The following is a 72,089-nucleotide window of genomic DNA, read 5'->3' on the forward strand; positions in this document are numbered from 1 at the left end:
TACCTTCAAATGATCTGAGATGTCATCCAAACTCTGGATCTATACTCCTTTCCTTGCTCCTTTCTCCTACAACCTTCAAGATGCACTCAAAAGGGACCTTAATCTTCTCACACAAGCTCAAGAATGAAGTTGGGTGGCTAGGGTTTCGTCTCTGGACAGTGGAGGCTACAAATGAAGCCTTAGAAATGAGAATAGAGCGTTTAAATAGGGCACCAAGTCCCGAAATTAGGGTTTCCCAACCCATACCTGACTCGTCGAGTCAGCCCCGCGACTCGCCGAGTCAACTACTTAAGTTGCAACACGGAGCCCGCTTCGACTCGTCGAGTCCCTCCATGGACTCGACGAGTTGACCCTTTAACTTAGGGCTTTCCTTTCCTTTCTTGGTGCTGCTGGATTAGGGGTGTCACAACTTTATTAAGTCATCGGTGTACCTATAGATCAAAAGTAGGGGTATATGTGAAATTTGTAAATGGAGTGATTAGGTGTCATCTTCATTCCATATGTGTTAACTTTGTATATTTTCTCGTTACTTTCTGATTATGTTTCTGTTTTTTGTTGCTGCTCCTCCGCTAGTTACTTGCTTGGAGGTGGCTTGTTTTTAATATATTTGTCGTTTAAAAAAGACAATATTTTTCCTCGAACAAATGGAAATGTAACAATACAAAGATAAATGCATTTTGCCAAAGAAATTTAAAGTTATAATTAATGTCTCCATGATATTGTCATTAAGGTGAATACACATAATAAATATGATTTGCATCATGGGTTATGAATGCATGATGATGGGATCATTTAATGTCGCAACACATTAAAAATGTTGGTCATGTGTATGTTAGAATAAATTTATTGGCATGTGTGGATTAGAGCTTTAAGAGTATTAAAGATTAATTTAAAATGATCGAAGTGATTCATGAAAAATAGCAACTTATGGAAGTATTATTTGGTTGCCCGTGTATTAGAGAGTACACCTAGTAGGGCAGTTAATGCAAAACAATTAAAGCGATACTTGGCTTTTAAAACTATAATTAATATCACCATGGTATTGTCATTAAGTAGAATACTTATAATAATTATGACTTGCATCATGGGTTATGAATGCATGATGATGAGATCATTTAATGTCGCAACACATATTAAAAATGTTGGTCATGTGTATGTTAGAATAAATTTATTGGCATGTGTGGATTAGAGCTTTAAGAGTATTAAAGATTAATTTAAAATCATCAAAGTGATTCATAAAAGATAGTAACATATGAAAATATTATTTGGTTGCCCGTGTATAAGAGAGTACACCTAGTTAATCCAAAACAATTAAAGCCACACCTGACTTTTAAGATCATCAATAAATACACAACCACCATGTATTTATGAAGGGAATTGATTTTTCCACGACACATTTTCATTGATCCACTAAAAATTTAATGCATGGACAATTATACCCCTAACTCATTTTCATCTTTATAAAATGCAGATTTGTGTATTTAATGAGGATCTTCTTCATTTCTCAATCTGCTTACTTGGTATGCAAATCAACATATTATTTTGCATCTAAAATCAACTGTCAAAGTATTCTATTTGTATTGGTTTTTTAGATTTTGAAATACTTCGATCTGTAATTTTTGAAGATTTCATTTTTCATTGGAAACCTAATTATTAAACGAGGATTCAACATGTGAACAAGAGGCGTTGCAGAACCACCCAGACGAAGAACCCAGATTATGCACCTCATTTTGTGCCTTATAATTATTATTGTCCAGACTAAGAACACAGATGATGAACACACACACACACGTTTGCAAATCCATATTGAACACACACACACACAGCTGCACATCGATATTGAACACACACACACACTTGAAAATCGATATTGAACACACACACACACACTTGAGAATCGATATTGAACACACCCATACATAATGATGCACACACACACCCTTACAATCATATTCCTTTGGAGTTTGGGGAGTTCAAGAAGAAACTATAAAATCGCTAGTGGTACTGGTCAGTAAATCGAAACAAGAAACCAAAAAGTATCATGCTCCATGCCAAAACGAAACAAGAATTCATATCAGGTTCCAATCATTCTGGTGTCACACATGAGAATAACACAATTATGAAAGCCAAGAGTCCAATTTTTAATTCACCTTTGAATTTTTACATGGCCGATATTCCGTTTTTACACTAAATTCAACCGATTATTCTGCTTGCCTAGGTCTTTATTTCCGTTCCAGTGATACCGTGACTTCGTATCCAAGCATGAGTGTATTTCATTTTCGCCTAGTTCACTTACTGTTCAAATCGAAGATGAAGACGCATCGATCGGCTGAAGAGGTATCCGTGGAAATTATTGAGTTTATTGAATAGGAGATGCAACTGTAAATCATTGAGCCATCTGGAAACAATTTATTTTCTCTTTCTTCAACATCATAAATTACAACTAAAATTGGTTTTGAGGGGTAGAAGTGTCCATACATTAAACTTTCAGTGGATGAATCAAAAGATAACGTGGAAAATCAGCTCCCATTTATGAAAGTGAAGTAATGTGCGTCTGTCATTCATGACTTCTACCAAACATGCCAAGTTACACTTATATTCCCTCCTGGACCATAAGGAAATTGTCATTTAGTTCATGACTCCACAGATCTTAACAATCTCACACTTGGAGGCTTGAACAACTTAATATTTCCCTGCCATCCAACTATTGTAACATTCCTATCTCTCTCTCCCTCCCTCTCTTGCCTCTTTCATCAAACTTTCGAAAGGCTGGTGGAAGCTATACAAAGCTTCAACTTCTCAATGGTAATCATATTGGTGAACATAACAGTAGCTCACATGTCGTTTTGTTTTCTTGCACTCCACAAAAACACATTATATGCCTGGCCATAGGCCACATACCTATAGGAGTATGGATGCCAACGAGATGAAATGGGAGCGTAAATAATTGTCCCCACCCTGCCCCCGAAATTGTAAAGGGATATAATGTTTTATTACCTCAATTCTCCTCATGTCTTCATCATAATGTAAATTATCACCATCAATAACACAACCTAACAAAGAAAAGAAATAATGGTGATAAGCAAAATATGTTAAAATGAATAAAACAAATAATGGTTCAGGCAAAATCATACATACCTTTTTTACCCGCCCATAGCCAATTTCGAGTGCATATGATAGTTTCAATTGTTGATGGAAGAAGTTTGTTCCTATGTGGACCCACAATTCTATCACCTGTGGAAAAAGAAGACTCTAAAGCAACATTGGAGATGAGAATGGCCAATATGTATCTTTAATCAAACACAATGCACGATACTTAATCTCATTTAGCTTCCACCAACCTAACACATCAAACTCACGACTCCTGGAGACCCACGATTCTACCATTTATAGAAAAAGAAGATTCTTAAGCAAAAGTAGAGATAAAGGAGCTTATGATGAAACTTTAGGAGTTATTGGACAAAGGTTTCATTAGACCTAGTTCTTCACCCTGGGGAAGGTCTTCATCTTCCTATCCAAAATAGCCACCAGCCTCTCCACATAATTCAGACGCTCATCAACCTGAATGTTGTCCATGGGGACTACAACGGAATAATCAATCACACACTTTCGAAGATGAGAAACATGGAAGGTGTTGTGAATCTGACTAAGCTCCTCAAGCAGATCCAATCAATAGGCTAACATGGCCACTACTTAGAACAGTCCAATAAATCGGGGCCCTAACTTGCCCTTCTCTATGAAGCGCATAATACCTTCAATAAAACCATATCTCCGATCTTGAACTCTATCTCGGATCGTCTTCGATCAGCATAACTCTTTTGACGACTCTGGGTTGTCTGCAATCTCTACTTGGTCTGTCAGATAAGCCCCATAGGATACCTCAAGCTCTTGTGATCCATAAGATACCTCAAGCTCTTGTGATTCGTGCAGATGGTACAACGGACCCCATATAGATAATGTCGCCAAATCCTTAGGGTAAAAACCACTACCCCCAACTCCAAATCACGAGTCGGATATCTACTCTCATGAGGCTTCAACTGCCAAGATGCATAAGCAACGACTCTACCTCTCTGCATAAGAACTGCCCTTAAACCTGTGATCGATAAATCATAATACACCACAAAATCCTCAGCACCCTTAGGGAGGGTTAAAAATGGGCTCCACATAACTTCCTCCTCAGAGCCTTTCACACCCCCGAACCAGACGGCGGAAACGTCCGAGGGCTCGTGTGACTTAAATTGAATATCATCACAATGAATATACATGAAACATAACATAAACTTCACCATGCATTAATACATTACAACTGACATTGTTCACATCAAGTACAATGTCTAAATATTACATATTCATATCATAAATTGTTTGAAAGTTTTCAAAAGCTTAACACCCTAACATACTTGGTGAGTTCATAAGAAGGGTTGTTTTGAAAATGTTTGTATAGTTTATAAAACCCAGAAAGTCCGATATTTTCTGAAAAGACAATTGTTTATACCAAAGTGTGAAGATCCATAGTTTTGTACGTGAGTGATTTCAAAGTGTGTATAAATGAGAAGTTTTGCATGATAGTAATTGAAAGGTTCAATTGAATGGTGTTGATCTCCTCGAAAAACCCGATGTTTTCTGATAACATAATATAATATAATTGTTTCGAATTGTTATACCATCACAACGAATGATTATGCTTTTCCTTGATTACTCGAATAGTATTGGACTTATTTATGTGAGTCGTTATAACCATGCATGATAATGACTAGTTCGTCTGTCTTGGCATTCTAACGAACGCTAGAATTAATCTTAAGATTTTGTCACCCTAGACTAGCCGAGTCTAACTGTAGCGAACAACTGAGGTGTGGGGGAGTCACCCCCGTATAGATCTATACACAAACTCCCGCTCTCCCTCTAGGAGACTTTGATTATAACTACAGACTACAAATGACCCATAAAGGTGCCGCCCGTTATTACTCACTGAATCTAAATTGAATTTGATTACCATTGATTAACGACCTGTATTTCTTTACTGAATTGAAGGTAAGCCTAACAAACGAGGATAATACGATTACAAGGTCCTGCTAATTTCGTGTATTATTTAAGGTTGTTGGGTATACGAAGAACACGTTGGCCCATTTCGCATTTGATTTATTTGGACCTTACTACCAATGGTAATGGGCCACTGAGGCCCAATAGCACTTGAAAGCCATTGAGGGTTCCTTTAGCATGTAATTGGGTCACAGGAGGCCCAATAAACATTTATTACTATCGTTGGGCTCAAACGTCACGTGAATGGGTCACGAAGGCCCAATAAGCATGTTTTATAAACTTTAAAGCCCAAATATTTGAATATTTACTTGTTTTAGGTATTGTATAATTGTCAGAAAGTTTGATTGAACGATTATTAAATTTCGTATTGGCACGAGGCCGGTCGGTTGTTTATAACGATATTTGGAATTATATGTATTTTCATCATTTTATTTTCATAAGTTGTAATTTGGTACTTTTGACCCATTATCTTAATAATAAAATAATTGACTCAAAATATTGGTTTGACCCCTTTTCAGCCATTCTTTAATAAAAATGACACTTTTAGTCCCTTATTTAGAAAAAAAAAGACATTTTTGGCCCTTAAACCATTTTCTTGACATTTTTTACCCATAGACTTGTTTAAGTGATGTTTTAGTTCAAAATTTACTCTTTGGTAGTTTCAGCGCCTCCAGTAAAGAGTTTTTCAGTTAAAGTCCAAACTTTTTGCAACTTTTACAATTTTGGCCCAAAATCCAAAAAGTTTACATTTTTTTATCCTTGTTTGGAAAAAAAATCATTTTAACCCCTGAATTAGTTTTGTTTACCCTTTTACCCCATGTTTTGAGAAGTTTACCATTTCAACCCCTTGAAATTTTTATTTTTCGCAATTTTTGGCTCAATGGGCCGAAAAGCCCAAAATTGGCCCATTAAGCTACAAATTACATTTCTAGCCCTTTAAAGAGTATGATATTCATAAAAACATTTAGTTTTACTGTTTTGAATCTTTTTGTCCTTAAGAAAACCATGAATGACAAATTTCAACTCAACTTTTGTTTATTTCACAAATTAAGCCCAAAAATGAGTTTTATGTTGCAATATGTTTATTATCACCTTAGAGGGTAATTTTTCTTGACTTGTTTAGTGTAATATGTCTTAGATCATGTTTAACTTCATCCTAGAGCCATAGATCTTGAGATTTCCTTCATTTTTGTTACTTATTTACCACATAAACACATGAAATCACACATACACATACACATAGATCTACACATTTTACTTGTATTCTCCCCCATAAAACTTGGGAAAACCGAAAAAAAAGGGGTATGAACTCACCTTTTCTTGTTGATCACGGTTTTGAAGAAGAAATGGAAGAAAGTGATGTGATTTTCGGCCCTCGCAACACTTTGGTGATGATCTCGATCTTGAGGTGATTCTAAGAGTATGATTACCACAATTGTTTAAGAGAAGGGATCTCATCATGAGAAAAGAGTTATAAAATCATAGGATATGTGTAATTAACCAAGAAGTGATGATAATCTCTTGAAATCCTCTTGATGCACAAGTAAAATTTTGAGACTTTTGGAGTGGGAAAGAGGGGAATTTTTGAGAGAGTTTAGAAGAGTTTTGGTGTTGTGTGTGTGTGTGTGGTTTGGCTCTCGACCGATCATAAGAAGAGAGAGAGGGGGGGGGGAGAAGAGAGAGAGGTGAAGGGATGGTTACATGGAGGTATGTGATGTTGCTTGGAAGTCCGTGGTGTTATATGGAGGTGGCTAACCCTCCTTATTTCATAAATTTCTATTTTTTTTTTGTTTTCCTCTTGGGCCGAGAAAGAGAGAAAAGGGAAGAGGATTTGTGCCTTTTGTGCTTAAGTCTCCTAATATGAAGCACAAGTTAATGGTTTTCGGCCCAATGGGCCCTTAAGAGGTTTTACGGGCCAATTAGGTTAATTAGATTTGTTATGGCCCAATAAGGGTATTTTATTTCATTCTAGGCCCATTATGGCCCAAAATGTTAACATAAATGAAAGTGGGTCCAATTAGAACCGATTTAAGAGTTCTAAGCCCAAAATAGTCAAATTGGGAGCTTATTGGTCCATTAGGCCCAATAAGAAATTCCTAGTCCAAAATGGACTTAAACCGGGATTTTTAGGGTTTCCAACTTTTGTTGACTATTTGAATGTTTGTATAGGGTATTTGATGGAATTTTGTTGTCATTGAATAAACACCATACATGTTTTAGCTACAATTTCATTTTTTTGTTAAGTGTTTACAATGTGTCAGAATTCCTAGTTGTGACAGAGTCTCAAACGTGACTTGCTTCTCAGGACCCCAAAGGAAATCCGCACCCTTCTTCGTCAGACGGATCAGAGGAACAACAATCTTGGAGATATCCTAAATAAATCTTCAATAATAACCAATCAATCTTAGAAAACTTTGAATCTCATATGGGGACTTCGAGTCCTCCCACTGCATCACCGCCTCAATCTCGACCGAGTTGACCAAAATCCCGTTCTGGTTGACAAGGTGTCTCAGAAACTGGACCTTTTGTAACCAGAACTCACACTTGGAGAATTTGGCATAAAGCCTCTCTAGTCTAAGTACTCCAAGTAGGTCCCTTATGTGCTCCTCATGTTGCTCCACGATCTTAGAGTAACCCAGAAATACCATCAATAAAAACAATAACTGATCGATCAAGTATTAATCTGCATACCGGGTTCAACAATTCCTTGAACTCTACAGGCGCGTTGGTGAGCCCAAACGGTATCACCACGAACTTGTAATGACCATAACGAGTTCGGAATGTTGTCTTCTCCATGTCTTCCTCATTGACTCCCATATGATGGTAACCTAACCTCAAATCAAACTTGGAGAACCAAGATGCACCCTACAGTTGATCGAAGAGATCATCAATCCTGGGGAGTGGGTAACAGTTCTTTACTATCAACTTGTTCAATCTGATAATCTATACACATGCGATGAGACCCATCCTTCTTCTTCACAAACATGATTGATGCTACCTAAGGTGAACTGCTCAGTCTGATAAACTACTTGCCCAACAACTCCTGAATCTAATAGGACAACTCCTGTATCTCTGGTGGTGCGAGGTAATACAATGCCTTGGAAATCGGTGTCACACTGGGGATCAGATCGATCCTGAACTCCACCTGCCTCATGGGAGGCATGCGGGTAATTCCTCCAGAAATACATCTGGAAACTCTCTGACCACAGACACATCCGTAACCGAAACTCTATCCTCAAACTGAGTGTTTACCACATAAGCGAGGTAACCCATACATCCTTGTTGAAGATACCGTTGAGCCCTGACGACTGAACAAAAAGTCGAACCAACACTGGTACTCTCTCCATAAATAATCAGTTCTCCCCCACTTGGGGTTGAAACTACCACCTGTTGTCTTTCACAGTCGATCATAGCTCTGAATCTGCTCAACCAGTCCATCCCTACGAACACCCCCCCCCCCCGTAGGGATGAGAATTAAGTTGATCAGATAAGACACCCTAAGTATCTCCAAGGTATAATCCCAAAAAACTCTCATTGCAAAAATACCATGTTCGTTGGGGATGGAAACTCACAACGAACACTCCAACTCTCCAAGAATCATATCGAAACTCCTACTGGAGGATTGAGACACAAAAGACCGAATCGTACCTGAGTAAAAAAAGCATAAGAGAATTCAAGGAATTCACTAAGAAAGTACCTAGCAGAAATACAATCATAAGCATATAATAAACTAACGAGACAAAATAATAAATGAGATCATATCAGTAACGACGTCAGGCGTTGCCTTGGCCTCCTATGTTGTGAGATGAAATGCATGACACCTAGCCATCAGGGTCTCAGCCCTTCCATGTTGCCCATCTATGATCCTAAGAATGGTAGGAGCCGGTACCTGCACCGAATTCACAGTAAGAAATGGACAATTGGTCTTTACATGGCCAACCTGATCACAATGGTAGCAAATCTTGGTGCTCGACGGCGGGGTTTGATAGCGGAAATCCTTTGCAAAGTGCCCCTCCTTTCCCCAATTATGACATGTTGTCGCTGATGGACACACTCTCTTATGAGCCTTTCCTCACTTGCCACAAAGTGCGACCCTTATAACCTTTAGATTGTGAATCGACAGGCTTGAACCGCTTCACTTCCGGCTATGAGTGAGTTGGGGGTCTGACTCTTCTCTCTCGTTTGGGTTTCAATCTCAGTCTCCCTCATTCGAGTGAAATATTGTAACTCAGATAGAGAACTATACCGCTGGGTAGACGCAAACTCCCTGATCTCTGTCTTGAGCATGCTCGAGTAGCGGGACATCTGAACCTGCTCCAAAGCAGCATACTCGGGGAAGAAAAGGGCTCTCTATGTAACATATTGGTGATCTTCATTACCGACTATGCCGTTTGCTTCAAAGATATGTACTTATGGGCTAATATCTCTCTTTCCACCAACCTCCACCAGCCCTTTGCCCCCAAACGAAGAATGTTCAGGGCGAACTTGACCTTCTGGTCCTCCGGGCACGAACATGTGAAGATACAACACTCCACATTAGGTAACCACCTCATAGCAATAATCGGATCCTTAACCCCGTCAAACTCCCGGGGCTTCGTGTTACTGAAGTCCCGGTACTAAAATGACCATCTCCCTTGAACCCTTGCAATAGCAACAACAATAATAGCCTCGGTCACGGTGACTAATCGCTCATCAAAAGCTCAATCTTCACGATATTAATAAATCAAAAACCTATGGGATTGCCTCCCAAACAACCATGATCACCTGAGTGTTGATCATCTCTCGAATGTCATCATCCGTCAATCCTGGTCTCGTCGGGCCTCCCGCTCCTGATCCTGAGCCCCTAGTGATCGGCATACCGAAACAAACCAGAATATACATTAGAAAAGTCACAATGCATACTATTATAACATTATGGAAAGACCAAACCCTTGGGGTCCGTGACTTCCTTGCTATACATATGGGTCTTGTGCTTCTAGTAGTATGAGCCCACACTACCTTCCACACCTACCCATATTTGTCTCAAGGGGTCTTCACGGACTACCCGACCATAAGGCTCAACATCTAGGATACACATACATCCTATACATATTCCCTAAAGAGTGGTTAATCTTTCCTCACAGTGACCTGCTATAATCTATATTCACTCATGAAACTTGTACTAACTCTTCAGCCGCTCATGCATGGTAATCATACATAACATTTGATTCAATAGACAATTGGATACTTGATTCTACCCTAAGCCCACAACCAGATGAGGAACATGAAATAAGGCTAAATCCAACATTCTCAGGCTATACAATTTTAATTATTTACAATTATGATGAACACACTAAGCAACCATAGTAATAATGTTCGTTCCATTTAGCATAACAAGAAACTCACCTTGGCTATTAGATATCATATAACATGCAACTAGATCATGCAATTCCTGAAGATCCTTAGCCTACACACTAGCATGTAATTTTATCAATACACATGAAACAAGTGTGGGTATCTTGGGGAATCATTTTCCTTGGCTCCGGCTGATTGTGCACATCACATCCTTTTTGTCGGTTCTTTTATGATTAAAATTTTTGAAAACATTTTGTAGATCCTTAGTTTGAGTCTGGAATCGAAAAAGTGTTTATCTAATTCTCTCAAACCAGGACTCTGATACCAACTTGTAAAATCCTAAAAATAATGACGAAAAATTTCATTTTTAAAATCATTCCAAAATCCATAAGTTATACAATAGCATAGTTTCCAAAACCAAAATAGAAATTAGAGTATCCCAAAATCATAAGTCAATAAAATCCAGGATGATGTGAACAATCAAGCCTTCACCTTGCCACTGTTCTCTAAAGTACCTAAAACCATAAAACCAACAGTAAACCAAAGATTAGTGAGTTCCCCCAAAGTATACTACACAACCAAACAAATACACATATTACATGTTGGGTCCATAGTCTCCCGACTAGTTACCCTATCCCATAGTCTCCCGATTGGTTTGCCTCTCTAGCCCAATGTCTCCCGACTGGATTGCCACTCTGGCCCAGAGTCTTCCGACTAGATTTCCACTTTGACCAACACCATGTCGACATATGCACAAATAAACATATAACCAACAAGTACATGAAATCACATAAATCTATTAGTCTAACACATAACTAGTATATATACAAGTAATCATACAGATCTACCAGTCTAACATGTAACCATTATAACATCATACCATATATCAGGATACATAACCTAGTGAGTCGATATTGGTGCCTTCGACCCACAAGTACAGTGATGAAGACTCACCTCACATTCTGAAAGATAACTGAACTAATCACTTCTCCAAATACTATCTCTAAAGGTCACCTATACAATAAACATAGACCAAATCTCAATCTACTATTCAAACTACCCAAAATGACCTAAAGTCAAACTTGGTTAAAGTCAATAGTTAATGGTTAAAAGTCATTAGTCATGACCAGACCGAGTACGCCGTGTGTACTCCATCTATACATCCTGCGTAGAGGGTGACTTGCCTTTTATGGGAAACTTATGGGCTACGCATTGTGTACCCTTAGGTATGCCCCGTGTACTCAATTCAAATTCCAAATCTTCATTAAGCACTTATTCCCTTAAAACCTTTCATCCAAAACTTATATCTAACCCTAAACAACATCTAAAATCATAAAAGTTTCCAACTTTATGACTTTGCTGATGGGTTCTGAGCATTACATCAATCCTATGGTGCACATGCAAACCATAAAGCTTTGGATCTAGTTTATCTAGTTGTACATGCAATAATCATCCAAAAATCATAAACCCTAGATCTAGCATACTATAATCGAAATTAACATATGAATAAGGTTAGGAATATTACCTTGATTGTTATGTAGCAATAACAATCACAAACCTCCTTGATTTTGACTTCTGAAAGCCTAGTGCCCCAAGTGTTGCACCTCTAATGGAGTCACAAACACCACTAGCAATAAGGATGAACAAGAGATAGAGGAGAAGGCATAAAAACATCCAAGATCTTCTAAGAAAGTTTAGCCACGTTTTTGGGAGCCTTAAGGGTCCTTATATAGCCGAGGCTTCTAGGGTTATTAACTTGGAAACCCTAATCCCATTGCTTAGTCCTCAAGCAGCCCAAAGATCCTTCCAGAAGGCCCCTTGGACGATTTCTATATGGACTCTCATATAGAATTCATCCGTTGCTTCCTTGTGGATCCTAAGCCCAACTTTGTAACTGTCTTATAATTACAGTATCAGTCCCCTTGATTTAATTAATCTCTTTTGACCATAAAATTAATTATAAATTAATTCTTGATCAATATTAATTAAACAATATGATTTCTCATTTAACATATTATTCATATAATATATTAATAAATCATAATTGATCCTCTTTCTCCTTAATTGATCCTATCAGTTGCTATGGTGAAGGCAACCCAAAAGGACCATGCTCATAATTGGGTCAAGTACGTACCAAAATAGTTATGGGCTTAGACACCTAATCCAACATTTGCATGGCTAGAAAGTGCCCAAGATCAAAACCCTAACTTATCATAAGATCCTAAGCTCCCTAACTCATGCATGGGTGAAAAAGAAGGGACCAATATAGCATTTTTATGACTCTATGCACTTAAAAACGTCAGAAAAAAGCTACTCATAAGGTCTGGAGTAGTTCATACACATACATACCAAGAATATGGGACAAAAACCTAAAGATAACAAGATCTAACAAGAGATTCATCAAGTTCTAAACTTTATACCTTAGGGAATGCTTAAGATGTGCAGATCCTAGATCTATAATGCTTGAAGCTTTCCAAGCAACCCCACAAACTTCTTCTTCATTCAAAAGCACCCAAAAACACTTTTTAGCTCACAAGGCACAAATATGGAGTTAGGGTTTCAAGGGAGTCGTTTGGAGAGATGGAGGCTGAGAATGGAAGAAGTTTATGAAGGTTAAAGTGTTTAAATAGGGCTCAAAACTCCGGATTTAGGGTTTTTACTTTGGTCGAGTACATCCTGTGTACTCTCTAACTACGCCCTGCGTAATTCATTAATGACTCGAATCAACTTCCCTTCTATGTAGCACACAGATGCTATCTACGCTAGGCCTGTCAGAAAAACCCGAAACCCGTTCTACCCACCCGACCTGTTCCGAATTCGGGTAGAATGGGTCGGGTAGAACGGGTAACGGGTATGAACATTCGAGTAATAGGTTAACCCGATAATAATATAGATCGGGTTTTAGGTATGAATATTTATTTTCGGATATACCCGAATACCCGAATTCCTTTTTTAAATAATACCAAATATACAATGCAGTCACGTACGCACACTTCAAATAAAACAAAACCCTTCGTTTCCTTATTATGTACGACGGCTCAACAGTCGACGCAAACTTGCAAAGGGAATACGACGCTGAAGCTGAAGTCCTGTACCGTCATCACAATTCTCAGTTTATCTCTATCGCACAGAATGAAATTAAAAAAAGTACATAACATATTATAATGATTTGTATTGTTATTATATATGTACTTTTTAATTGTATGGGGTATTTTCCTACCCAATTTTTTATTAAACCAACCAACATGTAAAAATAAAAAATAAAAATAAAAAAAATTATCAGTAAGTGTCATTTAAGAAATTTTCGGGTATACCCGATAATTACCCGACCCGACCTCAAACCTGAATACCCGAATACCCGAAACCCGAAAACCCGAATTCAATATAGGTCAGGTATCGGGTATTATTTTCTTAAGGAAATATCCGTTCTACCCGACCCGTTATACCAAAAACCCGAAAATTTTACCCGTTTGACACCCCTAATCTACGCCACACGTAGACTTGAACCTCGCAAAATCTTAAGAATGAAAGAAGGGAAAGTTTTTACCTGAAATAACCGGGTGTTACAATTCTCCTCCACTTGAATCAGACTTTGTCCTCGAAGTCTAATGTTGTGAATTAGTCTGGTTAGTGCTCTCACATCTCTGTCTCGGGTTCCTACGTACACTAGGAACCCTTCCAATGTTGCCACTAAACCTTGACTAAATGTACCACCTTGTTGTGCTAGGTCTTCGTCTTCCTATCCAAAATAGCCACCGGTCTCTCCACTTAATTCAGACGCTCATCGACATGAATGTCGTCCATGGGGACTACAAACAGAATCATCAACCACACACTTTCGAATCTGAGAAACATGGAAGGTGTTGTGAATTTGACTAAGCTCCTCAGGAAGATCCAGTCGATAGGCTACCATACCTACCCTGGCCACTACTCAGAACAATCCAATAAATCGGGGCCCTAACTTGTCTCTCTTCCTGAAGTTTATAACACCCTTCAAGGGTAATACCTTCAGTAAAACCATATCCCCGACCTGGAACTCTATCTTGGATCGTCGTCGGTCGGCATAACTTTTATGTTGACTCTAGGTTGTCTGCAATCTTTGCCCGATCTACTGGATAAGCTCCATAGTTTGAAGGGCCACTTCGGTCCTCCCCATGACCTTGTGACCGACCTCGCCCCAACACAGTGATCTACGACACTTCCTTCCATAAAGAAGCTTGAAAGGCGAAACACCAATACTAGAATGATAGTTGTTGTTGTAAAAGAACTCAGCTAAGGGAAGGTAGGAGTCCTAGCTCCCAACGAAATCGATAACGCAAGCCTTCAACATAACCTCGATTTTCTGAATGCTTCGCTCACTCTGTCCATCAGTTTGGAGGTGATAAGCAATGCTAAAATGCAGTCTCACACCCAACTTCTCGTTGAATTTCTGCCAAAACCGAGAAGTACATCGTACATCATGGTCAAAGTCGATAGAAACTGGCACCCCGTGGTGAGCAATGATCTCACGCACATACACATCTGCCAACTTCTCAGCCGAAGAATTCTCTTGAATGGCGAGAACGTCGCACTCTTGGTCAACAGGTTGACAATAACCCAAATCGCATCAAAACCCTTGGCTGTCCTCAGTACTTTGTTGGGGATTAGGAACATGAAAGTATCAAAAATCTTATACGACGATGATGTCATTTTTGTTGGATATTGGGAACGTAAAGTATATGAAATCTTGCTCGCATTTGAAGATGTTTTCATGTGTCTTCTGGCCTAAAGGTCAACTTCCACAAGTCCCTACTCTTTGGTATTCACATCTCTGATTTGGAATTACCTAGTCGAGTTATAATGTTGGGTTGCTTGAAAGGCTCATTCTCCTTTACTTACACGAATCATCCAACATGCAGGTGCCAAAAATACATGTTCAATCTCTATTTTCAAAAAGTAACTCAGGCTGTCCCTAGAAAGTCATTTTGTTGCATGCTTCGTCCCCTTCCTAACATGAAATGACTATATCATAATTTTCTATTTCTTTTCCCTTTTTCCTTTTTTTCATTTATTTTTATTAATTATAACTTTGTGAAAAATGTTGGTCAACAATGTAGTATATCATGTTCCTGCCACATGTTACCTCTGATAACCAGCTACATTCGACCACCATCCTACTCTGACTACCAGACACCTCTAACCACCAACCACCTACGATCATCCCTTATAGCATATCATATCTCAATATATCTTCCATGTATTCTTTCTAAAAAAACTATGAGAAGAACATCCAACAACCACTAGGTTCTACTTTCGACAACCACTTGTAATCCACCCACCCCACCCCACACGAAACCAAATTTGAATCAAATCTGAAAATCATAAAACTCGAAACCTTAAAATCAAACCATAAATCTAAAATCCCAAACCTTAACATTAAACCACATCAAATCGGAAAACCCAACCCTACAATTTGAAAATCCACTTGCATAAGTTGAGCAACGATGATGTATAAATTAAGCACATCTGTGGGTGAGGGTGAGAGGGAGTAGGTTGGAGACCACGATGGGTGAAGAAAGAAGGTTCGCCAGAGGGAGTAGCCATCGATGGCGGGTTCAAATGTGGTGATGGTGGAGTTCAGTGGTAATGACGACGTTTAATTGTAATGGGGGAGATTGCGACTTCGAAAATAACCATGGTTGAGAGAGAGAGACCCTCGCCTGAAACATGCCGACAAAGTTAGTGGCTTACGGGGATGATGGTGGTGGCTTGGAGGCGACGATGACTAATCGGAGGCGATGACGACAATTACTTGCAAGAGGCGAAATCGGTCGTGTGAAAGGATGATGACGGTGGTTTGAAGGGGATGACAACTAGGGGTGAGCATTTGGACCGGTGGACCGGACCGGACCGAACCGGACCGTTTTTTTGGACCCCCAGGCCGGTTCTCGGTTCTAGGAATCCATCCCGGTCTGGTCCGGTTTTTTTCCCGGTCCGGTCCGGTTTTTACTGGGTTTAGAACCGGTTGGACCCGGTTTAAAAAAATTTGTAATTTGTGAATTTTTTTAAACAACCATAACACATTCGTTTTAAGTCGGATTGACACGCGGTTTTTTCCAATGTTTAATTTACAATTTGTAGATGAATTTAGACTATAATTTTGTTGATTTTGGTATTATATTCCATGAGTTACAGTCTTTCAAAGTTGAGCTATCAAAGCTGAAAAATTTCAGCTTTTCAGCAACATTTTTAAAACTTTGTAATCTATGAAAATTTTTAAACAACCATAACTCATTCATTTTAAGTCGGATTGACACGCGGTTTTTTTCAAAGTTTAATTTACAATTTGTAGATGAATTTAGACTATAATTTTGTTGATTTTGGTATTATATTCAATGAGTTGAAGTCTTTCAAAGTTGAGCTATCAAAACTAAAAAATTTCAGTTTTTCAGCAAGATTTTTAAAATTTTGTAATCTGTGAAACTTTTTAAACAATCATAACTTATTCGTTTTAAGTCGGAGTGACCTGCGCTTTTTTCCAACATTTAGTTTACAATTTGTAGATGAATTTAGACTATAATTTTGTTGATTTTGGTATTATATTCAGCGAGTTACAATCCTTCAAAGTTAAGTTATCAATATTGAAATATTTCAACTTTTTAACTATTATTTTAGACTATAATTATGAATTTTATGTATCTTTGAAAGATAAATCATATGAAAGGGATCATGGTGAACTTGATTTATATGTTAGTTGTTTTTATTTGGAAAATTAATTTTGCAAGTTATAATATTCTAACATGAAGGTAGATTAGTTATGCATGAAACGGAAACGTAATCATTTTTACAAGTTATATCGTATCAAACCCAATAACATATTCGTTTTAACGAGTTCTATCAAACCCAAAAACATATTCTAACGAGTTGTACTCTATGCATGAAACCGAAACGTAATCATTTTTACAAGTTATATCGTATCAAACCCAATAACATATTCGTTTTAATGAGTTCTATCAAACCCAAAAACATATTTTAACGACTTGTACTCTATGCAATTAAAGTTGTACCGGTCCAAACGGGTCCAAGAACCGGAAAACCCGGACCTGGACCCGGACCCGGACACGGACACGGACATGACTCATCCGGTCCGGTCCACGGTCCACAATATTATCCATAACCGGTCCGATCCAAGAGCCGGTCCGGTCCGGTCCGGTCCGGTTCGGTCCAAATGCTCACCCCTAATGACAACAACCTTAGTTATACCTGCGGTGGTTGGATTTTGACTTCGTAGGGGAGATGAGGCTGTAGATGAAGATGGAGAAATGGGAAGGAAGATTTAGGGTACTTCTAGGTAAATGGGGTGGGGGCGAGTAAGGGTGATATGTTTAATTGTTTAAAAATAATTAATTATTAAATATAAAATAAATGGTTGGCATTTTTTGACTTTTTATAAATACAAAATAAACTAGTAAGGGTAATATAGTCATTTTATGTTTGACAAAAGATGAATCAGGTAGATTTAAACTCACTCGTGATGAAATGTGCAAAATTAAACCAAACAAAAGATTGTCCAAATTAATTTTTGAAAATAAGAAGTCAACGTACCATTTGATATCCGCACGAGAGACTTATTCGTATAAATTACTCTTAAAGATGTTATTTTGACTTTATAGGTGAAATTTAGATGAAAACAAGATAAATTTTAATTTGAACATTGCAATGTCGAAAACCCTGAATAAATAAACATTTAAAAAATTTAAGTTTTTCTATACAAAACAAAAATTAAGCCTATTAATAAGTTCAAAATTTAATATGTTTTTATAAGTTGTAATAATTTAGAAAATCTTAATTTTGGAAAGCTTATAATATAACCATCGTTGGTTTTGGGATCTAACTCCTCTACTCTAAATGTGTTTGGGATAACTTTTTAAAATAAGTTATTAGCTTTTTAGTTTTTCAAAATGCTAATAAGCTAAAAAATATTTACATATTTAAAAAACGCTTTTTGGATAAGAAAAAAATAAAGTTTTAGAAAAATGGGAAATCTTAGCTTTTTGGTTTTTTAAATTATTTTATTCATAAAAAAACGGTTTTTGTTTTTTTCAAACACTTTTTATTTATTTATTATAAGATAACAAACACTTTAAAAACATGTCACTCCCGTTCCCAAACCCCAAACATGCCCTAACTCCCGTTCTCACAAGACCCAAACCCTGACGATCTCTCTACTCGTAACTCCTCCGCTCCCCTGAGACCAAAACACCACCTTCCTTTCTTCGCCTGTGATCTAAGAAACCCTTTGAATTCGACAGGATTTGTTTGTGGCCGCGCGTTCTTCAGTCATTCTGCTCTCAACAAACCCAAACACCCCTGACCCATAGCGATCTATGTAACTCCACTGCCGGAGACCTAAACACCCCCAACCTGCGCAGGTAATTCTCATTCATCTCTCTAGTCTCTAGGGTTGTTTTTTTTTGCGGTTAAGATATTGTAATTTCCTTGTCAAATTAAAATTGATGTTTGAATAAGAAATAATCAAAGGTTAATTGCTATGTCTTTAATCTTATTTTGTTCTCTTTCTACTCGTTAGGGTTTCTAGTATTACCCTGCCTTCTTCTTCATTTATTCGTTGGCGGGTATTTTTGTAAACTCTGATTTAAGAAGGAAACTGTAATTTTGTTGGTCTTTTCGTTGGGATTCTTGGTGTTCATCTGTTTGTTGGAGGGTTTTTCTTTTTCATCTTTTCATTCTTATACCTTTTTTTTTTTTATTCTTTATAATACTTTATTTCTCCAGTTTTGTTTTTTTTTTTTTCAATAAAAGTAAAGTTAATGTATGGACATGAAAACTAATTCTATCAGATCAGGATGTTTTAGTCAATAATCTTACCTCGTATTTCAGTATTCATTATTTCTGTTTTTGTTAGGTTAAAAAAAGAATTTGAACAAAAAGGCAACAACATCAGGCTGAGTGCATGGTTTGGTTAACCTAATGGAAGTAGTGAACAATGCTGAAAAAGCCATAGCACATATAAAGTTATAAACATCAATGGAAGGTAAGTATTTATCTTTGTTGGGGTCTTGTAACTTTTATAATGAATCTTTTTGTTTGTCAAGAGGGCGACATTCCAATAATTTAGAAGTTCATATTTCATCATCATAGACGTAAGGATAACATGGTTAACAAGTAAGCATATATGTGTAGTGTGTATATAAATGTGAACATATTATGGAAAAAAAAATTACCTCTGTAAATATGGAGCAAAAAATATTGTTTGCCTTTATGATATGAAAGTACTTCTTTGATGCGTTTTTTATATCCGTTTTATATATATATATATATATATATATATATATATATATATATATATATAAACTTACATCGCAAACCAATGCATAATAACTTAATCAAGCCAATCTCTTAAAAATAGTTGTAACACCGAGATATATGAGATGGTAAATTGAACCCTGAGGCGATGCCTCTCTTTGGGTGAAAAAATACTAATGACATTTGCATTCCTAAAAAACTTTGATACTTAAAAATCAACAGATAGAAACTTAGGTCATTATTGCTGTACTTTGCTTAAGGAGCCATACACAACTCAAGATCTTCAAATGTATAAAATTCAAGTTCGGGTTTGGTTTTGGATTCAGATTTGAGTTCAGGGTCGGGTTTGGGTTCGACTCCGGCTCGGGTGCATTTAAATCAACTTGTGGTGGATTCATAGACAATATCTAAAAACACATAACATTAGTACATAGATATGATTATATACAAACATAAAACATCTAAAACAAACATAATAAATCTAAAAACAACAAGCATAAAACAAGGTTTTAAGACTAACCATATCAAGTAAACCACCTTGAATATGTTCATTAATTTCATGATGATAAAGAATGTGGTTTTCCTCAAACTAAAATAGCAAACAAAATGTTATAATATTAAAAAAATCAAACTAAATTAACAAAAAATAAGAATGATTTGGTCGACTACCTGTGGATGATAAACTGAAGTCGTCGTGATGTCATCAACATTTATCTATAGCGAACTGCGATTCGACCCCATTCCCGTGCCATTATTTGACTTGCTACATGTCTTGTTCACAAGCTACAATACTTTGTAATATTTAAATAAAAATATACTAAAATATATAGTTATATTTAAATTTAAATATATCTTTATTGCATATCTCGACCACTGAATGAGGGTATGCAAAAGATGTTTAACATATTCAACTTCTTCTGTTCGTGTGACAACATTCACACAACATGCACAGGAAGGTTCTCATATATTTCGTTGATTTCATCAACTTGAACTTTCACACAACCTTTATTACCGTTTCAGATGTTGGCCATGCAATATCATAAGCTACTTTCAATTGAGTATCAACCACATTCACTAGCAAATCACATTTTATCCTAACCTGAAAATGATACAACATTTTTTATAAATATAATATAAAAACGTAACTTATAATATATATAAATATCTTTTTTATTTGGAAATTATAAATATATTACATCAATAGGTAGATATTCTGTCAACCGTCCACCAGACACACCACTAGATTCATGGACTGTTGGGATCATGTTAACCTGTGGTTTCGTGCTTTGACTATTTTCCACATTCTTAAACAATCCACCGTAAACTTGAGTAGTTCCAATGATATTGAATATTCTTTGTGATCGCCCCCGTGATCGTGTCCCATAAGTCTAACTAATGGGTATTTTTTATTTTGAAAATAACTCCCATCGGCCATCGTTCTTTTCTCTTTTTGTTCCTATGAAAAAAAAATACTTGGCAAAAGATATCTAGTAAAATTTAAAATCTTCATCAAGTGAAAAACATAATTGTTTACCAAAAAATGAAAATCTTCAATTGACCATTGTAGAAGATCATACATATTGGTTTCTTTGTTTTTATTGCGAAAGCCGTTAACTACAGCCTAGACCGTTCATTTTGTATACGATCCAGAAACTCGTATTTTGATACAAGTTGAGGCCATATAATGTCTTTTTTTTCAAGACCCTGCCATCCACTTCGTTTTGTATAGTAATAATAGTAATAATAATAAATAAACAATTAAAACATACAAAAAACTCTGGGGGTAGTTTTTTGTGCAACGAATCAATCCTGTTAGGTTTTATAAAACCATATTTAAGACAAGCATTTAATCCTTGGCTCATAAAATTTATAACAAGGTATGATTTAAAATTTGATGCAAGCTTCATAGCTTTCTTCTTCATATAATTTTCCTGATCATCATCAGACTTAATGTTCCACTATTTTATAATTTCAAAACAAAAGAGGTTAAACATAATAATTAATTAACAAGTTATTTATATTTGTAATAAATTAAAATATAAATACCTTGGTTTCCAACCATAAATCTTTAAAATATGTTTTCTTCAAGTTTATGCGTCTGTATATCTGTAGAAACCTGTGTCGAACAATCATGCCATACCAAGAATTAAACCTGATTGACATGCCACCGTTTGGGATATTATTTTTATGGAACTTCACTTGATACTTTTCTGGAGGAATCTTTGACTTAAATGCACCAATACTGTGTTCACCTCTTTTTCTTGTTTGTACATTTTCCATTTTTATAAGCCTAACAATATTGAAAAAATTAAAAATAAGTTTATCCATAGATAACAGAAGACAGACATTACATAAGGACAACAACCATAATCCAATACAATAGTATATTACATGAATACAAAACCAAAATCCAACATAATGCAATGAAAAGGATCGATCCAATAAATTGGTAGACCTTATATATGTGGGGCTAAATATTACATTTATTAAATATGGTCGGTCACGTTTATATATTCTAAAGATTCCAAACTATAATGTAAAGTAATAGCACTTTTTCACAACAAATCAATATTGTAAAGATTATAAACTATTTGACATGAGACAATCATGTTCATATCAATTCTAAAAGATTCGAAACACCTTTTCACAATAAAACTTTTTAACAACAAATCAATGTATATACACCTTAGTCGAGACAACAACAAATCAATGGATATATATACCTTATACGACAGAGACTCAAAAATGAAAGTATTACAGAAAAAAGGTTTACGAATTCAGATATGGAGGTTTGGAGAAGAGAGTTTGCGCGCAATGAAAATATTTGAAAAGCAAATGACGAAAATCATATGGAGGTTTAGGTATTTTTTGGGGGGATTAATGTGAGCGGATATCAAAAATGTTACAGAAGAAGGGTTTACGAATTCGGATACCCCCCACATTAATCGCTCCAAAAAATACCTAAATCGCTTCACAAGGGTTTCCCTCTTATGATTTTCGTCATTTGCCTTGCAAATCTTTTCATTGTGCGCGAGCTGTTGTCTTGAAACCTCCATATCCGAATTCGTAAACCCTTCTTCTATAATACCTTCATAGTTGAGGCCGACGGAAATTCCCGTTTTAGTGGTCCCGGACGGCTAAATCGATGCTAAATCTCACACTTATCGGACAACATTCACTAACTCCGTCGTCCACATAGTCTAATTCGCTCTACAAGTCTCTGTGTCACAATGTCATTTTTGAGTTTCTCTGTCGTATAAGGTATATATACATTGATTTGTTGTTGTCTCAACTAAGATGTATATTATATTGATTTGTTGTCAAAAAGTTTTATTGTGAAAAGGTGTTTCGAATATTTTAGAATATATATGAACGTAACTGTCTCATGCTGTATAGTTTAGAATATTTACAATATTGATTTATTGTTGTGAAAGCAGTATTGGTACATTTAATTCAAAGATTCCTCCGAAAGTATCAAGTGAAGTTTGATGAAAATAATATCCCAAACGGTGACATGCCAATTAGGTTGAATTCTTGGTATGACATGATGGCTCGACATAGGTTTCTATAGATATAGTGACACGTAAACTTGAAGAAACATATTTTAAAAATTTATGGTTGGAACCAAGACATTTATATTTTAATTTATTACAAATATGAATAACTTGTTAATTAATTATTATGTTTAACCTCTTGTTTTGGAATTGTAAAATAGTGGAACATTGAGTCTGATGATCAGGAAATTTTTTTGAAGAAGAAAGCTGTGAAGCTTGCATCAAATTTTAAATCATACTTTGTTATAAATTTTATGATCCAATGATTGAATGCGTGTCTTAAATATGATTTTATAAAACCGGATGTATAGAATAAGTTCGTTGCACAAAAAACTACCCTTGAGTTTTTGGTATATTTTAATTTTTTTTTATTGTTATTGTTGTTATTATTATTATTTTGTTGGTATGTATGAAGGCAAAAAGTGCAAAAGCTAAAGAAAGCAATGCCAAAAGGTTATTCATTGTGCGCTTAGCACGAAGTGGATGACGGGGTCTTGAAAAAAAAGACATACTATATGGCCTCAACTTGTATCAAAATACGAGTTTCTGGATCGTATACAAAATGAACGGTCTAGGATGTATTTAATGACTTTCGCAGTAAAAAACAAAGAAACCAATATGTATGATTTTCTACAAAGGTCGATTGAAGATTTTCATTTTATGGTAAACAATTATGTTTTTTCACTTGATGAAGATTTTGTTTTTTATTAATTATATCTTGCCAAGTATTTTTTTTCATAGGAACAAAAAGAGAAAAGAATGATAGTCGATGAGAGTTATTTTCAAAATAAGGAAGACCCATTAGTTAGACTTTTAGGATACGATCATGGGGCCGATCACAGAGAATATCCAATATCATTGGCCCTACTCAAGTTTACGGTGGATTGTTTAAGAATGTGGAAAATAGTCAAAACATGTGACCACATGTTGACAATATCATAACATTCCATTAATCTAGTGGTGCGTCTTGTAGACGGTTGACAAAATATCCACTTATTGAAGTAATATATTTATAGTTTCCATATAAAAAAGATATTTAATTATATTATAAGTCATGTTTTTATGTTATATTTTAAAAAAATGTTGTATGATTTTTAGGTTAGGATAGAATGTGATTTGCTAGTGAATGTGGCTGATATCCAATTGAAAATAGCTTATGTTGCATGGTCAACATCTGAAATGATAATACATTCAAAACCTATAAATAAAGGTTATGTGGAAGTTAAGGTTGATGAAATCATTGAAATATATGAGAACTTGCTTGTGCATGCCGTCACATGAACGGAATAAGTTGAATATGTTAAACATCCGACCGTGATATGCTATAAAGGTATATTTATATTTAAGTATAACTATATATTTTAGTATACTTTTATTTGAATATTTTAGCTTGTGAACAAGACACCTAGCAAGTCAAATAGTGGCATGAGAATGGGGTCGAGTCGTGGTTCGCCACAGATACATGCTGATGGCATCACGACGACTTCAGTTTATCGTCCACAGGTAGTCGACCAAATCATTCTTATTTTTTGTTAATTTAGTTTGATTTTTTTTAATATTATATAACAATGTGTTTGTTATTTTAGTTTGAGGAAAATCACATTCTTTATCATCATGAAATTAATGAACATATTCAAGTGGTTTACTTGATGAGATTAGCCTTAAAAACTTGTTTTATGCTTGTTGTTTTTAGATTTATTATGTTTGTTTTTAGATGTTTTATGTTTGTATATAATTTAGATGTTTTATGTTTATATATAATCATATCTATGTACTAATGTTTTGTGTTTAGTTTTCAAATATTATTTATGAATCCACCACTAGTTGATTTAAATGCTCCCCGAGTCGGAGCCGAATTTGAACCCGAACACGAGTCTGAAACCGAACCCGAACCTGAATTCTATACACTTGAAGATCATGAGTTGTGTATACGCTTGAGCAAAGTATCAACGTTTTTTGGGAATACAAAAGCCATTAGTATTTTTTCACCTAAATGGATTTATCGTCGCAAGGTTCAAGATACCTATCAAGGTTTTACAACTATTTTTAAGAGATTGACTTAATTATAGCCTTATGCATTTGAAAGGTTTTACAACTATTTTTATGATTGGCTTGATATATACCCAATTCCGATTGTGGTTTTTTTTATCCGCTTTGCATTATAAACTTAGATACTAAAAACAATTTGTCGCCTGTTGTTGAACATATCTAACAAATATTTTCGTATCATAAAGGTAAACAAAATTTTCTTGCTTCATATATATTTATAAAGGTAATTTTTTTTTTCTTTCCATGATATGTTCACATACATTATACACTACACTTATACATATACACACTACACATATATGTTTATTTGTTAAATAATTCTTATTTTTGCAGTAGATATTGGGTGTTTTTTATCCAATGTTCAGAAAACAAATGCGGTTATTAATGATTCTTAAATTTATGAAAAGAACGAGGAAAAAAAAGGACGATTACCTATTTGCTTCTATAATTGATAAAATATTCCCGGGACGATTTAATAAGTGGGAAACGGTAAACATATGTTTTCTATTAGTTTTATCAATATATTTCAAGTGGTTTGAAATAGATTGTGAATTAAATGCATTACTACAAACAAAAAGGTGGATGGAAATGTGGATTTATAGTAATAAAACATATGAACGAGTTTGTTGAAAACATTCAACATGATATATAAAAAGAAAAGTTTTGCTTCGACTATTAAACTTGAAGATAAGGTCTTAGAAATAGTACATTGTTTAATTGACATGGTGAACGGTGGTCGGAAAAGAACTTTGTAAGAATTATAATGATTACTATAACTAAAATATAATTAGAAATTGTTGGTTTTTTGTATAATGATGTTTTGTTTAGTAGTATGTTTTTGTTTATTGATGATTTCTTATAGTGATATGTTATAATGATGATTTGTTTAATGATATATTATTTTTTGTAGTGTAGATTTGTTATTTTTTTGGTGTTGTATTTTATTAGGCTGGTTTTGTATTTTTTATTGCTATTATTTAATAGGGCGGTTTTATATTTTTTGGTGCTGTTATTTAATATAGCAGTTTTGTGTTTTTTGGTGCAATTACTTAATAGGGCGGTTACTAAGTTTTTGGTGCGATTTGTGCTTTTTTACTTAGATATTTTATAAAGACGATTTTTCACGTTTGCTAATGCGGTATAACAAACCGCATCAACAAATATCGTTTTTGTTTGATGTTATATGTGTTGGCATGGTTAGAAAACCACATCAACAAATAATAATAACCGCATTATCAAATCTCTTCTGTACTAGCGAAAGAAGCTGCGCTGCATGTAGGGTCATAAACTCTTTAACTTTTCTAATTACAACAGTTGAAGGATTTTGTTCATGATAGATTTATCATGCAAAGATATTGTTCCTAACACATAGCAAATAATTATATAGAGCATGTTTTTCTTTCTAACTTTTTCAATAGCATGCTTTTTTAGAAAGTAAACTTCCGTTATCATGGTTTGATGCATAATTATGTAAAGCATGACAGTCAGATTTCTCAAGAAAGTTGATTGTATTTTGATCCGAAGTATATATTTGTTTGTGAAATGGCAACATACTTTTGTTGATTTATTTATTATAGCATCCTAGGTTTGCTTCTTGTTGTTAGGAACATTGTAATTTTAAAATCTACCAAGTTAACAATGTCCTTTATATGCAAAGCATTTTTCATTTCTATAATAGGGGTCAATTTTTGAAAGAATAATGTTCTAATAAGACAAATACAGTAGCACATTGATGTGGTTAGATTTTTTAAAGTAGAAGGCATTTAGTAAGAAAAAGTTTAATGTTGTAGTGGAGGTAATTGAAATAGGATGTTGTAAACTTGTAATACACAATTAACCGGAAGTTGACGTCGCCATATTTAGGATTAGTTATGTTAATTTTAATTAAAAAAATCAGCTTTATCAATAGTAATAAAGTGTGATGTAAGAAACGAGGTTTTTAAGCCACGCGTTGCGGCGGGAGATTGAACAATAACTGTTTTTATATAATATGTTTTTTGAAGTTTAAGTTCACTTACGTGTAACGACTTACCCAAAATAGCAACATACTTAGACATTTTTACTAATAATTTTATGGTAAAAAAGAAGATACATTAGCGAAATTGGTAGTGAGGATCGATAAAAATATAATCGTCATACATGGTAAAAATTTAAAGATACAATATTATAATAGAAAAAAATAAAAGTGAAATGTTAAAAGAAACTACACAAAAATACATTGCCTCAAATCAAGAAGCATTTTCAACCCTTTTGTGGGTAAAAAAACATGAAGGGCAAAACTTTGCCTAAAGTTATAACCTCTGCACCAAAAAATTAAAGCAGTTAGCAATTTTTAAGTTGTGTATGGGTAAAATAATAACCTTAAAACAACACCAATAGATGAAAAATATTGTAAGAATTAGTAATATACTTTAGGTGATTTATTTATTATTATTGTAACTTTTTGCAAAGGGTCAAATTCACTAAAATAGAACTTTTTAATAGTACATTATCTTTTCTTTAGGCAAAACAAACTTCAATACCCATAATAGATTTTTGTTTGAAGCACCTTACTTAATTATGGACTTTTCTAGAAAAAAAATAGTTAATCGGGGAAAACACAACACATTTTAAACAGAGTGCTCCTCATTCCTCCTAGCCATTTCCTAAAGAAAGTATTAGAAGCAAGAAAATGAAAAACAAAAATTAGTTAATTTTACTTGGTCATTGGAAAATCGGTAATTGTCACTTTTAATTTTCAAGATCACAAATTCTGTCAAAATATTCAAAAGCACTTACACTTCGACTTCTTCTGTTTACATGCTTCAGTGAACTTGATTCTGAACAACAAATAGATAATTGTCACTTTTAACTTTCAAGAGGTTGCTCCATATCTTGTTGTACAAATAAGTGTTTAGAAAAACATCTTAGACAGTGACATGATATCTTGAAAAGATAGTAATTATCCTACAAATTGTGAAACAAAGACAATTTGTTAAATTGTGAAAATCATCATATATTGGGTCAACATATAAGGAATCACATGTCTTAAACCCTAAATATATTAGAATAGAACCTGCAACAACATAAATCATATCTTTGTTTAATTGTGAAACAAAGAAGTAATCATCAAAATCAAAAAAAACAAAAACGACATAAAGATGGGTTTGTCTATACCTTCACCAGGGTTATGATACATCAGAGTTAATTCTTCAACGTTTCAGCAGTATTCACCAATAGACCACCACCTAGTTTCACACGTCTTTCAACAAAATTCAAGGTTAAATAGGCTTAATGTTCCAATTTCAAAGATAATGTTAAAAGGAGAAACAATATAACGGTGAGGCTGATCTCAACATACTACACCAACAATATTAACATCTTTCCTGAGATTCTTAACCTGTCAAAAATGTTGATGAAGTTTTTAGTAAAAACAATAACCAAAAGATAACTTGTGTAAGATATTTGTAGAATGCTAAGTGGATTAAAATTTAAAAGATCATTGGATCTATAACTACTCAAAAGTTATCATTCAAAAGTGCATTAAAATCTGAACACCATTCAGCCTCCATTTTAGCTTCTAACACTCCTATTTGAAGTTATACTTACAAATTAGTCCAGTTTCTAATTGCTATATAGGACTTGTTTTACTACGAGATTACACTTGTGGAAGTAAACGTCCTATATCAAATCAAATGGTTTCAAAATATCTTACCAAAATGGATTTCAATTGTCATCAAATCAAATGGTTTTAAATTGTGTTAAAATGACATCACGTCACCAAAAGTATTTCAAGATGTTAAATTCTTTAAATGATTTTATAAACTTATATTTTTTTCCCCCAAAAATCATATATATATATATATATATATATATATATATATATATATATATATATATATATATATATAAGATTTAAAGGGCTTAGGACTGATAACTCACTTTATTTCATTTTCCTTGTTTGGATGTGGGCTTAGAGTATCAGTTATTTGTCCGACTGTCGTTTAAATTTTAGTTATATATTTGTATATGTATATAAATATAAAGGTTATTTCATTCAATTTCAATACCCTTTGTAACATGTCGAGCAAGGGATTGCATTCATGAACAGTTAGTATCAATTCAGAAAGTACATATAAATTATAATAGGTGTACTTTATGATTCATAGAACATTAATTCACGAACCAAGTATACTAGAGTACACCATTTTACAAGAACAATGGTTTGATTCAAAACTAATCAAGGGTATACATTTTTCAAATACATGTTAAGAATACTAATTCAAGAGCATACTATCAATCATTTATTTCAGAATGATTGGGTTTTCACTTCTATTATACACGTAACGTCTATATGCTTTTTATGAGTCAATAGATTAATGTTGTTTAATTCATTTAAACAACATAGTTAAAGTCCTGACATTATAACCAGAATCTCCAGTCGGGGATTGAAACAAGTGTGTATAGATTTATATTGGGATTGACAACCCCGCACTGACTGCTAGCTACAGCCAGTCATACACGCCTACGAGTGACAGTAGGGATGAACATATGGATCGGGGAACCGGCCGACACCGGAACCGGAACCCGATGGAACCGGTCGGGCCGGGACTGAGACGTTATTTTTGTGGACTTTTGGAACTGGTAGGAACCGGAACCGGTAGAACCGGCAAAAAACCGGAACCATATGATGCTATTTTTCGAGGACTGGTTCCAACATTTGAATACACGACAAGAACCGGTAGGAACCGGGAACTGGTAGAACCGCCGGGCCGATTCGGTTCTTGATTTTGGCCGAAGCCGGTTCCCGGGTCCGGTTCGGTCCTTTTGCTCACGCTGGCCGAACCGTATGATGCTATTTTACTAAAATACAGTTTTACAGTATTACATCTCAGTTTACATTAACAGCCGGTGAAGCCAGACACACTCACTTTTTCAGGTTATACAAAAGAATACAAATACAGAACACTGGTTTACAAACAGAACGGTTTTATGTGATTAAACCTACTTATGCACTCACTCAACTTTATGTTGATACTCTCTTTTCAAATTACTTGTATTCTCAGGAAATCAGTAGACAGGTACTCCCCGAGCTTTTGAGAAAATGAAGCTGTTTTGAGTCATGTCTTTTATCTTTTGTTATAACTAATTTTGGTGTCAATATACAATGATTGAACATATGTAAAAACTTATACTTATTAATGCAATGGTTGTTTGTACTTTGATTACTATAATGCATGTGTTGTGATACTACAATTGAAGTTGTCCACCTCGGACGTTTCCGCCGTCTGGTTTGTGGGTTTGACACATATAAAATTGTAAATAAACAAATATTGTACCTCTTAAAGCCGTATGGTTCTTTTTTGGGTTCCTGGGAAGAGCATCGATTAGGGTTATTTTACAGAGGGGGTTTATAGAGACATAAGAAATGAAAATCTATGCTTCTGGATAGAGAGGGAGGGAGAGATCGATGGAGGCGAATACCTCTGAAAATCAAGGGTTTTAAACAGAAGACATATTTGTCTAACAGGGACAGTGGCGGTGATGGTCATGAACACAACATTGGGCGGCGATGAGGACTCATGGTTGCGCACGATGGTGAGAAACTGATAGGAATGGTGAGGTTTGAGAAAGAGTGAAAATTAAGCTACAATCTTTGGATGGACCTGTGATATTGTCTTGAGCACACAAGAACATGTTTTAGCAGTGAGCACAACATAAGGCACTGTTTCGTGGATTTGACCTTAGGAATAGTGTATTAACATTTGATAAATGTTAATGTTTACAATTAATGTTTTTTCATGCTTATTTAAACAAAAAGTATCATGGAAAATTGCCAAGACACTAAGAAGTGATACTTTTGAATGATCGGACATGAGATTGTAGTATTTTACTAATGCAGCTAGGCCCCGTCAAGACCCGGGCCCGTCCAGTTAGGATCCAATTGAAAGGGAATCACGTGGGAATTCAACAAGTATTTTATCTTATCTTCGTTTAAAATTAGTTAGTTGTTATCAGTTTAGCTCTTAATAATCCTGAAGGGTAGTTCCTTTTTTTCAGGGGTAGTTTTAGCCTATTAATTGTTGGGTTTTCTATGTTAATTGGAGTTTTTTAGTTTTTGGTGATGAAATAAAAGTGATTCCTTTTCCCTGAATCTTGTGCCTCGTGAATTATTCCAATTACAGGGGTAATCAAAGGGGAAGCCCTCATTGTCCAGAGGGTCCTCAGCACTAACTCGTGTTACAACCCGGATGATAATTGATGGCTTCGAAACAACATTTTCCGGACCCGTTGCACGGTCAAAGGGAAAGTGTGCACCATTATCATTGATGGGGGTAGCTGTGAGAACATGGTGGCAGAATCAATGGTCGACAAACTGGGGTTGAAAAGAGAAGACCATCCAGAACCCTACCAACACACGTGGTTAAAAAAGGGGAACGTGGTTAAGGTGCGAAACAAGTGTCTCATCCAATTCAGCATTGGCACTCGATACTCGGATGAGGTGTGGTGTGAGGTCATCCCCATGGATGCTTGTCACATCCTCCTAGGGCGACCTTGGCAGTTTGATCAGCGCGCAAAGCATGACAAATACTTGAATACCTACACATTCAAGAAAGAAGGCGTGAATGTTCAGCTAGTACCCCTTGACGCGCGTGCTATGGGAACAGAAGCCCTGGTTCATACCAAGTCAGCTTTCTTGGATTTCACAAGAAACACAAAGCCACCCTTCGTGTTCGCGATGGTCATAACAGAAGTCAACAACAACAGAACCACCGAACCGCCACCTGAAGTACGACCCCTCCTTAGTGAATTTGCAGATGTGTTGTCAGAAGAAATACCCGCAGGCCTTCCACTAGTTCGCGAGATCCAACATTGTATTGACTTCCTCCCCGGAGCAGTCATCCCGAATAAACCAGCCTACCGGATGAACCCAACCGAGTACGGGGAGCTACAACGCCAAGTTACCGAGCTTCTAGACAAGGGGCTGATTCGTGAGAGCATGAGCCCGTGCGCCGTCCCCACTCTCCTTGTTCCAAAAGCTAACGGGACGTATCGAATGTGCATTCATAGCCGCGCAGTCAACAAAATCACAATTAAGTACCGTTTTCCCATACCCCGTTTAGACGATTTGCCGGACCAGCTACGGTTCCTCCGTTTTCTCGAAAATTGATCTACGAAGCACGTACCACCAGATCAGAATGAGACCAGGAGATGAATGGAAAACCGCCTTTAAAACGAGAGATGGATTATACGAATGGATGGTAATGCCGTTTGGGCTCTCAAATGCGCCTAGTACATTCATGCGATTGATGAATCACATATTCAAGCCCCTTATTGGTCAATGTGTCGTCATGTATTTCGATGATATTCTTGTTTTTAGTCACACGGTTCATCAGCACCTCGAGCATCTTCGTTCAGTTTTCATGATATTACGAGACCAGAAACTTTACGTAAACGGTACCAAGTGTTGTTTCTTGTCTTCTGAGGTATTGTTTTTGGGTTATCTAATATCGGGTAACGGTATCCGCATGGACGAATCGAAAGTTGAGGCCATCACCTCATGGCCTGTACCGTCGACGATTCACGAGGTGCGTAGTTTCTTGGGTTTGGCATCGTTTTACTGCAGGTTTATCCGTAACTTTAGTGTCGTGGCAGCCCCTATTTCAGACTGCTTGAAGGGGAAAGTCTTCTACTGGTCACCGGCAGCAATAGTCGCATTTGAGGAATTAAAACGCTGCTCACCAGCGCCCTAATTTTGGCGCTACCAAACTTCAAAGACACATTCCAAGTTGAGTGTGGTGCGTCGGGTTTTGGTATTGGTGGTGTGCTTAGTCAAGGGGGTCGGCCCTATTGCCTTCTTTAGCGAAAAACTAAATGAAGCTAACTATTGTCCGAAGTTTGGAGTTCTGGAGACATTATCTTTTGCATACCGAATTTATTTTGTTTTCAGATCACCAGGCATTGCGTTTTATTCAGGGCCAACATAAGCTAAACCATCGACATGCTAAATGGGTTGAGTTCATACAAGAGTTTTCATTTGTCATTCGTCATAAGTCTGGGGCAACAAACATAGCGGCTGATGCTCTTAGCCGCCGTCGCGGATTACTTACGTCACTCCAAGTTCGTGTGGATGTGTTTGAACAATTTGCAACGCTATATTCGGACGATCCGGATTTCTCAGCTATTTGGACCGCCTGTCGGGCTGGGCCGTCTCAGGGGTATTCGCTACATGACGGGTTTCTTTTTAAAGGTATTCGGTTGTGTGTGCCCCAGTGTTCGTTGCGGGATGCGATTGTGTTGGAGGGACACCAAGGGGCGTTGGCGGGGCATTTTGGGCGATATAAAACGTTAAAACTCGTAAAAGAACGTTTTTTTGGCCAAAGATGAGTGTTGCTGTAGCACCCGGTTCCTGGTACGTAAATGATATTTGAGTATTTCCTTTCTTTTAGCCTTGGACTCGGCGATTCATAGGTCCGACTTGCCGAGTGGATGCGGGACCCGGGACACGTTTAAGTTGGCGACTCGGCGAGTCCATATCCTGGACTCGGCGAGTCACAGCTGTTGGATGAAACCCTAAGTTTCAGGGGTTTGCACCCTATTTAAAGGACTTATCTGCCCCAGGCCAGCCCCCATTCTCTCCCCAGAGCTCCCCAACCCTCGTTTGTGCTTTTCTTTGAAGATTGAAGTTTTGTTGTGTGATTTTGAAGGCTTTGAAAGAGGAAGGAAGTAGATCCAGAAGAAAGGAAGCCATCCAGGCCATTATTGTGTTCTTCCAGCAGTTCCTTTGAGGTATAACCCGTAACCACTGTAAAGGCAAATATACCAGCTCTTATACTAGAATCCATGTTCATTTTTTTGGACCTCCTGCAGGGAAAACAGCTGAGATCAAAAGGTGTCCGGTTCTTGTTAAAAGTAACCCGTATTATGACGTTCTATATAATAGGGTGAAAGAAGCGGAAAAGAATGGTGTTGCTGCCAAATCATTGAAGAATTCGTTGCTCTCACAAAACTCAGCTCCAAAAAGAAGGATTGAAGATGCATTTAAGATGCTCGAGAGAGAGGAGGTTGACATGAAGATACTTCGAGGCTTGTGTGCTAATGGGATTCCCTTTAATGTGTTACGGAACCCACAATTCATTGAAATGATTCAAGCTATTAAGAAAGCACCAGAAGGTTACAAGCCACCTTCATATGAAAAAGCTAGAACTTCGTTGCTTGATCAATGTGTGAGAGATGTGGGCAAAGAACTTGATCCGGTCAAAGACACGTGGTTAACGCAAGGAGTATCCGTTATCTCGGATGGTTGGTCTAATATAAAAAATGAACCGCTTATAAATGTTATTGCACAAAATTCACGTGGTGCAACTTTTATGTATGCGGAGGCCTTTTCGGGGATTGAGAAGACGGGGGTGGAGATTGCTAAGTTTCTTCGACAAGCTATTGAGGAGATTGGTCCAAGTAGTGTTATTCAAGTTGTAACCGATAACGCGGCGAATTGCAAGGCGGCTGGACGAGAAGTAGAAAAGGTATACAAACATATTTTCTGGTCCCCTTGTTGTGTACATTCATTAAATTTGATTTTTAAAGACATGGCGAAGCAATTTGACTGGCTGACCGATACATATAATAGAGGAAAGGGTATTGTCACGTTTTTTTTAAACCACACACACGCCTTAGCTTTCTTTAGAGACAACTCGAAATTGCAATTGTTGAAGGTTGCACAAACACGATTTGCATCACATTACATATTGTTGAAAAGACTAACCGAGTGTAGGGAAGCACTTGCTACTACTATTGTCATAAACTCGTGGCGGGAATGGGTCAACAAGGCGGATGAGCACACTCGGCTACTTGCTAATAAAGTGGCGGATACAATTAAAGATGAAGATTTTTGGGATGATATTGTTCACATTTTGGCCGTCACAAAACCTATCTTTTACATGGTAAAGTTTTGTGATGGTGAAGGTCCGAAAATGGCAGAAATATATGAACGGATGGACAATATGATGGGTCAAATCAAAGAGGCTATGACTATGAGGGACAATAAATTCTCAATGTATTACAATAAAGTTGAAGAAATTGTGCTCGAAAGGTGGGACAAGATGACTATCCCCCTCCATTGTTTAGGATTTGCTTTAAATCCTAAATATTATGACAAGCATTACCTTGCAAAGTTGGCACCAGGAGGCATGAAAAGAAATCCTCCCAACGAAGACAGAGAAGTAATTGTTGGTGTTTTGAAAGCATTTGAAAAAATTTCGGAGAGTGAAGAAGAAGAGAAACAGTTGAGAGAGCAATTTGCAACCTTTCACATGAAGAAAGGAATTTATTCATTGGCTGGGACACAAGCCGATGCGGTGACTATGGATGCGATTGACTGGTGGGCAACATATGGAGCGTAGACTCCGTATTTGGCGGACGTGGCAAAACGAATCCTCTCGCAACCGATTAGTAGCTCTTCAGCTGAGAGGAATTGGAGTACATACTCTCATATACAGAGCATCAAAAGGAATCGTTTAAATGGCCCAAGAGCGGATAAACTTGTGTATATTCACTCTAATATTAGACTTTTGTCCCGATTTTCAGAATCTTACAAAGTCGGACCCAACAAAAAATGGGACATCAATCCGGAAAGTGATCACATTGAATGTTCAAGTGCTCGTCTAGAAGAAATGGTGTGGGAGAACCTTGATGATGAAGGCGTGGAGAATGAAAGAGGAAAAAGGCAGCGGATAAACTAGTTTATGCCTTTATGATATTTTAATATTTTTGTTATTAAGTATTATGATGAAGTAATTGTGGTATTTCTTTTGTTCCTGTTTTGATAATTAGTACTTTTGTTATTAAGTATTTCATGTTATAACTTTGAAGTGTTAAATTGTTAAGTAATAGAAATATAGAATACATAATTACATATATTTTATGAAATGTCTTAGAACTAGGCACACTGTACTGGACTATACAATACACTGTACCGGATCGTACCGAAATGAGCCTACCCCTCCCCCCCCCCCCCCCCCCCCCATTGTTTAGGATTTGCTTTAAATCCTAAATATTATGACAAGCATTACCTTGCAAAGTTGGCACCAGGAGGCATGAAAAGAAATCCTCCCAACGAAGACAGAGAAGTAATTGTTGGTGTTTTGAAAGCATTTGAAAAAATTTCGGAGAGTGAAGAAGAAGAGAAACAGTTGAGAGAGCAATTTGCAACCTTTCACATGAAGAAAGGAATTTATTCATTGGCTGGGACACAAGCCGATGCGGTGACTATGGATGCGATTGACTGGTGGGCAACATATGGAGCGTAGACTCCGTATTTGGCGGACGTGGCAAAACGAATCCTCTCGCAACCGATTAGTAGCTCTTCAGCTGAGAGGAATTGGAGTACATACTCTCATATACAGAGCATCAAAAGGAATCGTTTAAATGGCCCAAGAGCGGATAAACTTGTGTATATTCACTCTAATATTAGACTTTTGTCCCGATTTTCAGAATCTTACAAAGTCGGACCCAACAAAAAATGGGACATCAATCCGGAAAGTGATCACATTGAATGTTCAAGTGCTCGTCTAGAAGAAATGGTGTGGGAGAACCTTGATGATGAAGGCGTGGAGAATGAAAGAGGAAAAAGGCAGCGGATAAACTAGTTTATGCCTTTATGATATTTTAATATTTTTGTTATTAAGTATTATGATGAAGTAATTGTGGTATTTCTTTTGTTCCTGTTTTGATAATTAGTACTTTTGTTATTAAGTATTTCATGTTATAACTTTGAAGTGTTAAATTGTTAAGTAATAGAAATATAGAATACATAATTACATATATTTTATGAAATGTCTTAGAACTAGGCACACTGTACTGGACTATACAATACACTGTACCGGATCGTACCGAAATGAGCCTACCCCTCCCCCCCCCCCCCCCCCCCCCCATTGTTTAGGATTTGCTTTAAATCCTAAATATTATGACAAGCATTACCTTGCAAAGTTGGCACCAGGAGGCATGAAAAGAAATCCTCCCAACGAAGACAGAGAAGTAATTGTTGGTGTTTTGAAAGCATTTGAAAAAATTTCGGAGAGTGAAGAAGAAGAGAAACAGTTGAGAGAGCAATTTGCAACCTTTCACATGAAGAAAGGAATTTATTCATTGGCTGGGACACAAGCCGATGCGGTGACTATGGATGCGATTGACTGGTGGGCAACATATGGAGCGTAGACTCCGTATTTGGCGGACGTGGCAAAACGAATCCTCTCGCAACCGATTAGTAGCTCTTCAGCTGAGAGGAATTGGAGTACATACTCTCATATACAGAGCATCAAAAGGAATCGTTTAAATGGCCCAAGAGCGGATAAACTTGTGTATATTCACTCTAATATTAGACTTTTGTCCCGATTTTCAGAATCTTACAAAGTCGGACCCAACAAAAAATGGGACATCAATCCGGAAAGTGATCACATTGAATGTTCAAGTGCTCGTCTAGAAGAAATGGTGTGGGAGAACCTTGATGATGAAGGCGTGGAGAATGAAAGAGGAAAAAGGCAGCGGATAAACTAGTTTATGCCTTTATGATATTTTAATATTTTTGTTATTAAGTATTATGATGAAGTAATTGTGGTATTTCTTTTGTTCCTGTTTTGATAATTAGTACTTTTGTTATTAAGTATTTCATGTTATAACTTTGAAGTGTTAAATTGTTAAGTAATAGAAATATAGAATACATAATTACATATATTTTATGAAATGTCTTAGAACTAGGCACACTGTACTGGACTATACAATACACTGTACCGGTTCGTACCGAAATGAGCCTACCCCTCCCCCCCCCCCCCCCCCCCCCCCCCCCCCCCCCCCCGATACGGTCAATGTCTCGAACCCCGTACCGTACCGTACCTCGTTCCCCGTACCGTACCGCGTTTCTGGTAACTATGGTTTTGTACCCTTTTTAGACACAGTCTTCTCATAAATTATGTGTATTGGTGCTTAATATTACCACCTTCTTCGCTCTTCCACTCTTCACTTATCCTTTGCTTCTCTCACCATCGGAGACTCATCCCTGTAGTATGTAGTATTGAGTTAAACACTTATGACCACCATACGAATATAGGAATATTAACTAAACTAACTAAATTTTTAGTTAATAGTAAAAAATAACCTAAAAATATATATTATTTTGAAAAATGACCAACAAGTCCTGAATGGGTCCGTTCAGAAACCATCAAGTATATTTTTCCTGACAAAAAAAAAACACTTCAAACTAATATGGACTCTGGATTTTCGAAAGAATTTCCAAATATCGGAAAAAGGAACTACATAATTTTGATAAAATACATTGTTTTTTTTTACTAAAATCTAACAAAAAAGTTAAGAAGATATAGCAAATTGGGAAGTATATATGCTACAAGAACTTAACATTAGACATTTCATTGAGAATGGTGATATTAGACACTTAGAAATAGATCTTTTCGACATGAGTATAAAGGTTTGTTTGAAAAAATTGTGCAAATGAGAAAAAAAAAATACCCATTATGTATTTTTTTTTGTCAGTGTGGAATGTCTACAAGCCCAAAAGAACCATTTAGAACAAAGTGGTCATTTTTGCAAAACATAACAAACTTGGTTATTTTTGTTAAAAACTCTCATTTATAATCGTTAGTTTAACTATTATCCAAAAATAAGGCTATTCCTCACTTTACAGACACATGCATGATGATTCACAGCTCCCACCTAGTGACCGGCTACCCCTTGTTCTTTGGCAAAGCTTTCTTTCAGGTGGCACCATCTTCTCTGACAACTAAAGTCAATGAAGAAACTATACCCTCAAGACCGTTTCCAATGTTCTACAACTTATCACTATCTTTCCATCATCTGACCATGCTTCCTTGGCATTATAGTTGTCCCAACCATCGATAGAGTCTTCATCAACAAAACCTAGTTCCTAATTCGATATCTCACTAGAGTGTTGATAAATTCTGAAATGCACCTTGCTTTATTGACGTCCACCACTAGAGGTTTGGATAATAAAAAATAATCCCCTACCATCCACGTAACTCTCATCAGAGGATCACGTCCTCTTGTTCCATGTATATAAAAAAAAATTGAATGACTAGATTTCGTGTATCAAAATAGACACAATCCAACCTTAAGTTACGCAGGATGTTAACTTCTCATTTCTTATTGACTTCCATGTAAGACTCAAGATCTATCCTCTTTGCTGAATGTAGCACCGAAAACATGAAGATACATTATCATTAGCTCGAGCTTATATACAAAAACACAAGTCGAAAAATATGAATTATGATTAACTATCAGTGGTTTAGTTGTTTTTAATACTTATATGGCATTCCAAAATGGTCACTAAATTTTAGTTGTACATCTAAGGTCCTTAAACAAAAAATATGTTAGTACTAATATTTTTTTCTAATAAACAAATCAAAACCTAACTAAAAGACCACTACTCGAAAAGTCACAGTTATAAGTCTTGCCAATAAACAATAACATAATGCATGTTCCTCTAAGAAGGTATTCAAATCACTTGTCGTGGAAAAACAATATGGCTTTGTGACATGCTACTGTCTACTTGAAGGCTTATTCAAACTCCACGCACCTTTTGTACTTGATTTTGCATTGTTTTATTTGGATGGGAAAATTTTGGTGTAGTCTCTGCTAGTATGGCGTATTTCGTTACATCGAGAACAATGTTTGATTATTGGCCTCTCCCTTTGTCCATTATTGGTGGTCTAACAATCATCAAACCTTTTGGGTTCTCCCAATTGTAAGGGGCAGGTAGAGGGTTTCACTTCCTCCTCGTATATTCGCCGATAATAATCACCGATAATAATCAATGTGGTAAGCTGATAGCCATTACGAAAAATCCATCATGTTTTAAATACTTTTAACAAAATAATGGGATGGCCACACGAGAGGTCATGCATCTAGTCAAGTGCATCTTCTTTCCCCTAGATCAACAATGCTTTTTATTTACCATGCATGACCTCAAAATTTTCATTTGAAATCAAACACACCCTCCAACTTGTAGTATTTCTTGCTCGCTTCCCAACCTTTTTATCCACCCATGTCATTAGTTTGGTTGTAACCTTCGCTGCATAAAGTAACAAAATATTATTGTTAGTTTCACTTTATGTTAAATGGAAGAATTAACCATATATTGCTCGTTATTCTTAATTATACTTGTTTTATTCTGATGCTTATAACACCAATGTTGCATGATCATTTGAAAGAACTCAAGGAGCATCGCTACCTCTATCTTATGAGCATCTTTCGATAATGCGTCGATAAATTCTACACTATTTGATGTCATAAGATTCTAACGATAACCCATGAAATATTTATGTGACCATTTTTTTGGATTCAATTCTATTAAGTACTTCCGATTGGTAGTTTGTTGCGATGTAGTGCCTCAATACAATATTCAAAATATTCGACTCTTTAAGCTTTTACAACCTTCCAAAATAGTGTTTTTGTCGTCACATTTTTATTGTACTTGGCTACTATGTTCGAGAAAAGATGATGAATACATACACCATGATAAGCGTCTGGGAATATATTATGGACATGGCAATGGAGGGCACCCTATTAGAAATGAATGTTAATAGTTCCAAGCCCTCGATAAAGTCAAGTAGTTTTTATAAGAACCATGACCAAGATTTCGTGTACTCGCCCTTGGCTATTTCATATGCAACATGCAAAATTTGGCTGTTTCTGTCCATTGCTACCGCCAACAACATGGTTCCCTTGAATTCACCATTAAGGTGAGCCACGTCTAACACGAGGGTATGTTGACCGATACTTTGAAATGCCCGTATGTACAACACAGTCACATAAATTAACAAACGAATGATTCAAATAAACATTGAATTTAATCAAAATAAGTTAACATACAAATGACAACGATTACCATGCAACCAATAAAGAGAAACAAAAATCAAAGCGCTCATCATCATCCATTTGAATGTATGTGATTGAACCGGGGTTACAGTAGTCTATGTTGTAACAATATATGGCCAATTTAGGAAATGAGTCTACTTGAGTGCCACTCGGAAGATTAAACGTGTGTTGTTCAGCACGTCATGATCATTACCCAACACATTTGTAACAAAATTTCCTAACACTTTTTTGCTTGCTTGGCGATGGTTTAGGTCCAATTATGTTGAAGAAAAATTGTGTTGGTCCACAAGTTTGTGGATCTAGAATATGCTACAACCATCTAGTTCTACAACTGAAACATACCATTGGCAATTTTTATCAACACATGTATGAAATATCTTTTTGGTAGATCTAAGAGTTTTGTACTAAAATGCACCCTCTATACTTTTTGTTCCTAGTGTTAGTTGAACAATGTAACATCTAGACTTTCAGGTGCATTAAGGTGTTTAACCTTGAGATTCGTGGAGTGACTCGGCGAGTTGTGAGTCCAACTCGTTGAGTGGAGTCGAGTTGTCCGCGTGACATTAATGAATGGACTCCATGAGTCAAAGAGTTGACTCACTGAGTAGGTGTTGGGCAGAGAAACCCTAATTTCTCGGGGTTGGGTCCTATTTAAAGGAACTAAAGTCGCCTCATCAACCTCCTTACCTCTAGAGAGAAACCCTAATCGCTTAGAGGCAACTAAAAGAGAGAAGAGACATAATCATGGGTATGTTGTGACCTTTTGGAAGAATAAGTGGAGAGCATCAAAGCGTGGATCAAGTGGAGGCCTTTGGATCTAGAGATTCTTTAGAGTTTTGCTTCAGCTGGAGGTAAAAAGATGCTAGCTTGATCACTTCCTTACGAGATATTGTTTAGGGAATCTTTAGGGTTTTCTTCCATCTATCTTGTGTCATAGAGTGATTGGTGCATGGCTTGAGGTTGGAACCTCAGATATGGACTATAAGTGGCCTTGTAAGTCTGAAGACTCAAGCTTTATTGAGCTAGAGGCAAGCTCTTGTGCATCTAGCCCTTGTTGGTGCATGTGTTGGCATTATGAGCCTTACATGCCATGTATGAACGTAAAGCTGTAAAGCTTGCAGCTTTACGTGCTATTCGAGCCTTGGGAGGATAGATATGGAGTGTGGGGTTGTAGATCCGCTTAGAATCGTCTGAATGAGAAATTAGATCGAAGGGACTCGCTGAGTCCATGGCTTGACTCGACGAGTCGGTGAGGGTTTGTCCCGATGAGCTTGATCGTGCAATAACTCGACGAGTTGAGCCGTACCTTCTTGAGACTTCTGAGGAAATGAGTGGACTCGATGAGACACATAGGTGCACTCGGCGAGTCGGGTCAAACATAGACTATTGACTCGAGTTTGACTTCTGTTGACTTTAGGGTTGGGTCAATCATGAGTAATGGAGACCATGGAGGAGTAAAATGGTCTTTTATCCACTTCAAGAGTTAGAGAGAGAAAAAGAATAGCCTTCGGTGTATTTGAGTATGAATAGAGTATTAATTAGAGATGTTATCCTATGTGTTAGGCGGAGGCTAGTTTGAGATTTCCGAGTACGAGACTGTTACTTGCTAGCTTGCGAGGTGAGTCTTCTCACTATACTTTGCCTAGAGTGGTATCTATGTGTGACCAGAGGGTCTTATGTGTTTATTTGAGTATTGTGATATTACTGCATTATGTCTATGTGATTTATGCTATGTGTATTCAGAGTATACAGAGTTAGGACCGGAGGGTCCACATAGTTAGGACCGGAGGGTCTATCAGAGTTGTGGGACTGGAGGGTCCCACTGAGACACATTGACCGGAGGGTCTTACAGAGTTATAGCCTCGAGTGGCTAATATGTTGTATGTGGTATTTTGGGGAACTCACTAAGCTTCGTGCGAACTGTGTTATGTGTTTCAGGTTTTCTCAGGATCGCGGGAAGGCACCGACTTGCTTGTACACACCAGTGAAAGAGTTATGTTTTGAAGATCCTGGATTTTAAACCAAACAATTATGGAGTTGCGATTTGTAATTTAAATAAAGGAGATTTTTGTGAAATGTGTATGAGGATGATGCGATTTTAAATGAAAAAAAAATTATTTGAAAATTTACGGTGTTACAAACTTCTTTGTCGTTGTAAATTTGTAGCACCTTTATTGGATCATTTGGGTTTTTGCTGTGTGATGGACTAGCTGCATATTCCTGATCAGATCATATAGATCTGGCATACCAAAAAATTTCCTTTGTATGTAATTGTTGATTACAACCAACCATTCAATATCAACATCATCTTCTTTTGTGACTAATATGCTTAAAACAACTTTATCTATTGGATCATCAAGTTATATAAAATCATCATTTCCACCTTCATTATGATAGGTACCATCATTATCAACATGGATACATGTAACCTTACCAATGTCACCTAAGTTCTTATGATTTATTGGTTAGACATTATGAATTTGTCATTCTACCAACAGTTGATGTGGAACTACCAGTGTTTGATATGGTACTATCAGCTTTTGATATGGTACATAATATTCGAGACCGACATACAAGATTTGTCGATATGTATACTAGTTTTCATAGACAACTTGTGGAATGAATTGTTGCTGTATTGTTGTTCCATATGTAACATATTCATCAACATTGTTAGAATCATTTTGATAGGTATGCTTACATGCTTTATTGTTAATACCTCTTCTATTGGATATGTTCTTAATAGAGTTTTTTTCCTCTTATGCTACAAGACCCTTTTCCGCTTCTCGGCTGGTTCCCACAAACAACAGATCGATTTGCGATATTCTATCCAACAATATGTGTCTCTTTCACTAGATCATTATATATATATATATATATATATATATATATATATATATATATATATATATATATATATATATATATATCGACTATCTATATAACATACTTCAATGTAAAGTATTGGAAAGACACGTTGATATTAGGTCTATCATCAAAATCTATCATTTGTTTGATCAATTTGTATAAATATGGGAAATTTATATCTACTAACATTTCAATACTGAAGTTTTAAAAAATGTCACATATATCAATTTCTTATTTTCTCACTGCCATGAACCACTAACACAAACAAAAATACTTATCTGGAATGTTTGAAGTTATGTTATCTTAACAAAAGCAGAAATGGTAAGTTGGGAAAATTTGCTAGTGAAATTACACAAAAAAAATATATAAAAAGTTGGCTACAAAAATCAAACAATTGGATGTGGAAAGTGTTTCTTTCAAAACAATTTCTTATAAGATAACACACTCTAAATTATACAAATTTTCACTGTACCTATTTTGAATTTCGCAATATGGTCTCTTCTTTTTGCAGTCAACATGACCAGACAATACATACCTTTTCAACAAATACAATATTTGGTTTTACAGATTTTCCAGATGACATCATCTTTCGCAGATGACATAGATTTTCACAGGATTGAAAACGTTGTTTGTTTTGGCCGTTGAAAAAAAATAAATCACAGACCATTAATATTTTCGCAGATGATGCCATGTGAAAAGATAGATATTTTGGCATTTTTCTGATTTATGGCTATTTTGTGGAAAAACCTTTGGAAAAAATGGCTATTATAGTCATTTTTTAAATTAACAAATTCTTTTATTAAATTAAACGGTTAAGAAAAGATTAGGAAGGATAAATTAGTCTTTTTATATATGTTAGGAACCAAAAACAGTCTTTTTATATATGGTAAGAACCAGAAAAGCCAAACAAAACAAAACTGTAGATATGATTGGAATTAAAAAAAAAATAGGTCCAAACACACAACTTATTGTAGGACCATTCATATAGTCTACTCTAAAATACATAAAGTAAACTTAACCATCGTTACTCTATCATAGACAAGTTTCACAATTATTTAATCATTATTCGTGTGGACAGAATGAGAGTAGTCATAGGAATTGCCACGACATGTATACTTTGTTAAGCAACGTGATATAGATGAACGATACGTCCTTGACCAACACCCAAATTGCACTGCCGTAAAGGTAGACCATTGACTGGTGAAACAAGATCGCTTTGTTCCAGATGGCGAAGAGATCCCTTTCACCAAGCCATCTGCTAATCCAAATCATAAGGATTAAATAACTAATAATCTCTATCAGAACCGACTTCCATACTTCATCTATGATGTTGATCCAACCACCCCTTCTTCTTCTTCTCCTGCTGCTTCTGCTCGCTGGAGTAGAAGCAGCATCCACAGTTTCCACAGACAGTAATGGCTTCTCCTTCCTTTTCAAAGATTCGCAGCTCGATGGTGTACGAGAGATCCAGCCAGATGGTCGAGTGGTTCACAGCAACTACACCGAGATGTTCGGCGTCGGTCACACCTTCTACTCTCGCCCTTTCCGGTTCAAAAACTCCCACACCAGCAACGCTTTGTCATTCTCCACTTCTTTCGTCTTTGGAATCATACCAGAAAACCCTCTGTTCACGTTCCACGGAATGACCTTTGTGATTGCTCCATCAAAAGCAGTGACGGATGCATCCTCTTCGCAGCATCTTGGACTCTTTAACCGTACCAATGACGGAAACGCCTCAAATCACATCGTCGCCGTTGAATTCGACACGTTTAGAAACCTCGAACTTGACGATATGGATGGCAACCATGTGGGTCTTGATATAAACAGTATAGAATCTGTCTTCGCTGCAACAGCAGGATATTACAAGATTAATGGAGGTTTTCAAACCTTAACTCTTGCGAGCTCCAGAGAAATCCGAGCATGGGTTGATTACGATGGTGTTGAAAAGACCTTGAATGTCACACTAGCTCCTCTTCCCTTCAAAAAACCTCAAAAACCTCTTGTAACATGGAAGAAAGATCTGTCACCTTTTTTACTCGAAGAAATGTACGTTGGGTTTACTTCAGCCACTGGGGTTCTTCTTCAAACGTTTTACATTGTTGGTTGGAGTTTTCAAATGAATGGAAAAGCTCAAGAAATCGATAGATCAAAGATCCCACCTTTACCTCTCAAGAAAAAATCAACCAAAAAGAAAAAAATGGCTTTAGAAATTGGGTTATCTTTAGGTGGATTACTGGTTCTTTCAACTATTTCAATTTCGGTGATTGTTTTGCTCCAAAGAAGAAAACGTAAATTCGAATTCGAAGAAGCTCTTGAAAGTTGGGAGGTTCAATACGGACCTTGCAGGTTTTCCTACAAAGATCTTTTCATCGCCACAAAAGGGTTTAAAGAAAGTGAGCTGCTTGGAAAAGGTGGTTTTGGTCAGGTTTATAAAGGGACCTTGCTGGACTTAGGAGCTCAGGTCGCAGTGAAGAAGATATGGCATACATCAAGTCAAGGAATGAAGGAATTCGTGGCGGAGATCGCCACGATAGGTCGGTTACGACACCCAAATTTGGTCAGACTTCTTGGGTATTGTCGAAGAAAAGGCGAATTGTTTCTTGTATATGATTATATGCCGAATACTAGTTTGGATAAGTTTATATTCAATTCGAATCCCAAATCCACTTTAACATGGAAACAAAGGGTCAAAATCATTATCGACGTAGCCAATGCATTAGCATATCTGCATGAATGGTGTGAAGTTATAATCCATCGGGACATAAAAGCAAGCAACGTGTTACTTGATGCCGAGTTGAATGGTAAGTTAGGCGATTTTGGGCTCGCGAGATTTGGCAACAACAATGGAACCGATGCAAAAACGACCCATTTGGCTGGGACCTTGGGATACATAGCACCTGAATTGGCTCGCAAAGGAAAAGCCACCACCGCAACCGATACTTTTGCTTTTGGAACATTTTGTTTAGAGGTGGTTTGTGGTCGGCGACCTGTGGAATTGAGACCGAGCATGTCGCAAGTTTTGAAGTTCCTTTTAGGAAAGGAGCCATTGCCACCGGATTTCAATGGTGTATTGAAGATAAGAGATGACAATTGGAGTCAACTTGGCCATGCCTCTTCTAGTTCTTACTTTTCGCAAATTCACTACTCGGGGACATTGGAACCGATCACCCACTCATTAATGTTTTCAGGGCGGTGATGGGAACAAGTATGTCAAATGTGATTTTTTTATTTATGGAAGAGAAATCTTCAACACCCCGAAAATTAGTATGAAGTGCAACCGAAAATTTTCTTGTTTAAAATACTTTTGATTCTTACACATGATGCACATTATATGCTAACAAAGATGGAAGCAAATAACAACATAGTTTACAAACCAAAATTTAACCCAGTTGGGTGTTACATTACAATGCGCCAAAACTACTAAAGTATCTATCTGCTAAGTCTTTATATGTCTATCTTGATATCAAGTAAACTCCTTATACTTGCTATCAATACCCGCACCTACAATCAAAGGATATAACAACAATAGTAAAGTATAAAAAGCTTAGTGAGTAACGAACATTATTCTCAATATGAAGTGACCTTCAACGATTTGTGGACGCACCAATAGGATAACAACATCATCATTTTAAAACAACAACCTATACCGTAAATTGTCCATTATTTGGATTGTTCATTACTTGGAAATAAACGTAGGGTTGTTCATTATTCGGATTAAACTGAATTGTCCAATTAGATAATTTGGTATGGACTATTTGATTCGGATATTCTGATTTTCGGATAGGTTTTTAACAAAACCGAATTACTACTTTGGATTCCGGATTGGTTTTGGTTTATAAAATAAAAACCGAATAGTCCAAAAAAAAACGAATAACAATTTATTATTTATTTATTTTTAATATATATCTATAATTATTTATTATTTTATTATTTTTTTTCAAATAGATTCAAAAAGTTTAACCTAATAAAAAACATGAGTATGTATTCTCTTTCAAAAGTTTTTATCTATATAATATTATTCTTTAATATATATTTTTAGTAGTTTATAAACTTTAAACCACAACTAAGTTATTTGTTATTTTTTTTCTTTTATAAAATTGGGTAATTTTCTAATTATACGTGCTTTAAAAAAATCGAATTTTAGAAACCGATCCAACCGAATTGTAATTTTATTGGATTGGATTGGATCGGATTTGTATTTAGTTTGGACTATTTGGATCCATGTTTTGAAAATCGAAATCAATTTGGGTTCACTTGATTGGATCGGATCAAACCGATTCATCCAAACGAACACCCCTATATAAACGAGTCTCAATGGATCCATACACAAGCATCCACAAAGGGCATCAACATGAGTACTACCGTACCAGGGCAATATTCCCAAACAATTTTTTTACTACAATAAAATGAAGCTAAGGCACCTTAACAAAATGTTTCATCAAGCCTTGAGACAGTTGCATGATTCCTAAAGCACTCTTTTACCAAAAGCTGCCTGACCTTGCCTAGGCCTAAAGCATTCTTGTTTTTTTTTTTTCCGAATATGCAACCTATTTATTGAAGAGATGTTGTGACAACTCGAAAATTTCTATCCGGTAAAGCCAATCAATCCAATCAAATGTCAGACTTGTTTCTGCTATCTTTTAGCATTGTTAAGGGTGTGTTTAAGTGTTCTAAGCCTAATACACTTAAAGATTGTGTGTGTCAGCTTAAGTTCATTGGGTTGCAAAAGAGCCGGAAACTCCATCACAAGGAGTTTACAGCTGCAAACTAGAGTTTACAGCCGTAAACTCTTGGTGGCCGTGAACTCCCATGATAAGTAAAGATTTCCTTCATTTATTCTTCATTTCTCACCTCTTTCAACAAAGAACACTCAAACTCTCTCAAGTATCATCAAGGGAATCCATCATTTCACTTCAAAAACGTAAGTAATTCCTCCATTTTGCCAGTTAATCTTCTTGATCATAAGAATCCTATGAATCACATCCTAGAATTCATCACTTTTCCTTCAAGATCTTCAAATCTTCATCTTTTCACCAAGAACACCCACTTGTTCTTGGGTCGTAACAACCTAAAGTCATCCAAAGTGTGAGTATCTCTTCTATCATCTTGTTATTCATTAGAAGCTCTTGTATCCTCATGAGACAAACACCCTATAACCATGAATCAAGATCCAAAATGCATCATCTTCAAGTGTTTACGGACGCAAACACTTCTTGTGGCCGTAAACCTCCCTTGGCCGTGAAAACATCATGTGTTCTGGCCATAAAAACTTAGTGTGGCCGTGAACTCGCTTTTATCAATCACATGTGATTGTAACACTTCCTTACAAGTGTTTCCTAGTCCCTAAGGTTGTTTCCTTGCGTGTTAGTTGTTTTAAACACTAATTACATGCCTATATATGCCATTATATGTCATTCAGGACTCGTTTGTGTCTCAAGAATTCATTCGTGGAACTTCTCATCCTTACGTGAATCTTCAATTGAATCACCCACATAAGGTGAGTTCATACCCCTATAATCAATCTTTTAAATGTTTTAAATGATTTTAAGGGGGGGGGGGGATACAAGTAAAACACAATGGTAATTGTGTAAATGTTTATCTGTGATAACCATCACATTAAAGGATTTTATTATGCTTTTATAAGTGATCAAATCATTTCAAAAACTCTTTTAAAGTTATGTTACTTTGTTGGTTATAAAACTCTGTTTTTAAAGTACAATCATAACTCGGTAGATAATCGAGTCTTTTCTACAAATCAGAGACAGTTCAAAACAAACATACTAGTAAACTATAATAGGTATAGTTTAGGGGTTCAGAACATACAATAAGAAGAACAAGGAGGAACATACAAAAACAAGAACAGAAGGAACATACGATAACAAGAACAAGATAACAATAATGTGAAACCACTACTTCACTGCTTAGCAATATAATTGTTAGGTCACGTTTTGTAACCAGAGTCTCCTGAAGGGAGAGCATGAGTTTGTGTATAGATCTATACGGGACCGACAAGCCCGCATCCCGACTGTTCGCTACAGTTTGGCCGACAGGACAAGGGGTGACAAATGTCACATCAGTTTCAACGCCAGAAGGTCGTCGCGTAAAACACTTGTCTATCACTATGGTTATAACCTCATCACATTTTAACCTTAATTAACAAACTGGTTTTAAGGTAGTTAGTGGTCAGCAGTTACTTTATACAACACTACTGTACACTTTCATTTTCCCATTACATTCATATAGTGATCTTCTCACATAAAAAGTAATGCAAACTATTTTCTAGTAAAGATAGTCTTGAACTTGGGAAAACTTACATCATTACAAAAGACAAACATAACAGTTGAGTCTTAGTTAGAAGGGGGCCTATAATGCTAACTTTATGATTTCTCGGTAGATACATCAGGGATATATATTTATCGGGTCTGGTAGACAGTAGAATGTGTGCTTTCCGCTTTGTTCCCTGTTCCTTGTTTGGTTGTGGGCTTAGAGCAGATTCACCCAGTCTACTATCTATTCGATCTTAGCTATATATATATATATATATATATATATATATATATATATATATATATATTCCGTATACACCAAGTAATCATAAGGAGTACCAGGTGTGGGTCAGGTCATAGTATACAAGCTCAATACATCGTTTTCTAGTACAAAAATATACTTTTCAGATAGAACATTTAGTAGGCTAAACTAGAAACTTATCAGTAAAAAGGTTTAATTCATTTTATTAAACCAATATAACTTAAAGGACCTTTAGTGGTTAATTCTATGATACCTTAGTTTATACATCAGGGTTATATATAATTAATATCTGATAGGCAGTTGGATGTGTGCTTTCCGCCTTACTTCTTGTTCCTTGTTTGGTTATGGGCTTAGGGCTGATTCACCCATTTAACTGTCTGTTCGATGTTAGATTATATATATATATATATATATATATATATATATATATATATATATATATATATATTGTATAAACTAAGTGATTATAGAAGGAACTATTGCGGTTTCCATTTTGACTAAAGGAAATATATGATTTTCTTAAAGAATGTTTTCATCAAATATAAAGAACTATTACAGTTAACTCCGTTAGTACCAAATGAATACACCAGGGTTATATATAGTGAAGATCTAACAAACAATGGGATGTGTGACTTCCGCCTTATTCCCTGTTCCTTGTTTGGTTGTAGGCTTAGGGCAGATTCACACAATCGATTGTGTGTTTACTTTAAATTGTATATAACTTGTATCCATTTAGTACTCATAGAAGGAATCGTAGAGTCATTTTTACTTTCAATTATCATATTAGAAAATATAGGATTTTATGGAGGAACATACGAACTTTTCTAAAAGAACTTGCAACTTACTTTTCATCACTTAAATACTTACGAACTTACCAACTTAAATGTTGATCTACTCATTCAAAATAACTTGTATTCTCAGGAAACTAGTAGACAGGTACACGCACTGGATTCAAAAGATGGAGTATAGTAGCTTCATGTCTTCTTTTGTTATTTACTTTTGGAGTCTATCTTTTGTGAACCACGTACTTTGTAAACACTTTCATATTAATGAAATGGTTGTTTGTTACTTTGATTACTATGATGCATGTGTTGTGATACTAAACATGACGTCCTCCTCCCCCGAACGTTTCCGCTGTTCCGGTTTGGCGGTGTGACAGATTGGTATCAGAGCATTGTTTATAGTGAACTAAGTATATCAACCTATAAAAATACAATGGGGCCGAAGTGCTCTGAATAATAATATATTTTAAAAATATAACAATACTTTATAAAAGTATACATACATGCTTATATATATATATATATATATATATATATATATATATATATATATATATATATATATATATATATATATACTAGAACAAGTATCACAAGAAGAACAAAACATAAGTATTTAAAGGTTGAACACTACAGTCAAACCTGAACGGCTATGTAATCATATCTGGGATCAATATAGCATGATCAACTATATTCATTTGAGATGTGACCCACATGTGTTAGGAGTGATGTGGTATCGCAACAGTCTTAAAACTTACCCAACTCAATTCAAGGGATTTCTAGATAAGAACATAAAGTTAAAATACTATAGGAGTATTTTATGATACTATAAGACAACAACAAGTTTAAAGCATACCAAGTACATTACATTAAAATACTATAGGAGTATTTGAGGCACTATAAATAACTTATGTGAGAACTTAAAAGACCCTTCTAGTAGATCTATGATTCCGGAGTGTATACTTCCAAGGTTTTGTATAGACTTAGAATTTGTGATCTATGCTTCACTTCCTGTTCCTTTTTTAGTTGTGGTTTTGGAGTAGGATCACTTATTCGAAGGTCTATTTAATCTTAAATTATATACAACTTGTATACATTGCGTAATTATACGAGGACCCGGTAAGGATCACTCCATAAAGTTACACTTAATCTCATAGATTCTTTAGACACCTCTATTCTTGTATGACAAACCCTGATAGATGTAACCACTCCATTATAGCAGTCAGCAAAGGAGCAAAGGAGTCAAGGAGAAACAAAAAGAGATTCAAAAAGAGTTTTCTAAGAAGTGATCAGCCGGAGAAACTAAAACGTCTTATGCGTCACACTAATAAATAATAACCTTAATTGACTTAGTGAGCTAGTGATTTCTATTAACACGCTGTCGTGTGTGTATTAAATAAGTAAATTATCACTGCTGGTTGCACTAAAAAGACAACACAAAGAAGTAGGGTCGAATCCTCAGGGACACAGCCTAAAAGTCAATATCTTTTTGCCTCAGACACATCTAGTCAAAACATAAATTATAAAAGGTGGTTTTTGATTGAAGTAAAAACTAAAAATGCAGTGATAATAGAGTAAACGGAAATTAATAATAAAAATGGTTTCAACTCTGCTGCGACTTTCCTAATCATGTAACTGATCCAAATCTGATTATTTAAGATGCGTTCTATCTAAGCTGGTACTCAGAAAAACTAACAAACTCTAGTAATTTCTCTTTTACCTAAACTAGTTAATCAAAACAAGCTCTTTGAATTAACCCTAAATTTTTACTGTCTAATCAAACAAGCTCTTAATTAAATCAGAAAAGCAGCTTTACGATCTGTGTAAAATTCCCAGCAATATTCAATACTTCTCACAGGCTTGGAAGCGTAAAGATATGATTTTTACAGTTTATAATAAAGTCAAAACCCAAACACGTTACCGGTTGACAAAAACAATTACGGATTCTATAACTGATTAATTGGAATGATTAAACCCTAGCTAGGTGATCAGACTAACATGAATCAAAATCAAACATTCATTAAGAACAAAACTAAAGAATCTAGATAGAAACACAAATAAAAAACCAAATCTAATGATCAATCACATGAAAAGTACTCGTCTTTGCAGAACTGAAAACTAGGTTTTAGCCATACATGGCTAAAATCTGATAAACACAAATGAAAAGTGACATCAAACAACTAATCTTACTAATCCACTTGAAGGAGATGATCCACAGTCTTTAGATCTTCAGAAATCGTTGAAATCGGAGAAGAAACACCTCCAAAATCGTATTTTCATCATCTGGTACCTTTGGATTCGCCAACTTAGGTTACTGGAAGGTTATAAGGTCTATTTATATGTCCAAGAGAAAAAAACGATGCGCATGTATCAAAGCTGCGTTCGCAGGTTTTGAAGAAAACGCGTCTCGTGCCTTTTTAATGAAGTAGGATACCAATTTGGCACTTTTTGGCCAACCTGCAATCACATGTACACAACCTGCGATCGCATGTACACAACCTGTGATCGTAGGTTTTCATTTTTTGCTTCCAGATGAATTTTTGGCACTAAAAACCTCGAATCCAAGCTGCGACCTAACCTGAGATCGCATAAAGGCCCCATACGATCGCATAAAGGCAACCTACGATCGCATGTTGTGCCTAATATGTCTGAAATTTCGTCTAATTTTCAGATCATTTTGAATTGCCTCAATTGGAGTTACGGTTCATGAGATATGGTCAAAATACTGACAGGGGGTCAAAGCTGCCAGCAACATCCTTTAACTTTAGATTGCATATTCTATCTTCGTGTGATCAATTCGATCGAATGTTTCTTGACAAAATCATCTTCCAATCATTCCACAACATACTCCGTAAGTTCCAAGCTCTATTTTAAGCTCCAAACGCGCATCCAACTACTCCCCAAGCACTGCTCCACTCAAACTATCTGGAATTGACATAAAAACATGAGCAGTATGGGAATTATTACGAATTACATGAGCTGAACATTATTTAAATAAATGAAATGCAAATTTACAAAATATGATATTAAATAATAATGAAAAGTACCCTAAAAGATGCATAAAATGACATCTAACAATTTCACTGCTCATACTATGTGTTAGGATTATTTCTTTTCATGCGACCAATATCAGTTATTCGATTCACAGAAATTCATTCGAGGATAGCCACTTCTATTTCATAAAGTTTATTTTATATAGACTCCGTTTATGAACTATTTCCAGAACCCTATGAAAGTCAGAACCAGATATACTCAGGACTAGGATAACTTTGTCATTTAGCTTTCAGCTTATAACCACTGCTATAGACTTATTCTCGTCTCATCTTTGTATTCTTTTTAGCAAAAAGATGCCTCGTGGTAAACTTGTAAGGCGCGGAGTAAATAACGCAATAGAGAATCCACCACCACAGTTCAATCCTGATGCTCTCCAAGCAGCGATAGCAGCCACAGTAACAACTTCTCTAACTTACATCAGCGAAAGTGGTACCAACAGAACTGGTAGCGGTACCCACTTAACCAACCCCGGAGTTACCCACGGACACCCACGAGAGTGTTCGTATAAGGACTTCATGAACTGCAAACCCAAATCCTTTAATGGAAATGGAGGAGTCATTGCTATGACGTGATGGTTCGAGAAAACGATGCAATCTGTCTGTGCCCAGAAGGGAGCAAAGTTAAGTTTGTTACCTGCACCTTCTCTGACAGAGCCCTAACATGGTGGAATAGCCATGTTAAGTCACTGACCCTATCAGTGGCTAACTCCATAGGTTGGGAGAACCTAAAAGAGATAATGTTGGAAGAATACTTCCCTAAGGGTGAAGTTCAAAAGCTGGAACAAGAGCTATGGGAGCATACTATGGTCGGATCAGACATAGTGACCTACACTGACAGGTTTAGCGACCTGGCAGCACTATGCCCTGAGATGGTTACCCTAGAAAGTAAGAAGATAGAAAGGTACATTTGGGGTTTATCTACCCCGATTCAAGGAGATGTACTGTCTTCTAACCCAATTGCATTCGATAGCGCCAAACGCCTGGCTTAGTGACTCATTGACCATAGAGTCCGCCATGGCGTGGTGGTCCCCATTCCCAAGCCATCAAAGGAGGGGACTATAAACGAAAGTCGGGGAACAAGAGGAATGAGCGAACAACACAGGAAACCTAACAGGAACAACAAATGGTTACTATATACGCCGCCATAACACCTGCTACTCCAGCACCTGCCGGTCGATATGTTGGAACTCTCGAAGTGTGATGGGTGTAACTACCACCACACCGGAGTATGCCGAGAAATGTAATGCCTGAATTGCCACATGAAGGGGCACACTGCCCGGTTCTACAGGGCACCGGCACAACCGATCTCCCAAGTCCCCGGAGTAGAAGTAAACCAGGCCTGATATGGCTGTGGTGAGATAGGGCACTACAAGAGGGACTGCCTAATAACGAAGAACTCAGGAGCGGATGGACGAATTTTGATGATCACCGCAGGATAAACTACCCCGGAGTCCCCAACGACCAGCGGTACGTCTTCGAAATAAGAATTTTTTTAAATTTTAATTTATATTTATATAAGATTAATACTTGGGGAAACATTTAAAAAGTAATTATAATAACTCACTCATCCGAACAAGTCACAACATTCATAAGAGAACTAAAAGATCCGTTTAGGTAAGCTATGATGGCTTAGTATGTACAACAGGGTTGTGCATAACTAAGATTTTGCAGGCTTAGAGTGAGTGATTCCACCTCATTTCCTGTTCCTTGTTTGGTTGTGGATTTAGGGCAGGGTCACTCAGTCGACCGTCTTATTCATCTTAATTATACATAACTTGTATATGTTAGACGCTCATAGAGGTACCAAGGAGGATCATAATATAGAGTATCGACACTAGTTATCAAAACACTTGCATTGTTAGTACTTGCTCATCGCGGTACAATTTGTGCCAGTAGTAATTTCAAGTAGAAAACTTAAAGCACTAGAAAGTCTATACAGAGTACATTGTCGAGCACACTCAGATTACACCATTGTATAACAATCTCTTCTTTCAAATCGGCCTAACTTTTGTTTCTGTAAAGAGTCTGTTGTCATCATTCGTCACGGATTGGCGTGGTCCTCACTATACTAAGTTCATATGTTTCGAAATTCCATCGCCTTAACCGTCAAATTCACGAAACCCTCGTCATTCGTAACGACAACCCGACCTAGACCATAATGTTGTGTCTTGTCTTCTAAATGCCGAAGTACTCATGCGAGGAGTACCTCACCCTCCGAAACCTTAAACACCGTATATGCAGCAGACTTTCCCGTACTACCACTCGTCCAACATATCAAGTTCAAGCACAGAGGCTAAGGAAGAATACAGCTCACCTATCACTATTAAGCGTATACGCGAGAATTGTATATAATTATGATTATACAGATTTAGTATGTGTGTTTCCGCCCTATCTCCTATTCCGTGTTTGGTTGTGGACCTAGGGCAGAGTTGCACATCCGACCGTCTTACTAATCTTAATTATATACGACCTATATACACAAGGTGACGATAGATGGACCAAGTATGAATCTTATCATGAGCGTCAGGGAAAAGTTGCCCAGGTCTATGAGTGAGTATTCTACCAATCAGAGAAACACAACCCCATGAGTACTGCTAAGAAAGCTAATTTCGGGACGAAATTCCATCTAACGGGGTGATGATGTGACAACCCAAAAATTTCTATCCAGTAAAGCCAATCAATCCAATCAAACGTCAGACTTGTTTATGTTGTCTTGTAGCATTGTTAAGGGTCTGTTTGAGTGTTCTAAGCCTAATACACTTAAGGATTGTGTGTGTCAGCTTAAGTTCATTGGGTTGCAAAAGAGCCAGAAACTCCATCACAAGGAGTTTACAGCCGCAAACTAGAGTTTACGGCCGTAAACTCTTGGTGCCCATGAACTCCCATGGTAAGTAGAGATTTCCTTCATTTATTCTTCATTTCTCACCTCTTTCAACCAATAACACTTAAACTCTCTCAAGTATCATCAAGGGAATCCATCATTTCACTTCAAAAACGTAAGTAACTCCTCTATTTTGCTAGTTAATCTTCTTGATCATCTGAATCCGATGAATCACATCCTTGAATTCATCACTTTTCCTTCAAGATCTTCAAATCTTCATCTTTTCACCAAGAACACCCACTTGTTCTTGGGTCGTAAACAACCTAAAGTCATCCAAAGTGTGAGTATCTCTTCTATCATCTTGTTATTCATAAGAAGATCTTGTATCCTCATGAGACAAACACCCTATAAGCATGAATCAAGATCCAAAATGCATCATCTTCAAGTGTTTACGACCGTAAACACTTCTTGTGGCCGTAAACTTCCCTTGGTTGTGAACACATCATGTGTTCTGACCGTAAAAACTTAATGTGGCCGTAAACACTTAGTGTGGTCGTGAACTCCCTTTTATCAATTACATGTGATCGTAACACTTCCTTACAAGTTTTTCTTAGTCCCTAAGGTTGTTTCCTTGCATGCTAGTTGTTTTAAACACTAATTACATGCCTATATATGCCATTATATGTCATCTAGGACTCGTTTGTGTCTCGGTAATTCATTCGTGGAACTTCTCATCCTTACGTGAATCTTCAATTGAATCACCCACATAAGGTGAGTTCATACCCCTATAATCAATCTTTTAAATGTTTTAAATGCTTTTTTTTGGGGGGGGGGATACAAGTTAAACACAATGATAATTGTGTAAATGTTTATATGTGATAACCGTCACATTAAAGGATTTTATTATGATTTTATAAGTGATCAAATCATTTCAAAAACTTTTTTAAAGTTATGTTACTTTGTTGGTTATAAAACTTTGTTTTTAACGTACAATCATAACTCAATAGATAATCGAGTCTTTTCTACAAATCAGAGACAGTTCAAAACAAACATACTAGTAAACTATAATAGGTATAGTTTAGGGGTTCAGAACATACAATAAGAAGAACAAGGAGGAACATACAAAAACAAGAACAGAAGGAACATACGATAACAAGAACAAGATAACAATAATGTGAAACCACTACTTCACGGCTTAGCAATATAATTGTTAGGTCACGTTCTGTAACCAGAGTCTCCTGGAGGGAGAGCATGAGTTTATGTATAGATCTATACGGGACTGACAAGCCCGCATCCCGACTGTTCGCTACAGTTTGGCCGGCAGGCCAAGGGGTGACAAATGTCACATCAGTTTCGACGCCAGAATGTCGTCGTGTTAAACACTTGTCTATCAGTATGGTTATAACCTCATCACATTTTAACCTTAATTAACAAACTGGTTTTAAGGTAGTTAGTGGTCAGTAGTTACTTTATACAACACTATTGTACACTTTCATTTTCCCATTACATTCATATAGTGATATTTTCACATAAAAAGTAATGCAAACTATTTTCTAGTAAAGATAGTCTTAAACTTGGGAAAACTTACATCATTACAAAAGACAAACATAACAGTCGAGTCTTAGTTAGAATGGGGATCATGATTTTGTAAATCATGTTTTGGAGATCTTTGGAGACTGATTTTAAATCATGTTTTGGAGATCATGATTTTGTAAACACTTGTGTAAATAAATGGGTTGTTTTGGATCTTGGGAGACTCTGATTTTAAATCATGTTTTTGAGATCATGATTTTGTAAACACTTTTGTAAATAAATAGGTTGTTTTGAAAAGTTTAAAATTTGTCGAAATTTTTGGAATGTTGCATCCGTGTTATTAAGCAGCTCATCCATATTGATCAATGTACTTTCATTTACCAACGTGCTTTGCTTTTGAAGTCAAATGAGAACCATAGAACTCATAAGCATTGCACAGAAACAAGAATGTGTCAACTTAACACGATAGGTTATCATCCTCAAGTCGTGTACTAGAGATAACTAAAAGGTTTATTTGTCAATTGACTCCTAAAACTCTCATGATCAATAAGACTCCCACTAACTTTTTGACATATAAGTTTTTCTATCAAGGAACATTCCTTGACAAACTAAAACAAATATTCAAAAGTTTGTATGGATTTACGACAAGAACAAACTTCATAGAATTGGTCTTCGTTTGTCATTTGTTTTAACCAAAACATCACAACTTCCAATTCCAAATGTGCTAGAGTAAGAAAACATTATTACTCCACATTTCATGATGTGTTTTAAACCTACTTAGTATAAATAGGTTTCGAGATATGATGTGTAGTAACTAGAGCATGGCTCTAAAACTTTATTTGAAACGAAGTATGACTCATCTCTCGATTGAACCATTTCAACAATATCCGATTCCTCTTTTTAGTTAATCAATTGCACTAAGATGTTCTTCGAGGATCAATTGTGATATAGTTCCACAATCATCAAGATGATCATAAAACATGATGCTAAAGTACTTTCCTTTCCCTTCAGATTGGAGAAAATCTTATCTTTCTGCTTAATAGATTCTTCATATCCATTCTGCTACTCTTTGAAATTTTTTTAAATCATCAGAATTATGCTTAATCTTGTAAACACAACCATATTTACTGAAACATCAGTAAATCATGACGAATAAAATTATCGTCATTTATGGTGGATCTAAATAGTCCATATCAACATGTACTATATCTATTAGTCCTTCACTTTGACTCACATAAACATGTGATCAATGAATTAGTCATAATCTTCCAACGATCAAGATTCTTATACATCATGCAACTCAAATTGCATGACTCTAAGTCTCTGTCCAATTGAAACTTTGGTGATGAGGATTCCTTATCACCTAGTCAATTATGACATTACCACAAGCAATCTAACAAGAATCAAATCCACAATTAATATTGCTAATAATAGAAATGCAACCGACATTTTCATTAAATGCCATTGAAAATATAAAGTAAACCAACTAGATAAACCAAAATTTCACTTTTATTGACAATAAACGAAAATTTGGGAACTTTTCCTTACAATGCATAAAAATGAAAACTATGTTACTAGACATTTCCTAAGTAATGTATTAAACTATCATAAATCCTAAGCAGTAGCTTCCAAAATCTGATCATCGAACCATGCGACCGAAGTCCATCTCTCACAATCAGATTCAACTCAATCTTCTTAAGTTTCCTTCTTTCTCTTGGATCCTACAAACCATCAAAATGTGATCATCACATCATGTATTGAGAGTCTATGGATAGGAACTTGTTAATATAATGGAGTTAGATAATGGATATACTTAAAGTAGAGTCACATGACTTGACTTTACCATCTCTAAGATCTTTCAGGTAGTTTGGGCAGCTTCGCAACCAATGTCCCTTCAGTTGGCAATAAAGACATATGGACTTTTTAGGGTTAGCACATGGAACTATCTTAAAACTACCCTTTCTCTTTACGATACGATCAAACAGTTTAACCTTGGCCACTCCCTTTCCATTGGGAAGAGAAATCTTTTCTGGACCACCATTTTCACCATTGTCAATGTCCATGGAAATTTTGGAATTAGATCCTTTAAACGCTTTTTCTTCACTTGTGCTCTTAAGCATTTCTGCTTTAGCAACAATCAACATATGAGTCAGATCAATTAGGGTCACGTCGAGGTTGGTCATATAAATGTTCTCAATGAACTGTTCATATGACTTAGGAAGCGAAAGGAGAACTAAATCAATGGCTTGCTCCCTTGGGAAAACAACACCTATTATATCCAGTTTGTCAATGTGCGATTTCATTTCCAGAACATGCACACTCACAAATTTACCATCTTGATATCTACATGGCAATAGGGCTTGAGTAGTTTTCGTATCTTTCAACTCGGGGATAACGTGACGTGGGGAGAGTCACTGGAGGAGGAAGAGTTGAAGAAGCATGACGTCCAGTTCCACCATTTCCCGAAGAAGAAAAAACATCTTCACCTTGATCTGAAAGTGGAAGATCGTCTTCTAAAGAAGAGGAAAGCCATTTCCACAAGAATAAGAAAGACCATTGTTGTCATGACTCAATATCTATAATGGGAGAAAAGAGAATTCAAGTTAGTTGATTTTAATCTTTAATTATTAACCCATAAATTTTAAATTAAGGCTATGATCCATATTTTTGCTTCAGACTTTGAAGAGGGATGTCGTAATTAAATTCGAATCTATTTTGGGTAGGTAAGGGTTTTACCAATTTCAATCTTATGAAACTCCTAAATCTTTTAAGACTCGTTGAATCTAATCAATGACATGCTTAATCTTAGATTATGGTCTGACTTTTATGACTGTGATGCTGAGGATCACAAACGAGATGTGAACAACCATGCAAATTAGCTTGTCACTCTCGATATCATTTATCATCTCGTTTTAATATGTCGGTTAACCACATGCGCTCTATTAATCAATGATAATTTTCGAGACACCCGCTACCACTCTCTATTAGTCCCCCATTAGTGTGTCGGTTAACCACACACACTCCACTAACAACTTATAAAGTGTAAGTGCAATGGCATGGAATAGCATACAAATTCACATTTGTCCTAAAGTAGCCAAGAGTGAGATTTTTAAAAATAGTTTAGTTACTTTTTAATCGCATTATACATATTAATGAGAATTAATTGTCTTATTAAACCCGTTCGGCTAACAACCCTCCACCATACAAGAGAGCGGCGGGTAAGAATGGATAAAAAATAGAGGTCATTTTATAGCCCACATCCTTAAACTCTCCTTATAGTATGGCTTTGTGAATAAGGCGTACTAGCGGTTCAACTGACTTTTCTTATACATATAATATATATTAACCTTTTAATTATATACATAGTATAAGGTGTCTTTTAAAACATTTTAAAATTGCAAGGGTTTAATCTTTTAATTGCTTAAACTTTTAATTTAGTTAAATTTGAACCTTTTATGGATTTATTAATTATCCTTTAATTTTAATTAATCACTTAATTAAATTAATAGTAAGATCCATAAGGATGTATTTTGAACTTTTCAAAATACCAAATATTATTTGACATTAATTATTAAGTTCAAATAATATCTAGATTTATTATTTATACGCTTAAAATATCAAGCATATTAATCAACAAAGCAATTAATCAAGTTAAATAATTATATCCTAACTTCAAGGCTTTTATTGTATCATCTTAGATACACCAAAAGTGGATTTGGAGGATAAGTATAACAAGTAATTATCAAACAAAAGTAGATTAGGAAAAAAATCTTCAAAAAATAAACCTGAGATGAGCTCACTTTGTGAGTTGCGACAAATCCAAAAACAGGTTTCTTTTTTCTTTCGATCGATTCATTAATGTGCAAAGATATGAAAGATAACTCTTGTATCTGATACCACCGACGAGTTTCAGAGTTACAACTACAATTCCTTAAGCGGAAAAACAATCAAACAATTAAATGATTAGGACACATGCAACCTAATAAAGATCTATGCCTTTCACATATAGGCAACATACTATGAATTGTCATCCTACAAAACTTTCCTAACAAGAAATTTACCTTGAAGATTGTTATAGTAAACAATCTTGAATTCCTTTTTCAAAACGTTTGGTTGCAAGCACCACAAATGTCATGTCTTTGATGGTTCACACACAAGACTAGCAACTAAGGATTATGGATAGGGATGAGGTGATTTTTCGGCCAAAACTCTTCTAAGATATGAGGTTCCGATTTTAGGATGGTTAAGGCCCTTTATATAGGTGAGGTAGCTTAGAGCCAAAGCTAGGGTTTAAGGAGGAAACCATAATCCCTTTGCTTGCTGACCAAGCAACTCAAGGCCCACCCATCCAAGAGCCTTGGAAAAAAAATTCTAGGCTCTTCCCTATAAATTTTCGTCCACCTTTCTAATGGAGATTCTAGAGCCTTAACCAAATAAACCCTGCACTTTTAATTAATCCAATTAATCCCAAAATTAATTTTCATTAATTTCTAATCAATTATTAATTAAATAATATGATTTCTAATTAATATATTATTTTCATAACACATTAATAAATTAATTATTTCAATTTATTATTCAAATAATAAATTGACCTCTCTCTCCAAAATGATCATGTTCAATTGTTAGGTTTGAGGGCAACCCAAAATAACTGTGGTACTATCAAGTCAAGTATATATCAATTATAGTTATGAGCTTAGACACCTAATGCAACAGGTGAGAAGGTGGGGTAGGGTTTTTTTCTTTATAAAATTAATAACAATAATAAAAACATTAAATTCATCGGAAAATAAATACACAATGGGCATTATACTCATTTCAGATCCGACATGGACTAAACCCGCAATAAAATCATTTGTTAGGGATGAAGTGTACAACTTTTAACAACATGAGAGACGATCTAAGTTAATTTTTGAGACTGGGGACTAAACATACGTTTTAACACATGCACGAGGGACAATAAGTGTAATTCAACCAAATAAAAATTAAGAACAAATTTGGTGATAAAAGATAAAAAAAAAAGGGGGGGGGGTGTTAAAAGGGTAGAAGTCAAAAGTTAGGGGTTGTGGCTTAAGATGTGGAAATGTTTTATGTTAGTATGATAATTTAGGAAGGAGTGTTGTTGTATGTACCCCCATAATCCATATAATTTCTCATCCTTTTTTTAATCATTTTATTATCTTTAAAACCCTTTTTGATTAGACATATTTTGTATTTTTTGTTGTTTTTTGTTTTGTCTTTTTGTTATCTTTTTATTGTTGTTGTTGTTGTTGTTGTTGTTGTTGTTGTTGTTATTATTATTATTATTATTTAAAAAATGATTTGATTAGATGTCTCTTTAATAGTCTGGATGAAAAAAAGAATACAATGATAGTCTTAATGAAAAAATAATACAAAGATAGTCTGAATGAAAAAAATAATAATATATGAATAGTTCGAATGGATAAATAATGCAGAGATAGTCGGAAAAAAATAATAATACAAGGATAGTCTAAACAAAAGAAAATAACACTGATAGTCTAAATGAAAATAAAAATAACACTGATATATATATATATATATATATATATATATATATATATATATATATATATATATATATATATATATATATATATATAGAGAGAGAGAGAGAGAGAGAGAGAGAGAAATGATCATTTGAGAACTCAAAGTTTCCCGATAACCCGAGAACCAAACTAGGGCCGTTAGATCAAAATAATAAAAGGTTAGGATCCTTTGTGGCATTTTTGTAAATACTTGGGCAAAAAACAACACGAGGGCATGATAATTAAATGATTTAGGGGCATTTTTGTGATGAATTACCTTAATTCAACCCCCACCGTTCTCTCCCTTTGCTCATGTTCTTCCTCATCGTCGTTATCTTTAGTCGTTGTTGATCTCGAAATTGGAATCGATTTCCTTTTTCTCCACCGCAAGCCGCGACAACTGCTCCCCTTCTCCTTTTTCGGCGTCGATTGAAGCTTCACCATAACTAGAGTATTGGAGAAGATCCGAGATCGTTGATCCTCAGTTCTGGAATATTTTATTAGAGAAAATGATCCTATGTCGATCGAGTATAATGACGCATTCGATCGATCAGTTTTTTCACGGCTTCTTATCTCACCAAAAACGTACCCAACTACATATCTCATACCGGTGGTAGCCACAGATCTCTATTTTAGATGGTAAACATCTCGTTTTCACGTTTTCATCCCCGATTGATTAGTAGTAGGAGATTTCTTCCTGTAGTGCTAAATCATGTTCTATTTTGTGTATATTTATTTAATTAGTATCAAATTATACTATAGATGTCATCGTTAAATAGGTTTGCTCAATCTCAAAATGAAATCACAATATATGTTTCTTTTCTTCACCTAATGATCCAGCTGGAGCTGTGAATTCTTCTCACAGGGTATTCATGTTAACAATTTACATAATTAAGATCACCACATTATATATTTTTTTATATATATTTTATAGTGAGGAAGATGGAAAAAGTCGTACAGAACAACTCTTACAGCTTGAAATAAATCGATCACATTATTTCTTCACCTCTTAATTACCAAATAAAAAGAGAATGTCATGTAGTTTATGAAATGCTTCTAAAATTTCGTAACCTTTGTGTCACTGGCAACTCAAGGTCAAATGTTTCAAATTTACCATGTAAGTTTATAAACTAAACAATCTGGTTCCTTTAAATCATTTATGAATTATGATTTATTGATTTATGTAATTGCTTGTATATATGTATAGTTACTTTTCTTTTGCCAAATAGAGATGCATTATGTTTGGGATATAGAGTCATAGTGTATCTTCCACATTGTATATATATAAATTATGAAGTTAGAAAACTTTTTGCTCAAGTAAAGCTTTTAGAAAATGCTTTAAAAGTTTAATAGTTAAAAAATTTATGTTGACTTTATTTACTCCGTGTAGATTTTAGACCAGTTTTTTGATATATCTCTGTTCCCATGACATGTAGCTTCTAATTACACCACACCTGTTGAATCATCTCATGTTACTTTGTCATCTCTCGAGGACATTATTGCCATTTTGAAAAAAGTAAGCTTTACAATTAATCCCTGAAAAAAGTTGTTTTTTTTTTTTTTTTTTTTTTTTTTTTGAAAAAAAGATCAATTGATTTAGTATATAACTGCTTACTTTAAAGTTGTTGTTTACAATTTGTTTAAATGGATATGTTGATTAACAATTCTTTTGGATGGAGATTTGATAAAATTATAGATATACTAATCCTAGAATGTTGTTCCTTGAAGTACAAAAGACTCATTCATATATGAATTGGGTTAATTCTTTTTTCATTCGTATAAGACTATATGCTGATTGTAAGTAATAAATATGTATTGTTTTTTTTGTAAAATCTCATACTTATCCTAGAACGTGTTCCAATTTCTTAGTTTTATTATATATGTAAAGATGTAAAGATTTATAATTTGTTTGAACTCTAAAGTTCTAGGAACTCTAATTTGTTTTTTGATTCAGGAATCCAATTGTGTTGTATGTATGAGGCAGGCCAATACGCAGTGCTTTACATGTTTAATGGTTTAATAGCACTATGGAGAAGGTGTTTTGGTTTGTTTGTTTGGAGATTTATTGTGACAAGTTATAATGACATGTTTCTTACTCACTGTGAGTATAGGTTATAATGTGTGTTCTGAGTTAGGAGACCATGTATGCAGGTGACATGGTGTTTTATTTATGGTAGTTAATTTTATATGTTACATAACTAATTAAAGTTAAAAATATATATTCTAATGATATTCTGTTCCACCTGATTCATGGTTTGGTGAGTGTATGTTGGAGGCTGGAGCTTTAAAGTAAAGACTGCATATAGTGAGTGATTCTACAAACTCTTTTTTTAATACCGGATGTAAATCCTCAAGAATATGTTCCGACATTGCCCTTTTTTATTTGTGTTTTAGGATACAGTCTCTGTACATCCACGAATCCACCTTCAGTTCATGTAACTATAAGTGTACCAAAACTGATTATTATTTTTTTTTGCATAAATAGTCAAATAGACAGATGATATATATCTCATCTATCTGAATTACATGTGATTCACAAGTAAATAACATATGAATTACATGTGATTCACATGTAAATCACAAGTGAAATACATATGAATTGCATGTGATTCTCATTTAAATTATATGCAATTCACATATGAATCACATGTAATCATAAGTGAATCATATATGAATTACATGTGATTCGCATGTAAATCACAGTGAATCACATATGGATCATATGAATTACATGTGAGTCGCATGTAATTCACATGAAAATCACAAGTGAATCACATATGAATTATATGTGATTCACATGTAAATAACATGTGATTCACATATGAATTACATATGATTTACATGTAATTCACATATGATTAATTTGTGATTCACATGTAAATAACAAGTGAATTACCTATGAATTACATGTGATTCACAAGTTAATCACATATGAATTATATGTGATTCACATGTAAATCACATGTAATTCATATACTAATCACATGTAAATCACAAATGAATCACATATCAATTACATGTGATTCACATGTAAATCACAAGTGAATCACATATGAATTACGTCTATATGAACACATGCATTTTGTGTAAGTGTTCTTTGTTAATTATTTTTTAAAATTTTCTTGTGAATTTCACATTTAAATCTTAAAAGATATCACATGTGAATATCATATTATATAATCAAATGTGAATCTTACATGATATATACATGTGCGGGTTCTTGCATTAATCATTTTTTTCTTGTAGATTTTGAAGAATTTTTGGAAATATTGAAAAAGTGAAAAATGATAAATTGAAGAAAATATGGAAATCTTGATATGGAGAAATGATAACACTATGAATCTTTGTAGGTTTTTTTATATTTTATTTTGTATCAAATAAAATATTTGTATTATGTTTATAGAATGATTAATAAAAATGAGATTTTTTATAATTTACTTACGAATATTATAATTTAAGAAATATGCATATATGTATTTGAAAAAATATACATATATGTACCTAAAACGTTGATTTTTTTGTTAAAAAAATGCAGTTTTGAAAAAAATTGCACTTTTTTTTTATAAAAATCGCAGTTTTTTTTTTTTTTTTTTTTTTTTTTTTGAAAAAAGTTCATTTTTTCTGAAAAACAAATACAGTTTTTTTTCTAGAAAAAATGCAGTTTAAAAAAAATGCAGTTTTTTTTGAAAAAAATATGAGTTTTTTTTACAAGAAAAAATTCATTTTTCATTTGAAAAATTCATGTTTTTTGAAAAAAATTAAAAAATTTCCATTTTTGAAAAAAATCGAAAATTATTTAGAAAAAAAAAATAAAACCAAAATTTTGAGTTATTTTGTTAATTTTAGACTTTTATAATTAATATATTAAATAACACAAAAAATTAAACATTAAATGAAATTGGTAAGATGACGATCATGTCCTTAACGAAATACTTTTGATCCAACGCTCAACTTTTAGTTCTCGGGTTCTCAGGAAACTTGGAGTTCTCAACCGATCTCAACCCTATATATATATATATATATATATATATATATATATATATAGTTAATAATAATAATAATTTATTAAAAATAATAAAATCAATAAATAAATAAATAAAACACAAGAACAGTCCAACCGGAAAAAATAATATTATTTATTTATTAAAAATAATAAAAAAACTAACAAAAAAAACACAAAAAAACAAAAAATAAAAAAATAATGAGGGTAAGAAATTTTAGGGGTGAATAAAAAGAAATTTCAGTAAGGTGTTAATTTTTGAAACGTTGAGCTTTTAAAAAATAACCGTTGGAAGTGGGAAGTCAAAAGGATTGGGTCGGTGTACTATGGGAAGTCAAAAGGTTGAGTCGATGTATTGGCGCTTAATATTACCACCTTCTTCCCTCTTCAACTCTTCACTCTTCGCTCTTCCACTCTTCACTCGTCCACCGGAGAGGCTAATCTCTGTAACTCCGCTCCTCCGAGACCCAAACACCCCTTTCATTCAAAGAAATTAACAAGATCGTCGTAAGTTTTCATTCTTCTCCCTTTCATTCGTTCTTCAATCATCCCGCGGCTCCCCAAACACCGCCGGAGACATGTTAGAGGGTTTTACTTGGAGGGGGACTCTTTCACACCACCGTATCTCCTTTCTTCTAGCGACGCCAGTGTTTCCTCTTTCTTTCATTCTCGGGCGTTCAAGAATTCTCTGCCTTTCCCTCTGCGTCTCTTAGGTAACATTCTTGATTCTTGTATTATGTGTATTGCTGATTTTGTTAGGTATTTTCAATTAGGCAAAGATTCTTCGGGTCTATTGTCATTACTGGATTCGTCATGCTGTTGGGTTGTACTTTTATGCAGTGTATTTCATTGACATCTGGTTGCGATGTAATTTTGGTCCACCATCGATCAACAAAAAAGAGTACAATCTTTCTCATCTGATCTCCAGGTAGCATGTTTTAGTTTATGGTAACTTTTTTGTGTCATGAAACTGTTTTTTTTTTCTAAGCATGCATCATCATCGCGTGAAGGATCAAACACTATGCCCATGGATCTTCTTGAACTATATCAAAGGTAAATTAATGACATAAATATACCTAATCGTTGCCTTAAATCTTAATTAACACATACGACGACTCTAGGTTTCTTTCTCTTCCTCCTTCATTTAATTTTTGTTTTGTTGGTCTTTTGAATTAGGTCACCCAATCGAAACTAGATCATCCATCAGACGGAGATGATTGGTCAAGAAAGTTGTGATGTGCTGTCAGTAAAACTTAAATAGTTTTGAAACCCAAAAGAGTATTGGTTAGTTGTAGATTGTTCTTCAGTGCACTTTAGGTGTTTGATGAAATGTCTTAACTAAGTTAAAGAGTTGTTTAGCTTTGTTTTGATGGTGAAAATGCAGAGAGAAGTAAATAATCACAAGCCAAAATAAAACATTAAACAAGTTATTGAGCTATTAGAAATTCAAGAAGGGAAATATAATTTATTGTTTGTATTTTCAATTCAGTTAGAAATAGTGGTGTAATTTGCATATTTGAAATAATTTTTGATTGTCATTGCTACAGAAATATTAGGACTTATGTTTGTAACTTTCTTACTGCAGGATTCTAGAGATTGAATCTTAATCAAATGAGGATACTTTCAAGAGGCGATGTATGAAAGGTCTAATGCTCTTTCCAAATTAATTTCATGATAATGATTTCTTTAATGTACTTTATTACTTCATGACAAAACTGTTGATTCTTTTTTACTTAATGTGGGACAAAACTTTTCACTGTATTTTCATTCATGTAGGACAACATGGAATTGTGGGATGACATGGCAGAATTGAGACCTATTGTGTGATTATATAACAAAGTATATTATGGGTATGATAAATTTATGTATTTTAGTAAAATTAGTAAGGCTTATTGATTCTCAATTATGTGTGTGATTATTGCAGTGAAGTCATCTCATCTGATGGTCTGAGAGAAACTAGAGCAATACTGGATCAGTCAAGAGCAACCAGAAATCTGGAAGAAAAAATGAACATTTACAATGATGCCATGGTAAGAAACCAAATTATACTTTGCCTATTACTTAATATTATATTAATATGCAAAATGTCTACTAGGGAATAAGTCTTTCCATATTGCCTCATAAATTTGAATGCTATTTAGATGCTAAGGTATAAAAACTTCCATTAAAAGTTTATATTGTCATAATCAAACCTATTAACACATTGTAATTTTATTATTTCACTTACTAGGTCACTGTACTTTGAAAAATTGAACATGTTTGGTTTTGGTTACCAATTATAGCATTATAACTTCTAAGGTTTTATTATTAAATTATTGTACTTTCAAAACTTAATCCAATTACTCTGAGATGTATTGCTATTCTCAATTTCAATTCTTTTAACAAGTTCCATTCATTAGTCTGCAACAAGAAAAGGTTTTGGAAACCAGATAAAGAAGATCCCCCCAAGAATTAAAGTGTTAACATGTAATTTTTACCCTTAACACTGTAAAATACTTCATGCTTTTTTTGTTGTTTTTTGGTTACTCTGTTAATGTTAATCTGTTAATGCTTTCTTTCTTGGATTGGCTATTCATCAAAGGCTTTTGTTACTGTAAATCCATGATTTTCTTTTTTTGGAATAACATATATCGAGTCCCTGTAGAGTAAAGCACTTATGGCCACGTTACATATATCAAGGGTAAGTTTGTCCAAAAATATCAATTTTAGCTAGAAAGTTGGAGTGATGGGAGAAAATGCATGGTGTACTTATTGACCGAGGTTTGGAGATTAGCTTAAAACATAATTCATTTTCTACTATAACTTATATTACAACTGTTATAATTACAAAAAATACATATTTATTCATGTCTAGGTTTGTGATGTAACAGTCCCTCTTATTGATCAATTGTAAGACTTTATAACCATATCTACAATGATAAAAATAAAAAACATTGTCAAAAGTCATGATATTCAATATTTATCATTTTCTATTTGAATTCAAACTTCATAAAAGATTTACTCATTATATTTTCTTCTGTCCTTTACATCCAAGCTTAGTAGTGCCAAGGTATTTTTTCCTTGGTTTTAGCTGTTGGTCACCTTGGCCATCCAGAACCTGTTGAGAATTGGTGGTGCGAGTCTTGTACTATAAACATGAAGATGCTTCTTATGATAACAAATAAACGGCCAAAGGAAGCAACTAAAACTCTAAAGAAAGGTACTTTGGTCTATGAGTATGGAAGGTGTACTATTACATCTACTCGATTCTTAAATATTTTATTTTATAATGGAAAATTTAATTGTGAATTGAGATATATTGATGGTTGGAATCTTCACTATTATCTAATGAACAATTAATCTTTTATAGGTTAAAAGAAAATTATGGCTTCAAGTTTTGAATTCGGTCGTAAACATCTTCACTTAACCTTGCACAAAGTAAAGATGACATTCTACAAGTGGTAAGTATGTTTCTGTTTTTCCAAATTGCCCTTTTGAAGGTAAGAAAAAAAAACTGTATTTATTCTCTTTTGCTACCCTAAAATGCCACAATATCAACATCTTAAACATTTAGTTCAAAAATGAGAATTGTAGGAACAACGAAATTTTGTTTGAGATAAGTACGAAGATGATGACAAATATCTATGGGTTTCTTGTAATCAGGCATTAAAAAGATTGGTTTTTGTTCAACGTTATAATTTTAGTCCTATTGAGTGTAGTGCTTTATTTATCTTTGTCATGTCTGGTATGTTTAGATGGTTTTGTTTAAAAGAAATCTATTTTTGTGCATATGATCTGTTGATTTCTATAAAGT

General features: G+C 35.2%; 2 protein-coding genes and 1 long non-coding RNA gene across 13 annotated transcripts in view; all 3 read left to right on the plus strand.

The window, feature by feature from the left end:
- Positions 1 to 18,449: 18,449 nt before the first annotated feature.
- LOC128125961 (uncharacterized) lies at positions 18,450 to 43,125 on the plus strand. Of its 3 annotated transcripts, none has more exons than XM_052763621.1 (3): positions 18,450 to 18,785; positions 19,280 to 19,408; positions 30,329 to 37,172. In XM_052763621.1, the coding sequence occupies exon 3, from the start codon at positions 34,310 to 34,312 to the stop codon at positions 35,663 to 35,665; it is 1,356 nt and encodes a 451-aa protein (XP_052619581.1). In that variant the 5' UTR covers positions 18,450 to 18,785; positions 19,280 to 19,408; positions 30,329 to 34,309; the 3' UTR covers positions 35,666 to 37,172. The 3 variants fall into 3 exon arrangements, 1 of the variants encoding a protein (XP_052619581.1); XR_008223444.1 differs by lacking the exon at positions 30,329 to 37,172 and adding an exon at positions 43,107 to 43,125 and having other exon boundaries at positions 18,469 to 18,785; XR_008223443.1 differs by lacking the exon at positions 30,329 to 37,172 and adding an exon at positions 25,617 to 28,414 and having other exon boundaries at positions 18,469 to 18,785.
- A 2,022-nt stretch (positions 43,126 to 45,147) lies between these two features.
- LOC111891733 (L-type lectin-domain containing receptor kinase V.9) lies at positions 45,148 to 47,332 on the plus strand. Its single transcript, XM_023887802.3, has one exon. The coding sequence runs from the start codon at positions 45,358 to 45,360 to the stop codon at positions 47,227 to 47,229; it is 1,872 nt and encodes a 623-aa protein (XP_023743570.1). The 5' UTR covers positions 45,148 to 45,357; the 3' UTR covers positions 47,230 to 47,332.
- A 21,260-nt stretch (positions 47,333 to 68,592) lies between these two features.
- The window catches only part of LOC111891740 (uncharacterized), a 6,089-nt gene continuing 2,592 nt past the window's right edge, over positions 68,593 to 72,089 (plus strand). For 2 of the 9 annotated variants that reach the window (XR_008223449.1, XR_008223447.1), the window contains exons 1-8: positions 68,596 to 69,009; positions 69,137 to 69,349; positions 69,473 to 69,580; positions 69,882 to 69,940; positions 70,073 to 70,146; positions 70,221 to 70,326; positions 71,336 to 71,495; positions 71,646 to 71,736. This is a non-coding gene — a long non-coding RNA (uncharacterized LOC111891740). Of the gene's footprint in view, positions 69,010 to 69,136; positions 69,350 to 69,472; positions 69,581 to 69,881; positions 69,941 to 70,072; positions 70,147 to 70,220; positions 70,327 to 71,330; positions 71,496 to 71,645; positions 71,737 to 72,089 lie in introns of all 9 variants that reach the window. The other 7 variants (XR_008223446.1, XR_006183417.2, XR_006183416.2 and 4 more) reach the window with 7 other exon arrangements.

Source organism: Lactuca sativa, chromosome 5 (assembly GCF_002870075.4).
Source record: "Lactuca sativa cultivar Salinas chromosome 5, Lsat_Salinas_v11, whole genome shotgun sequence".
Classification (NCBI taxonomy): domain Eukaryota; kingdom Viridiplantae; phylum Streptophyta; class Magnoliopsida; order Asterales; family Asteraceae; genus Lactuca; species Lactuca sativa.

What these genes read in the sequence shown, in the direction of transcription:
- LOC128125961 (XM_052763621.1), top strand. Translation starts at nt 34,310, where the DNA reads ATGCTCGAGAGAGAGGAGGTTGACATGAAGATACTTCGAGGCTTGTGT.
- LOC111891733 (XM_023887802.3), top strand. Translation starts at nt 45,358, where the DNA reads ATGATGTTGATCCAACCACCCCTTCTTCTTCTTCTCCTGCTGCTTCTG.